Source organism: Ranitomeya variabilis, chromosome 5 (genome assembly GCF_051348905.1).
Source record: "Ranitomeya variabilis isolate aRanVar5 chromosome 5, aRanVar5.hap1, whole genome shotgun sequence".
Lineage (NCBI taxonomy): Eukaryota > Metazoa > Chordata > Amphibia > Anura > Dendrobatidae > Ranitomeya > Ranitomeya variabilis.
In genome coordinates, this window is record NC_135236.1 from 359,541,745 (window position 1) to 359,613,833 (window position 72,089).

Here is a 72,089-nt window from a genome sequence, read left to right on the forward strand (position 1 = left end):
CCCTGGCGGCGAATTTCAGAGAGGGTCTCTCTGATGCCATTAAGGATGTTATGGTGGGGTTCCCTGTGCCTGCGGGTCTGAATGAGTCCATGACAATGGCTATCCAGATCGATAGGCGTCTGCGGGAGCGCAAACCTGTGCACCATTTGGCGGTGTCTACTGAGAAGACGCCAGAGAATATGCAATGTGATAGAATTCTGTCCAGAAGTGAACGGCAGAATTTTAGACGAAAAAATGGGTTGTGCTTCTATTGCGGTGATTCAACTCATGTTATATCAGCATGCTCTAAGCGTACTAAGAAGCTTGATAAGTCTGTTTCAATTGGCACTTTACAGTCTAAGTTTATTCTATCTGTGACCCTGATTTGTTCTTTATCATCTATTACCGCGGATGCCTATGTCGACTCTGGCGCCGCTTTGAGTCTTATGGATTGGTCCTTTGCCAAACGCTGTGGGTATGATTTGGAGCCTCTTGAAACTCCTATACCCCTGAAGGGGATTGACTCCACCCCATTGGCTAGCAATAAACCACAATACTGGACACAAGTAACTATGCGAATTAATCCGGATCACCAGGAGATTATTCGCTTTCTTGTGCTGTATAACCTACATGATGTGTTGGTGCTTGGATTGCCATGGCTGCAATCTCATAACCCAGTCCTTGACTGGAAAGCTATGTCTGTGTTAAGCTGGGGATGTAAGGGGACGCATGGGGACGTACCTGTGGTTTCCATTTCATCATCTATTCCCTCTGAGATTCCTGAATTCTTGACAGAATATCGTGACGTTTTTGAAGAACCTAAGCTTGGTTCATTACCTCCGCACCGGGAGTGCGATTGTGCCATAGATTTGATTCCGGGTAGTAAATACCCTAAGGGTCGTTTATTTAATCTGTCTGTGCCTGAACATGCTGCTATGCGAGAATATATAAAGGAGTCCTTGGAAAAGGGACATATTCGTCCTTCGTCATCTCCCTTAGGAGCCGGTTTTTTCTTTGTGGCTAAGAAAGATGGCTCTTTGAGGCCGTGAATTGATTATCGGCTTTTGAATAAGATCACGGTTAAATATCAATATCCGTTGCCACTGCTGACTGATTTGTTTGCTCGCATAAAGGGGGCCAAGTGGTTCTCTAAGATAGATCTCCGTGGGGCGTATAATTTGGTGCGAATTAAGCAGGGGGATGAGTGGAAAACCGCATTTAATACGCCCGAGGGCCACTTTGAATATTTGGTGATGCCTTTTGGTCTTTCAAATGCCCCTTCAGTCTTTCAGTCCTTTATGCATGAAATTTTCCGTGATTATTTGGATAAATTTATGATTGTGTATCTGGATGATATTTTGATTTTTTCGGATGACTGGGACTCTCATGTCCAGCAGGTCAGGAGGGTTTTTCAGGTTTTGCGGTCTAATTCCTTGTGTGTGAAGGGTTCTAAGTGCGTTTTTGGGGTTCAAAAGATTTCCTTTTTGGGATATATTTTTCCCCCTCTTCCATCGAGATGGATCCTGTCAAGGTTCAGGCTATTTGTGATTGGACGCAACCCTCTTCTCTTAAGAGTCTTCAGAAATTTTTGGGCTTTGCTAACTTTTATCGTCGATTTATTGCTGGTTTTTCTGATGTTGTTAAACCATTGACTGATTTGACTAAGAAGGGTGCTGATGTTGCTGATTGGTCCCCTGCTGCTGTGGAGGCCTTTCGGGAGCTTAAGCGCCGCTTTTCTTCCGCCCCTGTGTTGCGTCAGCCTGATGTTGCTCTTCCTTTTCAGGTTGAGGTCGACGCTTCTGAAATCGGAGCTGGGGCGGTTTTGTCGCAGAGAAGTTCCGATTGCTCCGTGATGAGACCTTGTGCTTTTTTCTCACGTAAATTTTCGCCCGCCGAGCGGAATTATGATGTTGGGAATCGGGAGCTTTTGGCCATGAAGTGGGCTTTTGAGGAGTGGTGTCATTGGCTTGAGGGGGCTAGACATCAGGTGGTGGTATTGACTGACCACAAAAATCTAATTTATCTTGAGTCCGCCAGACGCCTGAATCCTAGACAGGCGCGCTGGTCGTTGTTTTTCTCTCGGTTTAATTTTGTGGTGTCCTACCTGCCGGGTTCTAAGAATGTTAAGGCGGATGCCCTTTCTAGGAGTTTTGAGCCTGACTCCCCTGGTAATTCTGAACCTACAGGTATCCTTAAGGATGGAGTGATATTGTCTGCCGTTTCTCCAGACCTGCGGCGGGCCTTGCAGGAGTTTCAGGCGGATAGACCTGATCGTTGCCCACCTGGTAGACTGTTTGTTCCTGATGATTGGACCAGTAAAGTCATTTCTGAGGTTCATTCTTCTGCGTTGGCAGGTCATCCTGGAATCTTTGGTACCAGGGATTTGGTGGCAAGGTCCTTCTGGTGGCCTTCCCTGTCTCGAGATGTGCGAGGCTTCGTGCAGTCTTGTGACGTTTGTGCTCGGGCCAAGCCTTGTTGTTCTCGGGCTAGTGGATTGTTGTTGCCCTTGCCTATCCCGAAGAGGCCCTGGACGCACATCTCGATGGATTTTATTTCGGATCTTCCTGTTTCTCAGAAGATGTCTGTCATCTGGGTGGTGTGTGATCGTTTCTCTAAGATGGTCCATTTGGTTCCCCTGCCTAAGTTGCCTTCTTCTTCCGAGTTGGTTCCTCTGTTTTTTCAAAATGTGGTCCGTTTGCATGGTATTCCGGAGAATATCGTTTCTGACAGAGGTACCCAATTCGTGTCTAGATTTTGGCGAGCATTCTGTGCTAGGATGGGCATAGATTTGTCTTTCTCGTCTGCTTTCCATCCTCAGACTAATGGCCAGACCGAGCGGACGAATCAGACCTTGGAGACATATTTGAGGTGTTTTGTGTCTGCAGATCAGGATGATTGGGTTGCTTTTTTGCCTTTAGCGGAGTTTGCCCTCAATAATCGGGCCAGCTCTGCCACCTTGGTATCTCCCTTTTTCTGTAATTCAGGGTTTCATCCTCGATTTTCTTCTGGTCAGGTGGAATCTTCGGATTGTCCTGGAGTGGATGCTGTGGTGGAGAGGTTGCATCAGATTTGGGGGCAGGTAGTGGACAATTTGAAGTTGTCCCAGGAGAAGACTCAGCTTTTTGCCAACCGCCGGCGTCGGGTTGGTCCTCGGCTTTGTGTTGGGGACTTGGTGTGGTTGTCTTCTCGTTTTGTCCCTATGAGGGTTTCTTCTCCCAAGTTTAAGCCTCGGTTCATCGGCCCGTACAAGATATTGGAGATTCTTAACCCTGTGTCCTTCCGTTTGGACCTCCCTGCATCTTTTTCTATTCATAATGTTTTTCATCGGTCATTATTGCGCAGGTATGAGGTACCGGTTGTGCCTTCCGTTGAGCCTCCTGCTCCGGTGTTGGTTGAGGGCGAGTTGGAGTACGTTGTGGAAAAAATCTTGGACTCCCGTGTTTCCAGACGGAAACTCCAGTATCTGGTCAAATGGAAGGGATACGGTCAGGAGGATAATTCTTGGGTGACTGCCTCGGATGTTCATGCCTCCGATTTGGTCCGTGCCTTTCATAGGGCTCATCCTGATCGCCCTGGTGGTTCTGGTGAGGGTTCGGTGCCCCCTCCTTGAGGGGGGGGTACTGTTGTGAAATTGGATTTTGGGCTCCCCCGGTGGCCACTGGTGGAATTGAACTGGTGTGCATCATCCTCTCTGTTCACCTGTTTCCATCAGGATGTGGGAGTCGCTATTTAGCCTTGCTCCTCTGTCACTTCCATGCCGGTCAACATTGTAATCAGAAGCCTTTCTGTGCATGTTCCTGCTGCTAGACAACTCCCAGCTAAGTTGGACTTTAGTCCTTGTTTGTTTTTGCATTTTGTTCCAGTTCACAGCTGTAGTTTCGTTTCTGTGTCTGGAAAGCTCTTGTGATCTGAAATTGCCACTCTGATGTTATGAGTTAATACTAGAGTCTTAAAGTAATTTCAGGATGGCGTTTTGATAGGGGTTTCAGCTGACCATGAAAGTGCCCTTTCTGTCTTCCTGCTATCTAGTAAGCGGACCTCAATTTTGCTAAACCTATTTTCATACTACGTTTGTCATTTCATCTAAAATCACCGCCAATATTTGTGGGGGCCTCTGTCTGCCTTTCGGGGAAATTTCTCTAGAGGTGAGCCAGGACTATATTTTCCTCTGCCAGGATTAGTTAGTCCTCCGGCCGGCGCTGGGCGTCTAGGGATAAAACGCAGGCTACGCTACCCGGCTACTGTTAGTTGTGTGGCAGGTTTAGTTCATGGTCAGTTTAGTTTCCATCCTTCCAAGAGCTAGTTCTTATGTTTGCTGGGCTATGTTCTCTTGCCATTGAGAACCATAACACCTCCCCTTCCTGCAACCACCAGTGTTTTTTCTGGACACAGTAGCATGTATAGTTACCATTTAAGTGCAGGAAACATGAATTTATAAAACAGATAGGGAGGGAAATTAGTGCTGTCGTGGAAGGTTCCTAGAAACCGAATTACCGGTAAGAACTAATTCTATTTTCTCCAGTCACCTTCCACGACAGCAGTATCGGAGTGATACCAACCGCTAATTTCTTTAGGGAGGGACCACCGCCTGCAGAACACGTCTGCCGAACGTTAGATCCCTGTTGAAGTTGAGCCTGTAGTGCCTGGTGAACGTGTGTATTGACGACCAGGTGGCGGCTCTGCAAATCTGCTCTGCTGATGCGCTTCCCCTTCCTGCCCAGGAGGTTGAGACTGAGTGGGTAGAATGGGCCTTTAGTGAAGATGGAGGTGAGAGCTTCTGAGAGGAGTATGCTAAGCTAATGGCCTGCTTAATCCAATTAGCGATTGTGCTTTTGGCTGCCTTCTTGCCCTTATTACGCCCTGACCACTAGGGTTGAGCGAAACGGGTCGATCATTTTCAAAAGTCGCCGACTTTTGGCTAAGTCGGCGTCTCATGAAACCCGATCCGACCCCTGTGCTTGTCGGCCATGCGGTACGCGACTTTCGCGCCAAAGTCGCGTTTCAATGACGCGAAAAGCGCCATTTCTCAGCCAATGAAGGTGAACGCAGAGTGTGGGCAGCGTGATGACATAGATCCTGGTCCCCACCATCTTAGAGAAGGGCATTGCAGTGATTGGCTTGCTGTCTGCGGCGTCACAGGGGCTATAAAGGGGCGTTCCCGCCGACCGCCATCTTACTGCTGCTGATCTGAGCTTAGGGACAGGTTGCTGCCGCTTCGTCAGAAGCAGGGAGAGCGTTAGGCAGGGTCCACTAACCACCAAACCGCTTGTGCTGCAGCGATTTCCACTGTCCAACACCACCTTCGGTGTGCAGGGACTGTGGAAGCTATTTTTTTTTTTTCCCCTCAGCGCTGTAGCTCATTGGGCTGCCCTAGAAGGCTCCGTGATAGCTGTATTGCTGTGTGTACGCCACTGTGGAAACCAACTGCTTTTTTCAAAGCACATATCCTCTTGTTCCTTCCTTTCTGCACAGCTATCTTTTTTGTTTGTCCACACTTTTTATTTAATTTGTGCATCAGTCCACTCCTATTGCTGCCTGCCATACCTGGCTTAGATTACTGCAGGGAGATAGTAATTGTAGGACAGTCCCTGTTTTTTTTTTGTTTTTTTTGTGGGAGATTAAGATTGGCATTTCTGCTACAGTGCCATCCCTGTGTGTGCCATCTCTCACTGAGTGGGCCATAGAAAGCCTATTTATTTTTTCCGTGATTTGTGTTCTAAATTCTACCTCAACACAAAAACACTACATCAATCAGTGGGAGAAAAATATTGGCCTCAGTCAGGGCTTGTGTGCCACTGCTGTGTGTGCTATCTCTCATTCAGTGGGCTATAGAAAGCCTATTTATTTTTTTTTATTTTTTAATATTATTTGGTTTCTAAAGTCTCCCTGAAAAAAAAAAAAAAAACTAAAAAAACAGTGGGAGAGTAATATTGCCCTTTCAGCTTGTGTGCCAGTCTTGACTCCTGGGTGTGCCACCTCTCTCCCTCTCATTCAGTGGGCCATAGAAAGCCTATTTATTTATTTTTTTAAATATTATTGGGTTTCTAAAGTCTCCCTTAAAAAACAAAAAATACATAAAAAAACAGTGGGAGAGTAATATTGCCCTTTCAGCTTGTGTGCCAGTCTTGACTCCTGGGTGTGCCACCTCTCTCCCTCTCATTCAGTGGGCCATAGAAAGCCTATTTATTTTTTTTTTTAAATATTATTGGGTTTCTAAAGTCTCCCTTAAAAAACAAAAAATACATAAAAAAACAGTGGGAGAGTAATATTGCCCTTTCAGCTTGTGTGCCAGTCTTGACTCCTGGGTGTGCCACCTCTCTCCCTCTCATTCAGTGGGCCATAGAAAGCCTATTTTTTTTTTTTTTTTAATATTATTGGGTTTCTAAAGTCTCCCTTAAAAAACAAAAAATACATAAAAAAACAGTGGGAGAGTAATATTGCCCTTTCAGCTTGTGTGCCAGTCTTGACTCCTGGGTGTGCCACCTCTCTCCCTCTCATTCAGTGGGCTATAGAAAGCCTATTTATTTATTTATTTTTTTTCTTATTATTTGGTTTCTAAAGTCTCCCTGAAAAAAAAAAAAAACATAAAAAAACAGTGGGAGAGTAATATTGCCCTTTCAGCTTGTGTGCCAGTCTTGACTCATGGGTGTGCCACCTCTCTCCCTCTCATTCAGTGGGCCATAGAAAGCCTATTTATTTTTTTTTAAAAATATTATTGGGTTTCTAAAGTCTCCCTTAAAAAACAAAAAATACATAAAAAAACAGTGGGAGAGTAATATTGCCCTTTCAGCTTGTGTGCCAGTCTTGACTCCTGGGTGTGCCACCTCTCTCTCTCATTCAGTGGGCCATAGAAAGGCTATTTTTTTTTTGGTTTTTTTAATATTATTTGGTTTCTAAAGTCTCCCTGAAAAAAAAAAAAAAACATAAAAAAACAGTGGGAGAGTAATATTGCCCTTTCAGCTTGTGTGCCAGTCTTGACTCCTGGGTGTGCCACCTCTCTCCCTTTCATTCAGTGGGCCATAGAAAGCCTATTTTTTTTTTTTTTTAAATATTATTGGGTTTCTAAAGTCTCCCTTAAAAAACAAAAAATACATAAAAAAACAGTGGGAGAGTAATATTGCCCTTTCAGCTTGTGTGCCAGTCTTGACTCCTGGGTGTGCCACCTCTCTCTCTCATTCAGTGGGCCATAGAAAGGCTATTTTTTTTTTTTGGGTTTTTTTAATATTATTTGGTTTCTAAAGTCTCCCTGAAAAAAAAAAAAAACATAAAAAAACAGTGGGAGAGTAATATTGCCCTTTCAGCTTGTGTGCCAGTCTTGACTCCTGGGTGTGCCACCTCTCTCTCTCATTCAGTGGGCCATAGAAAGGCTATTTTTTTTTTGTTTTTTTTAATATTATTTGGTTTCTAAAGTCTCCCTGAAAAAAAAAAAACATAAAAAAACAGTGGGAGAGTAATATTGCCCTTTCAGCTTGTGTGCCAGTCTTGACTCCTGGGTGTGCCACCTCTCTCCCTTTCATTCAGTGGGCCATAGAAAGCCTATTTATTTTTTTTTTTAAATATTATTGGGTTTCTAAAGTCTCCCTTAAAAAACAAAAAATACATAAAAAAACAGTGGGAGAGTAATATTGCCCTTTCAGCTTGTGTGCCAGTCTTGACTCCTGGGTGTGCCACCTCTCTCTCTCATTCAGTGGGCCATAGAAAGGCTATTTTTTTTTTTTGGTTTTTTTAATATTATTTGGTTTCTAAAGTCTCCCTGAAAAAAAAAAAAAAACATAAAAAAAACAGTGGGAGAGTAATATTGCCCTTTCAGCTTGTGTGCCAGTCTTGACTCCTGGGTGTGCCACCTCTCTCCCTCTCATTCAGTGGGCCATAGAAAGCCTATTTATTTTTTTTTTTAAATATTATTGGGTTTCTAAAGTCTCCCTTAAAAAACAAAAAATACATAAAAAAACAGTGGGAGAGTAATATTGCCCTTTCAGCTTGTGTGCCAGTCTTGACTCCTGGGTGTGCCACCTCTCTCCCTCTCATTCAGTGGGCTATAGAAAGCCTATTTATTTATTTATTTTTTTTCTTATTATTTGGTTTCTAAAGTCTCCCTGAAAATAAACAAAAAAAAACTTAAAAAAACAGTGGGAGAGTAATATTGCCCTTTCAGCTTGTGCGCCAGTCTTGACTCCTGGGTGTGCCACCTCTCTCTCTCTAATTGTGGGCCATAGAAAGCCTTTTTTTTTTTTTTTTTTTTAATATTATTTGGTTTCTAAAGTCTCCCTGAGAAAAAAAAAAAAATAAATTAGGTGGGAGATTAATATTGACATTAGTGCTTGAGTGACAGTCCTGCGTGTGTGTCATCTCTGTGATTTTGTGCCACAGAAAACAGAGTGTGTAACATTGTGCCTGATTTTCCTTGTGGTCTCACCAACCTGTTAAGGGATATTGAAATCATACTGAAGTTATAGCTCACCGTGTAAGTTGTTTGACAGCAACAAATAAAGTTACTTTGGTTAAGATTTTAAAACAATGAGGAAGTCTGGTGCAAGAGGTCGTCGTGGGCGTTCATTGTCAGCTGGTAATGATGGTAGTGGTAGTGGAGCATCAGGTGGTCGTGGGGATAAAAATATTCCACCTAAGTCTGGAGCTGTGGAGCCAGTTTCGTCGTCAGGCTACACAAGGCCTCGAACGCTCTCTTTTCTGGGAGTAGGAAAACCGCTTTTAAAGGCGGAGCAGCAACAGCAAGTTTTGGCTTACATTGCAGACTCAGCCTCTAGCTCTTTTGCCTCCTCTTCCGAAACTGGTAAATGTAAAAGCAGCGCGTCGCTTGTGGATGTTCACGGTCAGGGACAAGTCGCTTCCTTGTCCTCCTCAGCAAAAACTACAACAAGAGAGAAGGATGCAGCAGGCGACACAACGGGTCACTCCATGGAGCTCTTTACACATACCGTCCCTGGCTTAGAAAGTGACACATTTAACAGGCCATGCCCATTACAAGTATATTCTGACATGGAGTGCACTGATGCACAGCCACAGCCAGAGTACTATGCTGCTCCTTTGACTCAGACCACCACATTGCCCTCTCAGGGTACAGATCCACAATCAGACCCTGATGAGACTATGTTGCCCCGCCACGAACGCTATACCACCGACCGACACAGTGACACAGACGAAGTTGCACACGAGCTCGAAGAGGAGGTAATAGATGACCCAGTTATTGACCCCGATTGGCAGCCATTGGGGGAACAGGGTGCAGGCGGCAGTAGTTCAGAAGCGGAGGTGGAGGAGGGGCCGCAGCAGGCATCAACATCGCAACAGGTTCCATCTGCCGGGCCCGTATCTGGCCCAAAACGCGTGTCAAAGCCAAAACCTGTTGGAGGACAGCGTGGCCATCCGGTTAAAGCTCAGTCTGCAATCCCTGAAAAGGGATCCGAGTCTAGGAAGAGTGCAGTCTGGCATTTTTTTAAACAACATCCAACTGATCAGCGCAAAGTCATCTGTCAAAAATGTTCAACTAGCTTAAGCAGAGGTCAGAATCTGAAAAGTCTAAATACTAGTTGCATGCATAGACACTTAACCACCATGCATTTTCAAGCCTGGACTAACTACCAAACGTCCCTTAAGGTTGTAGCACCCTCGGCCAATGAAGCTAGTCAGCAACGCAACATCCCTTCCGTCACTGTAAGGCCACCATTTTCCGCACCACCGGCAGTATCTGTGCAGGTTTCTTTGCCAGCCAAAAGCAGTCAGGGTCAGGGAACCACCAGTTTTGTAGGAGGAAATATTGCATCTAGGGCACCGGCGGAAACAATACCGTCTCCAACCGTCTCTCAGTCTGCCATGTACACCGGCACACCCGAAAGTTCCACGATCTCCAGCTCTCCAGTCCAGCTCACCCTACATGAGACTCTGGTTAGAAAAAGGAAGTACTTATCCTCGCATCCGCGTACACAGGGTTTTAACGCCCACATAGCTAGACTAATCTCGTTAGAGATGATGCCCTACCGGTTAGTTGAAAGCGAAGCTTTCAAAGCCCTGATGGAGTACGCTGAACCACGATACGAGCTACCCAGTCGACACTTTTTTTCCAGAAAAGCCATCCCAGCCCTGCACCAGCATGTTAAACAGCGCATCGTCCATGCACTCAGGCAATCTGTGAGTACAAAGGTGCACCTGACTACAGATGCATGGACCAGTAGGCATGGCCAGGGACGTTATGTGTCCATCACGGCACACTGGGTGAATGTGGTGGATGCAGGGTCCACAGGCGACATCAATTTAGGGACAGTTGTGCCTAGCCCACGGTCTAGGAAACAGTTGGCTGTAGGCGTTCGCACCCCCTCCTCCTCCTCGTCCTCCTGCAGAAGCTACAGCTCTTCCACAGAACGCAGTCTGCCAACCACTCCATCGGCAGATGACACTGTTGCACACCAGTTGTCCCATTATGGGCCAGCTACTGCCAAGCGTCAGCAGGCTGTATTGGCTATGAAGTGTTTGGGCGACAACAGACACACCGCGGAAGTTCTATCCGAGTTCTTGCAACAAGAAACGCAGTCGTGGCTGGGCACAGTAGATCTTGAGGCAGGCAAGGTAGTGAGTGATAACGGAAGGAATTTCATGGCTGCCATCTCCCTTTCCCAACTGAAACACATTCCTTGCCTGGCTCACACCTTAAACCTGGTGGTGCAGTGCTTATTGAAAACTTATCCTGGGTTCTCCGACCTGCTCCTCAAAGTGCGTGCACTTTGCTCACATATCCGACGTTCGCCTGTACACGCCAGCCGTATGCAGACCTATCAGCGGTCTTTGAACCTTCCCCAGCATCGCCTAATCATAGACGTTGCAACAAGGTGGAACTCAACACTGCACATGCTTCAGAGACTGTGCGAACAGAGGCGTGCTGTTATTTATTTGTGGGAGGATACACGGGCAGGCAGTAGGATGGCAGACATGGAGTTGTCAGGTGTGCAGTGGTCTAAGATACAAGACGTGTCAAGTCCTTCAGTGTTTTGAGGAATGCACACGGCTGGTTAGTGCAGACAACGCCGTAATAAGCATGAGCATCCCCCTAATGCGTCTGCTGATGCAAAGTTTGACGCACATAAAGGAGCAGGCGTCTGCACCAGAGGAAGAGGAAAGCCTTGATGACAGTCAGCCATTGTCTGGTCAGGGCAGTGTACAGGACGAGGTAGCGGGCGAAGAGGAGGTGGAGGACGAGGAGGATGATGGGGATGAGTATATTTTTAATGCCGAACCTTTCCCGGGGGCACAGGAAATTGGTTGCGTGTCACGGCCGGGTTCTGGTTTTTTGAGGGACACAAGTGACGTAGATTTGCCTGCAACTGCCCCTCAACCAATCACAACCGGAGATTTGACAACTGGAACTTTGGCCCACATGGCGGATTATGCCTTACGTATCCTAAAAAGGGACACACGCATTACGAAAATGATGAACGATGACGATTACTGGTTGGCCTGCCTCCTTGATCCACGCTATAAAGGCAAATTGCAAAATATTATGCCACATGAGAACTTGGAACTAATATTAGCAACCAAACAATCAACTCTTGTTGACCGTTTGCTTCAGGCATTCCCAGCACACAGCGCACGTGATCGTTCTCACACGAGCTCCAGGGGGCAGCAGACTAGGAGTGTTAGGGGTGCACACATCAGAAGTGGCGTTGGACAGAGGGGTTTTCTGACCAGGTTGTGGAGTGATTTTGCTATGACCGCAGACAGGACAGGTACTGCTGCATCAATTGAAAGTGACAGGAGACAACATTTGTCCAGTATGGTTACTAACTATTTTTCATCCCTTATCGATGTTCTCCCTCAACCGTCATTCCCATTTGATTACTGGGCCTCCAAATTAGACACCTGGCCAGAATTGGCAGAATATGCATTGCAGGAGCTTGCTTGCCCGGCAGCAAGTGTCCTATCAGAAAGAGTATTCAGTGCTGCAGGTTCAATATTAACCGAAAAAAGGACTCGTCTGGCTACCCAAAATGTTGACGATCTAACATTCATTAAAATGAACCACAACTGGATTTCGAAATCTTTTGCCCCACCTTGCCCGGCCGACACCTAGCTTTCCTATGAAAAGCTCTTGCCTGTGAATTACTTTTCTAATGTCTAATTTGCTGCAGCTGATTGTACAGCATACGACATGTTTACACCTCCCTAAATGGCAAAACTCCCCACACGGGGCCGTGGTATCGCGACTTGGCGCAAGCACCCGTGAGACTGCTGTTTGTCTGAAGAGGTGGGTGTGCTCGCTTTTGGTTGACGGCATTGCTACTGGGTCCCTCATAGTACAATGTAGTGTCTCTGGCGGTGGTGGTGCGCACCCAACGTCAGACACACCGTTGTAACATGAGGGGCCCTGGGGCGGTCCCGCCGGCCTCAAGAGAGTTCCCCCCTACCCCAGCTCAAAATGTGCTCTACCACGTGCAAAATTATGTCGCACAGCTCCACCAATCTTTAGTCTATTCGCTGACATCATTCAATGTCTGGCACTGACAATACAAATTTGTAGACATCTATGATGCAACTTAAAGTAGTCTGTGTCTGTGTCCTATATTGGCACCATTAAATAGTTACTGCCAAATTACTATGTCAGAAACTCAGCAGATGAGCCCACCCCTGTACCTAAGTATGCCACCTTTTTTTTTGTTTTGGTTGTTTTGCGAGACATTAACATCTATTTATATTTTGGGAGTACTGGGACAGACACTCCTTGCACTACTCCTCCACTCACCACCAAGCTGCCCGTGTATCCATGTAACCGCTGTAAAACTGCCATGAGCCTATTGTTTGTTATTTTAGGCCTTTGAAGCCTGTCTGCGGTCCCTCCTTCCACTAGTCCTCCACTGACCAGACCACTGCTGCCCGTGTACCCCTGGAACCAATTATAAAGTGCCTACAGCCAGCCCATTTTTTTATGTTAGGCCTTTGAAGCCTGTCTGCGGTCCCTCCTTCCACTAGTCCTCCACTGGCCAGACCACTGCTGCCCGTGTACCCCTGGAACCAATTATAAAGTGCCTACAGCCAGCCCATTTTTTTATGTTAGGCCTTTGAAGCCTGTCTGCGGTCCCTCCTTCCACTAGTCCTCCACTGGCCAGACCACTGCTGCCCGTGTACCCCTGGAACCAATTATAAAGTGCCTACAGCCAGCCCATTTTTTTATGTTAGGCCTTTGAAGCCTGTCTGCGGTCCCTCCTTCCACTAGTCCTCCACTGGCCAGACCACTGCTGCCCGTGTACCCCTGGAACCAATTATAAAGTGCCTACAGCCAGCCCATTTTTTTATGTTAGGCCTTTGAAGCCTGTCTGCGGTCCCTCCTTCCACTAGTCCTCCACTGACCAGACCACTGCTGCCCGTGTACCCCTGGAACCAATTATAAAGTGCCTACAGCCAGCCCATTTTTTTATGTTAGGCCTTTGAAGCCTGTCTGCGGTCCCTCCTTCCACTAGTCCTCCACTGGCCAGACCACTGCTGCCCGTGTACCCCTGGAACCAATTATAAAGTGCCTACAGCCAGCCCATTTTTTTATGTTAGGCCTTTGAAGCCTGTCTGCGGTCCCTCCTTCCACTAGTCCTCCACTGACCAGACCACTGCTGCCCGTGTACCCCTGGAACCAATTATAAAGTGCCTACAGCCAGCCCATTTTTTTATGTTAGGCCTTTGAAGCCTGTCTGCGGTCCCTCCTTCCACTAGTCCTCCACTGGCCAGACCACTGCTGCCCGTGTACCCCTGGAACCAATTATAAAGTGCCTACAGCCAGCCCATTTTTTTATGTTAGGCCTTTGAAGCCTGTCTGCGGTCCCTCCTTCCACTAGTCCTCCACTGGCCAGACCACTGCTGCCCGTGTACCCCTGGAACCAATTATAAAGTGCCTACAGCCAGCCCATTTTTTTATGTTAGGCCTTTGAAGCCTGTCTGCGGTCCCTCCTTCCACTAGTCCTCCACTGACCAGACCACTGCTGCCCGTGTACCCCTGGAACCAATTATAAAGTGCCTACAGCCAGCCCATTTTTTTATGTTAGGCCTTTGATAGCCTGTCTGCGGTCCTTACTTTAAATACTCCTCCACTCACCACCTAGCTGCCTGTGTATCCATGTAACCGATGTAAAACTGCCATGACTGCCTACTGTTTGTTATTTTAGGCCTTTGATAGCCTGTCTGCGGCCCCTACTTGCAATACTCCTCCACTGACCACAATGCTGCCTGGAGTGCCTGCCTGTGTATCCATGTAACCGATGTAAAACTGCCATGACTGCCTACTGTTTGTTATTTTAGGCCTTTGATAGCCTGTCTGCGGCCCCTACTTGCAATACTCCTCCACTGACCACAATGCTGCCTGGAGTGCCTGCCTGTGTATCCATGTAACCGATGTAAAACTGCCATGACTGCCTACTGTTTGTTATTTTAGGCCTTTGATAGCCTGTCTGCGGCCCCTACTTGCAATACTCCTCCACTGACCACACCAATGCTGCCCGTGTACCCCTGGAACCTATTTAAAAGTTCATAGAGCCTAGTTATATATTTTATTTACTATTAATAAGGCCATGATGGACTACGCTGTACCACGCTACAAGCTAACCAGTCGACACTTCTTTTGCGAGAAAAGCCATCCCAACCCTCCACCAGCATGTAGAAGACCGCATTGTCCATGCACTCTGGCAATCTGTGAGTACAAAGGTGCACCTGACAACAGACGCATGGACCTGTAGGCATGGCCACGGAAGATTACGTGTCCATTACGGCGCAATGGGTTAATGTGGTGGATGCATGGTCCACAGGGGACAGCCTACTAAGTCTGTCTGCAGTCCCTAATTCAAATTGTCCTCCACTGTCTAAATTGGAGCTTCCACCTTCTGGCTTTCGGCCTATAGTATCAGAAATTAAACTGCATTTGGCCTTCAACTTTGGTTAGGGCCTACTAACGGCTTCTGCCCCTCCCTGGTGTTGCCCTCAACTAAATAAAGCTGAGCTTCAACCTTCCGGCTCTCATTAAGTGGTTTTTAAAAAAAAAAATGGTGGTTAGGGCCTACTAACGGCTTCTGCCCCTCCCTGGTGTTGCCCTCAACTAAATAAAGCTGAGCTTCAACCTTCTGCTCCAAATTACCATTTTAAAAAATGCAATAGGCTTTTCCGGCCTACTAAAGGTGTCTGTCTGTGTGCCCCTGCCTGGTGTTGTCCTCAACTAAATAAAGCTGAGCTTCAACCTTCCGGCTCTCATTAAGTGGTTTTTTAAAAAAAAAATGGTGGTTAGGGCCTACTAACGGCTTCTGCCCCTCCCTGGTGTTGCCCTCAACTAAATAAAGCTGAGCTTCAACCTTCCGGCTCTCATTAAGTGGTTTTTTAAAAAAAAAATGGTGGTTAGGGCCTACTAACGGCTTCTGCCCCTCCCTGGTGTTGCCCTCAACTAAATAAAGCTGAGCTTCAACCTTCTGCTCCAAATTACCATTTTAAAAAATGCAATAGGCTTTTCCGGCCTACTAAAGGTGTCTGTCTGTGTGCCCCTGCCTGGTGTTGTCCTCAACTAAATAAAGCTGAGCTTCAACCTTCTGCTCCAAATTACCATTTTAAAAAATGCAATAGGCTTTTCCGGCCTACTAAAGGTGTCTGCCCCTCCCTGGTGTTGTCCTCAACTGAACAAAGCTGAGCTTCCACATTCTGGCTTTCGGCCTATACTATCAGATATTAAACTGCATTTGGCCTACTAGTGTGGTTAGGCCCTTGAAACAGTGTCTGCTGCTCTTGGGTTTGCTACTCCACTGAACAAAGCAATGCCGCCTGTTTAGTCCTGTTACCAATTTTGAACTGCATTTAGCCTACTTTATTCTTTGGCCCTATATCTGTTTCCTCCTCATCCTGCCCATTGCCCAGCCACTGCTAAATGAGTCTGCTGGTACATTGACCTAGACCACTACATTCCCCTTGTACTCTACACAGCCAGAATCTGACCCTGCTGAAAGTAAGGTTCCCCTTCCCGCATGTTATACCACCTTACACAAGGACAAAGAGGAAGGTGCAGATGAAAGTGCAGGTTCCTTCATCAGGTGGGGGGGCATACTCGTTGGCGACGTCACTGGCACAGGGCCCCTCAGAGTACGCAAAAGTGTCGCTGCTGGTGGGAGGCGCCCCCGCCATGCAAACACACCGCCGTACTTTGAGGGGCCCTGTGCCAGTGCCAATGCGAACGAGTGGGCCCCCCCCTGCTTGCTCAGGATCACAGCACTTGCAACGTTTAAATACTTACCTTTCCCTGCAACACCGCCGTGACGTAGTCCGCATTTCCTGGGCCCACGAAAAACTTGAGCCAGCCCTACTCCCCCCACAACTTTCCCCCAATTCCCTATGCCCAACTATTATTATACAGTTAATTAAGATTGGCAAGCTTCAGAAACAAGAATGGATGTTTTTGGCATTAAAATGGGCACTGTAGGTGTTTTCCTGGCCTCCACTCACTGCCGACTATGCTTCCCCATTGACTTGCATTGGGTTTCGTGTTTCGGTCGATCCCCGACTTTTAGCGATAATCGGCCGACTGCACTCGACTCGACTCGACTCTGGACAAAATCGGGTTTCCCAAAACCCTACTCGATCTTAAAAAAATGAAAGTCGCTCAACCCTACTGACCACAGAATGAACATGTTTTGGTCCAACCTCCAATCTTCCGTTTGTTGGAGGTAGAACAGGACTACCCTGCGGACGTCCAGGGTGTGAAAGGCTTCCTCTTTAGGATTAGAGGGATTGGGGCAGAAAGAAGGTAATATGATGTCCTGATCTCTGTGAAAGTTTGAAGCTACCTTAGGTGTAAAGGACGGGTCTAACTTGAAAATTATACTATCCGTAGTTATAGTCAGGAATGGTTGCTGAATTGATAAGGCCTGTAATTCCCTTATACGCCTGGCAGTAGTGATAGCTACCAGAAAGACCGTTTTGAGGGTTAAGTTCTTTAAGCTAGATGTTGAAAGGGGCTCAAAGGGGTCCCCGGTCAGACCTTTTAGCACCAAGTTTAAGTCCCAAGGTGGGGTATGGATCTGGAGTCTTGGACGGATTCTGGTTGCTGATGATATGAAACGTTTCACCCATCGATGACCTGCTAGATCCCGGTCAAAGAAAGCACCAAGAGCTGACACCTGAACCTTTAGGGTACTAGGTGACAGACCCAGCTCCAAGCCCTTTTGTAGGAATTGAAGAATCTGTGCAATATTTGGGTTAAAGGGATCCGGTCTGTTCGGGGCACACCAGGACGAAAATCTCTTCCATATTTTGCCATAAATGGCGTTTGTTATTGGTTTCCTACTTTTTTGTAGGGTTTCGATTACCTCCTGTGAGAGTCCTCTGGCTCTCAGGATCTCGGCTTCAGTAACCAGGCTGTCAACTTTAGTTTGTGTAAGTCTGGATGGATCAGGGGACCCTGTTGAAGAAGGTCGAGTCTCCGTGGAAGCGGAAACGGACCTTCTAGACACATGCTTGTTAGAGCGCTGAACCAGCTCCTTCCTGGCCATAATGGGGCCACTAAGATCGTTGTGACCTGATCCGTCCGGATCTTCTGCAACGTCCTGGGTAGCAATGGTATTGGTGGAAAAGCGTATGCCAGGGTAAACTCCCAGGGGTGGGAGAACGCGTCCAGTCCTAGTGTCCCGCTTGAGGGGGTCAGGGAGAAGAAGGTGTCTGATTTCTTGTTCTGAATGCTGGCAAAAAGGTCCACATCGGGAGTTCCCCACCTCTGGACCAGGGCTAGGAATACCTCCTGGTTTAGAGACCATTCCCCTGGATGGAAGTCTCTCCGGCTGAGATAGTCCGCCTGGGAATTGTCCAATCCCCTTATATGAACTGCCGAGATTGACATCAGGTGGTTTTCTGCCCAGGAAAAAATCCTTCCAGCCGTCAGCTTCAGGTTCGAGTGTCCTGTGCCCCCTTGGTGTCGGAGATATGCCACGGTGGTCATATTGTCGGACATCACTCGGACATGATAGCCCTGGATGATGGCAGATGCGGCTTTTAGCGCCTCTTCCACCGCTTTCAATTCCCTCAGGTTTGAGGAACTGCATCTCACATCTGGGGCCCACAACCCCTGGAAGTGGAAGCCTTCTATCACGGCACCCCAACCTCTCTGACTTGCGTCTGTTGTGAGAATTCTGAGGGGAAGCTGATCCCAGCTGACTCCCCGGTGTAGATTCTGGGGGTTCAGCCACCATAAGGGTATGGCTCCACGGTACGGCTTGCCGGCGGGTTCGCCGCAGCGGCGAAGCCGCTCGGAGCTAAGCCCCGCCCCCTTTCTGGGACGCGATGGTGCCGGATGTGTACAGTACACATCCGGGATCATCGCACCCCTCGCCATAGGGCCCTGTGATATGCCTTGCGGGGACGCTGCGTCCCCGCAAGGTGTACGGACATGCTGCGTTCTGAAAAGACGCGCAGCATGTCCGGAGTCGCAGGGCCGCCGCGTGCGGGTTTCCACGCATAGTGGAGACGGGATTTCATAAAATCCCCTCCACTATGCAGGAACATCTGGACGCTGCTTGTTTGACGCTGCAGCGTCAAACAAGCAGCGTTTACGTACCGTGGAAACATACCCTAACAGAGAGGATCTCACCTGCGAGGGAAGGGGGATCTTCCTGGTTAAGGTCATCTGATGTCCTCTTGAGTATGCCAGGATGTGTGATTGAAGTATTCTCGTATGGGCTTGCGCCCAGGAGACTGCTTGAATGCAGGATGTCAAAGAACCCAGGACTGACATAGAGTCTCTTAGAGTCGGGGCTCTTTGATCCCTGAACCTGGAGATCCTGCGAACAAGATCGGTCTGACGGTCCTTGGGTAGAAAAGACATTCTCTTCTCTGAATCCAGAAGGATTCCTAGGAATTTCTTCCGTGGCGAAGGTTGGAGGTCTGACTTCTCCAGGTTCGGGATCCACCCGAGAGATTCCAGAATGTCGAGGACTCTTGTCACATCCTGACTGAGACGTGAAGCGGATGGAGCGATGATAAGAAAATCGTCCAGGTATGGTATGACACAGATCCCCTGATGACGAATAAAGATTACCGCTTCTGTCATGATTTTGGAGAAGACTCGTGGAGCCGACGAGACTCCGAACGGGAGGACGTTGAATTGGTAATGGCTGACCCGTTTGTTTTGGGAGATCGTGAACCTGAGGAATCTTCTGTGGTCTGGGTGTATTGGCACATGATAGTATGCGTCCCTCAGGTCCAGCGTTGCCATCACCCAGTTCTGACCGATCAGCGGGATTGCTGACCTGATTGATTCCATTTTGAATCTCCGGTATTTTATTACTTGATTCAGAGGTTTCAGGTTGATAATGATGCGATGTTTCCCTGAGGGTTTTTTCACCACGAAGAGGTGGGAATAGTGACCTTCTCCTATTTCCCGATGTGGTACATGGGAGATCACCTTCGCTCGAAGCAGGTCTAGGATATCCGGCATCAAAATTTCCCGAAGTCCTGGGGATTGTAGGGAAGTGATAGACAGACGATGGGGAGGAGGACTCTCGAACTCCAATCTTAGTCCCTCCCGTATGGTACGTAGGACCCACTGGTTTGTGGTAATCACCTGCCACTGGGAGAGGAATCCCGAGAGTCGACCCCCGACCGGAGGGCAGTCATTGTTTTTCAGAGGCCTGGGTCGGTTGGGGGACCAGGATGTTTCTGGCCTTTCCTCCCTTGGAGTAACTCCATCGTCCTGATTTGCCCTTACCCCTGTAATTCTGCTGGGGGGTTTGGTCACGGGGGGGACGAAAAAACCGCTTCTTAGGGTTCTTTTGTTCCGGAAGGATCTTCTTTTTATCCGAAGCCTTGTCCAAGATCTCGTCCAGGACCGGCCCAAATACATAATGACCCTGGAAAGGTATACCACAAAGCTTAGACTTTGAGGTAATATCACCTCCCCAGGATTTAAGCCACAAAGCTCTTCTAGCGGAATTAGTGAGAACCGCTGATTTAGCGGCAACCCGTACTGATTCTGCGGAGGCGTCCGCGAGGAATCCAGTTGCTCTTTGGAGCAGAGGAAGAGAATCAAGAATCTCCTCTCTGGGTGTACCCTGTATCAGGTGATTCTCCAATGTACGCAGCCAGAGGAACAGGGATCTGGCTACACAGGTTGATGCCACGTTGGACCTCAGTAGGTTAGTTGAAGTCTCCCAGGATTTTCTTAATAAACTTTCAGTTTTGCGATCCATGGGATCTTTTAGCTGGGAGGCATCTTCAAAGGGCAGAGCCGTTTTTTTGGTTACCCTTGAAACCTGAACATCAACCTTGGGCATTTCGAAAAGAGAACAGTCTCCTTCCAATGGAAAACGGTTTTTGAGTTCAGATGGGACGTTTAACCCTTTTTCTGGAAGGCCCCACTCATGGAGGATGAGGCTTTCTATATTCTCGTGTATGGGGAATCCCTTTACAGATTTGGGCTTTAACCCCCCGAACATGTCATCCTGTACAGAATGGCCCTCCACCTCCTCCTCCACCCCCATGGTGCCCCTCACCATAGACACTAATTCCTCCAAATCCTCGGAGGAAAAGAGGTATTTTTTGTTGTCGGATTTGGGAGCAGAGGTAGAGGCAGAACTCTCATTCTCCCAATGGTCCCCCGAGTCAGAAGTATGCACTTCTCCTGAGTCAGAGTCAGAGACTACAGGGGCTATTTTCCTTTTCTTAGCAGGAGGAGGCTGTGGTGTCGGGGGTTGGGAGAAGGTCGCCATGGAAGATTGAACTTCCTGCCTGATGAGAGTCTTGATGCTGTCCATAAGAGAGGGCTGTTCAGCACGCAGAACCTCATCTGTGCATGGCTGGCAGAGCTTCTTTTTATGTGTGGGGGGAAGCTTGGACGCACATGCAACACATTTGCGACTGGGCACCTTCTTAGAGGCAGAAGCTTTGTCTCCCTAAAAGAGAGAGAAAAACGGACTAAGTCGAATGATTTCTAGAAAAAAATGGACAGCAAGGGACATCATCCCACTACTTACGGCAGGGGGGTGAGCGCTGGGCTCTGCAGCAGCAGAGTGAAGGGTTTTGTCGCCATCCATATTAGAGATCTGACTATAGAGTGTATAGACAGGAGGTCTTACCTGGAGGCTTCCTTAGCCAGGAATAAATAGGTTGTTACCGAGGCTCCCAGCGAGATTGGTGGTGCTCCTCCCCCTCGTGGTGTCCGTTTGATGGGGGGGGTTCAGGAATGCCCCGTCCATGCCGCCGCTGCAAGTCCTGGGTCAGGACGCTGTATGGCGCGCGCGGGAGCTGCGGCGCAAGGAGCCGGCGAAAAAACCGGAAGTTCGGCTGAACGTCACTTCCGGTGTGCGCGCGCCAGCTCCAGCAGCAGCGTGGAGGGAGGAGGGAGCCGGGGAGCTTGAGAAGGATCCCGGAGCACCGCACCGCCCTGCTTTGCCTCCCGAAAGAGGCGCGGGTAGGGCGGGCAGGGGTCCCAAGTCACGTGAAGGGACACGGAGATGGGAGCAGTCTGGATGGAGGAGGAGAGCGGAGCCCCCGACCTCGACTGCCCGGCTAAAGGTAACAGTGCTCCCGATCGCCGGCCACGGCAGCACTATCAGAAGACCTCTTCATGCCCCATAGGGGACAGGAAAAACACTGGTGGTTGCAGGAAGGGGAGGGGTATTTAACCTCTTTGTTCCTGTCCCCTATTAGGGCGGGGAGACATCCTCCGATACTGCTGTCGTGGAAGGTGACTGGAGAAAAAGCTAGTAAAAGCCTAAAGGTACCTTCACACGAAACGACATCGCTAGCGATCCGTGACGTTGCAGCGTCCTGGCTAGCGATATCGTTTCGTTTGACACGCAGCAGCGATCAGGATCCTGCTGTGATTGTCGCTGGTCGCTGAATAAAGTCCAGAACTTTATTTGGTCGTCCGATCGCTGTGTATCGTTGTGTTTGAAAGCAAAAGCAACGATACCCAGCGATGTTTTACACTGGTAACCAGGGTAAACATCGGGTTACCAAGCGCAGGGCCGCGCTTAGTAACCCGATGTTTACCCTGGTTACCAGCGTAAAAGTAAAAAAAACAAACAGTACATGCTCACCTGCGCGCTCCCCAGCGTCTGCTTCCTGACACTGACTGAGCTCCGGCCCTAAAGTGAAAGTGAAAGCACAGCGGTGACGTCACCGCTGTGCTGTTAGGGCTGGAGCTCAGTCAGTGTCAGGAAGCAGACGCTGGGGAGCGCGCAGGTGAGCATGTACTGTTTGTTTTTTTTACTTTTACGCTGGTAACCAGGGTAAACATCGGGTTACTAAGCGCGGCCCTGCGCTTAGCAACCCGATGTTTACCCTGGTTACCCGGGGACCTCGGCATCGTTGGTCGCTGGAGAGCGGTCTGTGTGACAGCTCTCCAGCGATCAAACAGCGACGCTGCAGCGATCGGCATCGTTGTCGCTATCGCTGCAGCGTCGCTTCGTGTGAAGGTATCTTAAGATCTCCAAAATTTCAGAGCAAGTGATTATTTCCTGAAGCATGTTTTTGACTGGGTGAACATACCCTAAACTGCTGAAAAAGCCTAAAAGGGTCTACACAGATTAGATAAATGTAGTCTGCTAATGTACTGATGGTGTGTTTACTGCATGTTTTTTTTCTTTACCAAGTCCTTACTTCATTTAAATAGCAGATAGTACATTCTTTAAAAAAAAGTCAAGCCATCAGTGAGATGAATCCATTATGCAACATAGATAAAGCAGAACATAAACATAGTTATATAAACATATACAGACACACCAATAGAGGGCGCTAGCTCCCCATACAAGAATGATTTACATAACAGGTGCTGCTGACAGTTCACCTGGTTAATAATGCTTCAGCAGCTCTAGCTTGTCTTTCAAAGTGACTTGAAAGGTTTCTCTTAAAAAGTTAAGAAAATAAATCATGTTCTAATTGTTGTTGTTTTTTTTAAATATGCATAATTATACAGAAAATAAATATGGTATACATTTCTGGTTTAGAAGCTATAGGATCTTAACATGAACAAAACTAAGCGGCAGCGCATCATATTATGGGTGCAAGTCCGCTCTTCTATTAAAGGGGTATTCCAGCCTTACTTCAGCAAGCATTGCAGTTTGGGGAACCCTAACTCTGTAATACACACATGGTTCGGATTCTACCCCACTTTCCAGTTCCAGCAGTAATCAAGTGTGGCTGTGAGTATAGTTTTAAGGGTGAAAGAAGACAACACAAGTCTATAGAGTTCAACCTCTAACCGAACATATTGATTCTAAAAGAAGGTAAAAAAAACCTAGAGGCAGAAGCTAATTGCCCCATATTAGGAAAAAATTCCTTCCCGATTCCACATACGACAGTCAGACTAGTTCCCTGGATCAACGTCCCATCCCAGATACTAGTACCCATGGCCTGTAATATTATACTTCTCTTGAAAGGCGTCCAGGCCCTCCTTGAAGTGAACGGATTATTAGAACACGTGGCAGAGAGTTCCATAGTCTCACTGCTCTTACAGTAAAGAATTGCTGCATGTGATAATGGACATATTTTCTTTGCTCTTGTGATCGTTGCAGGCCTAGGTGTAAAAAGATAATACGAGAGATGGATGTTTTGTCCCTTCATATATTTGTACATTGTAATAAAATTGCCCCAGAGCCTTTGCTTTTGCAAAGTGAATAACCCCAAGTTTGATAACCTCTCTTTCTGCAGTTCACCCAATCCTTTAAAGGGGTGGTCTGGCAACTTAAATGAAATTTCTATCTTTTGACCCTAACCACTTTTGTAATTTGCTTTATTATACAATAATTACTATTTTCCTATCTACCTAATCTCCAAATGTGTTGTTTTTTTTACTGCACTTCCTGTGATATTTAGCTTGAGTGGAGTCTGAAGCGTGACCTTACAGGAGGCTGGGGCTGCACTCACTGCCTGCATCACTCCTCTTGGAACAGGATGTCACAGAGGGCAGCTCTACAGTTACTCACTAGTTTCTGACATCGCTGCTCCCTCTTGAAGACGTCCTAGGTGGGAGAACTGAGTGCAGCGCAGGTACTCTACTCCTATCTCTGCCATAGCTTCTGTGAAAGAAGATGTAGTCAGAGGGTGGAGATAGAAGCAGGGAGAGACAACAGCGCTGCTCCACAGCTGCAAGCACTGCCCTCAAATGAGTCAAGAGGCGCCACTGCTGTCACTCACCGCTTCTATTACCGCCCCCTGCTGATGACTCATTTGAGGGCAATGTTAGCAGCTGTGAGCGAGGCTGGTGTCTCTCCCTGCTTCTATCTCCGCCCCTGACATCTTCTTTCTCAGAAGCTGGCACTCCACTCACTTCTCCCACAGATCCACCATCCAGGACGTCTTCAGAGAGGGTAGCGATGCAAGAAACTAGTAACTGCAGTGCTGCCCCTGAAGATGTCGTGTTCCAGGAGGGGTGATGGACGCTGCGGGGCGTAAGTGTAGCCCAAGCCTCCAGTGACATCATGTTTGAGACTCCTTTCAGACAAAGTGTCACAGGAAGTACAGTAGGCCGGGTTCACTTTGCATTAACAGCAGCCCGTTCAACATATATGTTAACGGGCTGCTGTTAACGCAAGGGCCGGTATGGCTGCCCGCTAGCGCAGATAGAGCATCTGCTAGCTCTATCTGCGCTAGCGGTGACAGACCCAGAAATGCTGCAGCCCGCGTCTCAGGGTCCGTCACTCAATGACGGAACATCGCTAGCGCACGCCCATTGTGGGCGGGCACTAGCGATGCGTCCGACATTGCATTCAATGGCAGTGGTAACGGACTACGTCACACCGCGTTATGCTGTGGTGTAACGTAGTCCGTTTAACGAACGCCAGCAACGCAGTGTGAACCTAGCCTTAGAAAAAAGACACACATTGAAAGATTAGGTAGATAGGGAAAAGTGTAGGTTATTGTGCGATAAAGCATCTTGTGAAATTGGTTGGGGTGTAAGGATAGGTATTAGTGATGAGCGAGTGTACTCGTTGCTCGGGTTTTCCTGAGCACGCTCAGGTGACCTCCGAGTATTTATGACTGCTCGGAGATTTAGTTTTCATTCCGACAGCTGAATGATTTACAGCTAGGAGCCAGCTTGATTACATGTGGGGATTCTCTAGCAACCAGGCAACCCCCACATGTACTCAGCCTGGGTAGTAGCTGTAAAGTGTTCAGCTGCCGCAATGAAAACTAAATCTCAGAGCAGTCCTAAATAACTCAAGAGGTCACCCGAGCCACGAGTACACTCGCTCATCCCTAATAGTTATATTTTAGGTGATGGACACCTCTTTAAGAACCTTGGTTGCTTTTAGCACTCGCTGCAGTTCATCTATGTCTTTATACTTTGGAGGACAAATGTATATACAGTATTCGAAGTGTGGCTGCACTAGTGACTTATGTAGAAGGAAAAGTATCAGATTTGCGTACTAGCCAACTAGATTCGTAGCCAAAATTATTTTATTGCGTCCATTGTATTAATGGAGGGAGCAGCCCCTCCAAACCTTGTCAGCAGTGGCTGATGGACTGCATGCTTACCTGCTCAGACATAAAATCCCGTCGATATCTGGCCGAGGCAGAACTCAATGACTACAGTGGACTCATCAATATCAGTCTGTGTTGCTTTGGCCTAATGCAAGAATGCACCTATCTCCATACTCTGCTGACTGATCCACTTTCCAGATTGGGAAGGGTATGCTACCTCACCATTCAGCTGGCTCTAGCGCCCACATTTTTCTGCATGATTTAGTTCACCATGTAAACCCGTTAGCTGGGTGTCATTGGCATAGACGGCCTTAATGATGGTGCCCTGCTTCTATTTATAACACCCCAAAACCACATAGCTTATGTGCTGACTAATAGCAAGGAATCACTGAGACCATAACGTCCACACACTTTAATAGCTGGAACAGCGCTGAACAAGCACAGTCTTACCTCATTCCCAGAACCACGGTGTAAACTGTTATGAATGCCTTCGTCATTATACAATCTTCATCAGGTGCCATACGTCAACCATCAGCCGTTACTGGAAACAGGGATACTCATGGCTGGAAATGTGTGCATATATGTGGTCTAATTTACTATTTTGGAAGGTGTAGGAGATATCCTTTTGCATCCTGGCATCGCAACGCCTGGTAAGTGCAAGGGAAGCTGGGCGCAGAAGAGAACCAAACTTGACACAAGACTAGGGTGGTGCAAACTAAAATCGCAAATCTTTAGTTACCATATCTGAAGGATACTGCAGGCGTTCACCAGACCACACAACCACTTCAAAAAGGTTGCATGTCTGGTAAACAATGAAAAATGTGGGACTCAATGCGCCACAAGCAATTGAAACAGTTGATCTTTAGAATTATAGATCCAGACCTAGGTCTAAGGCTAGGTTCCCATTGCGTTAATGGGATAGCGCTAACGGACAGCGTTGCATGGCGAAATTAACGCCGTGCACCGCGTCCGTTAGCGCTCCCATTGCCGGCAATGTTAGAGCGCATTGCTAGCGCGTCATTTTCGGCACGCGCTAGCGATGTGCCGGTCTTTTGTAGCGCGCCTCGGACGCTGCTTGCAGCGTCCGCGGCGCGCCAGAGGTCCGTTCCCCGCTCTCGCAGATCGGGGATCTGCGAGAGCGGGGACGTTAACGCGACCCCTGAACGCGGCCCCGAAAAAGACATTGCGTTAGCGCAATCCGCTAGCGCTCGCGCTAAACGGATTGCACTAACGCAATCTGAACCTAGCCTAAGGGGTATCGTCTCTCCTTATGGAGAGTGACATACCATCTCTGGTTTGTCAAGGTAAGGAGGCTTATTTGCCGTACAATGCTCCTCTGGGAATTTAAATATGCAAATTGCCTCTTCTGAGAAAAAGAGGACTTAACTCTATAGCGCCACCTGTTGGAAGTAGCGATCCTACAAGTCACCATCAACCATTTAACGAGTCGTGCAATATGACTTAGGATAAAAGCCAAATCAGTATCTCAATTCGCAGACACGGTGTTTTGGGCTGTTGGCCCTCGTCAGTGCGAAGCATGAGAACTGATTTGGCTAGGTGAGAGGCTCTGGACTGGGGTCTAAGGGGTATCGTTTCTCCTTATGGAGAGTGACATAGCCTCCTTACCTTGACAAGCCAGAGATGGTTATTTGCTGTACAATGCTCCTCTGGGAATTTAAATATGCAAATTGCCTCTTCTGAGGATCCAGACCTACACAGATTTAGGAACCATTTCATAAAGACTGGCAGGAGAAATGCCAGTCATCATGATTAGGGTTGAGCGAAACGGATCGTTCATTTTCATAAGTCGCCGACTTTTGGTAAAGTCGGCGTCTCATGAAACCCGACCCGATCCCTGTGTGGGGTCGGCCATGCGGTACGCGATCTTGGCGCCAAAGTCGCGTTTCGTATGATGCGTTTAGCGCCATTTTTACAGCCAATGAAGGAGCGTGGGCAGAGTGATGACATAGGGGTTAGGGCGTGCATCATTTTATCGCTTGTGCGCAGTAGCGATTTGGAATGTGTAAAACGAAATATGAGAGAGAGAGAGAGAGAGCGCGCGAGAGAGCGAGAGCGCGAGAGAGCGAGAGCGCGAGAGAGAGAGAGAGAAAAAAAAAATTCCCCATTGACATGCATAGTGTTTCGTGTTCCGGCCGATCCTCGACTTTGCGAAGTAATCGGCCGATTTCGCACGACTCGACTTTTCCAACAGTCGGGTTTCGTGAAACATGACTCGACCCTAAAAAAGTCAAGGTCGCTCAACCCTAATCATGATGGGTGTACTGCAAGGAAATGCACCAAATTCAGGCACACCTGCCATTTAAAGGGAACCTGTCACCCCCAAAATCGAAGGTGAGCTAAGCCCACTGGCATCAGGGGCTTATCTACAGCATTTTGGAATGCTGTAGATAAGCCCCCGATGTAACTTGAAAGATGAGAAGAAGTTAGATTATACTCACCTGGGCGGGCGGTCCGATCCGATGGGCGTTGCGGTCCGGGGCCTCCCATCTTCTTACGATGTCGTCCTCTTCTGGTCTTCACGCTGCGTCTCCGGCGCAGGCGTACTTTGTCTGCCTTGTTGAGAGCAGCATAAAGTACTGCAGTGCGCAGCGCCTCTCTGACCTTTCCCGATGCCTGCGCATTGCAGTACTTTGCAAAGTACGCCTGCGCCGGAGCAGCAGCGTGAAGACAAGAAGAGGACGTCATCGTAAGAAGATGGAAGGACCGGACCGCGACGCCCATCGGACCGGACCGCAGCGGGACCGCCCGCCCAGGTGAGTATAATCTAACCTCTTTTTCTCTCATCTTTCAGGATACATCGGGGGCTTATCTACAGCATTACATAATGCTGTAGATAAGCCCCTGATGCTGGTGGGCTTAGCTCACTTTCGATTTTGGGGGTGACAGGTTCCCTTTAATGAATTCTATACATCAATTGTGCGCCCTACTAGAAATGTTACCCAATTCAGCAACTTGGGAAGCATTTCTGGCCTAGTAAACAGTCACTTTCCATTTGCAGAGATGTATGAAGTTGGCTTGAAAACATCAAAAGTCAATTTATACATTTTCAAAATCACCATTCAAAATGCTCACACCAGAACACTGGTGTAAAACACTTCTGAAATGGCTCCAGTAGATGTAGAGAATAAAAAACATTTCAAATAGCTGATCAGCAGTAATGCCAAGAGCTGGACACCACCAATTTAATATGAATGGCCAATTATAAAAGTAGGCCATCAAATGTTAAAGTTCTGACAATGCCTATAAAAGCTTTTTATTATCGGAATAAAAAACTGGTATGGTGTACTTACAGAAAATAATCAAAAAATGAACATTTGTAGGAATGAATTGGGGGGAGGGGTAATACCTATCTCTCCATATGTTAGTGCAATTGTCAGCACATTGCTTACGAGGCCATATGCTGCCAATACCATACTATATACCGGGCAGCACGGTGGCTCAGTGGATGGCACTGCAGCCTTGCAGCACTGGAGTCCTGGGATCAAATCCCACCAAGGACAACATCTGCAAGGAGTTTGTATGCTCTCTCCGTGTTTGGAATGTGGGAGGAAACCAACGCAAAGACATACTGATAGGGGACAGTGATGATGATGTCTAAAGCGCTGTGGAATTAATGGCGCTATATAAGTGAGGAAAAAAAATAAATAAATATAGGGATAAAATGATTGAATGTAATCTTCCTTTCTCCATCTTGTATAAAATGAGGAGAAACTAGCACTAAATTATTAGTGTGCACTTGATCAATGGACCAATATCGGCATTTCTAAGGGTAAGTTCACACAGGGTGTTTTTGCTTTTTTTTTTTTTTTTTTTACCAGCAGCAAAACTTGATCTTCTTGGCAGGAAAGAAGCTGCAGCAAGAACACAGGTTTGGGTGCGGTTCTGGTGCGTTTTTTGTTGTGGATTTGGTGCATTTTATTTTTTCTCTTTGTCCATGCTAAGGTCATTGACTTTTCAGCAGAAAAAAAAAAAAAACAGCAAATGATACCTGCGTTCTCAACACCCATTCAAGTCAATGGGTGAAAAACGCTGAAAGAAGTGACATGTTCTGCGTCCAAAAAAACGCAGCAAAATACTGATCACACACAAAAAAAAAAAACAACAATGTGCGTGCATGAGATTTCTGAAATCTCATAGGCTTTGCTGGTACTGTAAAAAGCAGCTGAAAATTAGCATAAAAGAACACAGCAAAAACGACCTGTGTGAACTTACCCTAAAACAAGTTATTGGTTATGGATGAGTTGCTGAATTGTTTAATGTGTGACATGCCCGGTTTCAGAACTATAAAGCTACTGACCCACTGCAGCAGTGGTGCAGGTTTTTGCCAAGGTTGCAGTACCGCCACAGAGATTCTTGAAAACACTGCAGAAAACTGAATGACAAGATGGGGGAAAAAGCAATTTGATTGTGAATGTTGCCTAAAATTGCTGCAAGATCTATTTAGGGTATGGCCACAGGTATAGACTTTCTGCTGAAGATGAGTTGCTACTAATCAGTGATAAAACCATGCAGATTTGCAATAATGAATTTGCCCACTCTGTACAGTAAGCATACGTAAGCCAGCACTGCAAACCAATTTCTGCTGCAGATTTTCTCAGAAGGTGAATGAGATTTGGCAATAGCTCCGCTTTGGGCTATTTTAATACTGGGGATTTTTCCATGAGCAAATTGACAGATCTACAATGGATGTGTGACCGTACCCGAAAAAGGTTTTATAAAATGCTACAAGAATGAGATCATAGGAAGGTCTAACAAAATCTAAATTAACTTCCGGAAAAGGTGTTGCTTGCTTAAGTTAGCGAGTTGGATGAGATTTGCTTACAGGCAGTGCAATCCTTTCCAAGGGAACACCGAGGCTAGTCCATAACTCGTCCAAGCTAGGGAAGTGGAATAGAGAAACCATATAAGAAAGCCACTAGCGGAAAATTCATGTAGATGAAAGTATTCTGCAGCAACAAACTGCACACCACAGATTTTTTATTTTTTTTTCTTTTATTGCAGGGGCGGTGCTACTAAATTTAAGTTCCCTGCTCTAATCCTATGCTTACCCACCAGCTTCATAGGTGACACACCAGTCGGTCTCCAGTAGTTTGTGACCTACTGGATCGCGCTGAGGTCACACTTCAATACAAGATTATGAGAGCCTTGTCCTGTCACTAACAGATCGGCATTGAGAGATTGTGAGTTACTTTGGATTTCCAGTCAGTCAGAAGTTGTGGTCACAAGATGGCACTGCAGGACAGGAGTAGATCCGGAAATAGTTGAAGACCACCAAGGCGTGAGTATATTCGGTGCAGGATCTTGTGTTAGTAGCACTACCCCAGTGTTGAAATAAAACAAAATGCTGGGGTGGTGCTTGAAGCAATCACAGAATATGGTGTAAATATGCAAAAGACCAAATATTTAAAACAGATTATGTACAAAAAAGTTTAATTGAAATACTTGTATAAAAAAATATGATCTCCATACATTTCACACTGTTAAAGAAAAAAAAAATACAAATCATAAACAAGCTGCATAAAATGCAGCCAGATCACAACACAGCTAATAAAATAAGTTAAGGTCATGACTCTGCCACTTGTCCTCCCAGAGCCACTGCATGGAGACTGTATAATAATGCCAATAATTTAAAATCCTGTCAAAAAGAATAATTTTACACTTCTGGTAACCCATACCAGACAAAGAAGGCATAAGAACCAACTCAGAAGTCAGTCATTCTATTTTTCTTAAATTAGACTTTATACAACAATTATCCATCTAAAAAAAACAGACTTGCTAAGGTTATGGAAAGGAGGAAGGAAGGGGAATGGAAAAGACTGGGAAGGACATGATTGGAATGCAGAAGAGTCACTAGTTAGCTTCCTTAATAGGATCCCATGAGGAAAGGTAGAAAAGGAAAGGGGGCTGGGAACAATGTAAAGCACAGTGTTGGATAAATTCTAGACTAATAAATTAATCAAATAAATAGTGAGAAACTGTCTAAATACCGCAATAAATAACTATACAAGAAATTAATTAAATACAGATATGGAAAAGTAAAAGTTCTTGAATATTGCATTGATTGTGCATATAACATGTCCATACACACTTAAGACTTGTGGGGTGACAAGGGTTGGGAATATTGAGGATAAAATGGTCCTGTGTTGCCCAGTGGTAGAGATGGGAAAAAAGGGAACTTAAATGAAGTGGAAAATAAAAAACTGCATTCCTGCTCAACATGACCGTACACCTTACATGAAGAACATTGTCATAGAAATGGTCACAATCTGCACTCATCACAAGAGTCACTCGATAAAGTCCACTGAGCGTGTGTCCCATTACAGCAAGTGCGGTTCCAAATGGCCCATGGGTGCCAAGCTAGGCCCACGATGCCGACCTATGGAGATGCACAGCTCTAGGTAAACCAAAAATAAAAGAGTCCCACTGAAGCAGCTTTCAAAAAGGCACTCAAAAAGCAAATAAAAATATAGTCCAAGCTCTATGAGAGCAAAACAGTATACTATGTAGTCAATAGGTCACTGCTTCTCTTGCGTCGGGAAGTCCGTGTTAGTGTAAGCATTGGCCCACAACTCTCAGATCCTCAAGTCAAAATTAAATTTCATTCCAGGGAGATAACTGCAATATGTAAAAAGAAAAACTGACCAAAATCCTGTATAACGGGATATCTATAGGATCGAGAACGATGGACCCTCCAGGGCAGTTGGCAGCAGCACCCCCCTCTGTTTGGTGCCCCCTACTATTGCCAGCTTCTGTCTACAGACTCTCGTTGCTTGAGCTTGTGCTGGATGCATCTGTGTCAATTGTCCTTAGTCTCAAGTCACAGTCCTCAGACTTTGCTAGGTCACATTTACACATCCACGGGTGGTCGAATATTTGTTCCAGAGTCGGTCGGTCAGAAGGCCTCAAAGAAAGGCACCACTTGATAAGTTGTTGGCACTCTGCAAGCAAGAAGAACAATATTACAACCTAGAACCACAGGCGTCCCTCCTGCCACACCGGCTATCCCGCCACACCATCCCTCCTCCATACATACCGGGGGAAATTCTTCTCCTGAAGTATAATCGCACACGTAAGATTTCCTCATCCTGCTCGAAGGGGATGTCCCCGCAGACCATGTCATAGAGCAGGACACCCAGAGACCACACTGTCGCCGATCTGCCATGATATCGGTGGTACCTGACCCATTCTGGGGGGCTGTAAACCCTTGTACCTAAAAACAAAAAAAACAAGAGGTTCAGTGCCATGAAACAATGCTAGAGAGGCAGTGACCTGCCTGTGCCCCGACCCCCTCCCCCACTGCATTGCCATGAGCAGCCCTGTGCATCAGCTGTTTACTAGGCTGCTTTCAAACACCACGTGCCGTCTGCAGCAGCACTCCAAAAATAGACACAAAGGGAGGAGGTGGGGGCCGCGCAGGTCTTCTCCCGGCAGACCCCCTCCCCCACCAGCAGCTCCCTCTCCTCCCGACCGTTCCTTGGATACCAAACAAAACCTGGAAGCTGCGCGCGGCCGCTCACGTGACTGAGGGCTCGGGTTTCACAACAAACAGATGTGAGGAGAAGGCGGCAGCCCCAGGCCGGCTATCCCGCCCACCACATGCAGAGCTGCAATGCAGAGAGCCGGGCACACACGTACCGTCAAAATCCGTGTACACCGTGTCCTTCAGCAGCGCCCCGGAGCCGAAGTCGATGAGCTTCAGCTCTCCGCTCCGCAAGTCCACCAGCAGGTTCTCGTCCTTGAGGTCCCGGTGCACCACCCCGCAGCTGTAGCAGTGGCGCACGGCCTCCAGCACCTGGCGGAAGAAGCCCCGGGCGGTGTCCTCGTCCAGAGCGCCCTTCTCCGTGATGAAATCGAACAAGTCCTTCACCGGCTCCGGCCTCTCCATAACGATGAGGAAGCCGTCCGCCCTCTCGTACCAGTCCAGCAGCTTGATGACGCCTCGGAAGCCGGAGCCCACCTTCTTCAGCAGCACGATCTCCAGGGGAACCATCACGCCGTTCTGTAGTGGGGGAGAGGAGAACACGGCTGTAGTCACGGTGCCCAGCAGCATATCCCGGCACACGCCCACGGCACCGGACACTTACCAGGGTGCCCCAGTCTGTCACCCGCTCCTTAGAGACGTGCTTCACTGCCACCTGATGGGAGACAAGAGAAGATCAGGATCCACCATAAATGGGAGATCGGGATCCACCACACACACGAGCAGTTCCACAACACGCAGAAGATCGGGATCCACCACACACAAGCAGTCACATCACACGTAGGAGGAGATCAGGTCCATCACACACACACACACATACGAGTAGTCCCACCACGCACAGGTCGGGATCCAGCACACACACGAGCAGTCCCACCACAACACACACACGAACAGTCCCACCACAACACACACGAGCAGTCCCACCACACGTAGGAGGTCAGGATCCACCACACACGAGCAGTCCCACCACACGTAGGAGGTCAGGATCCAGCACACACACGAGCAGTCCCATCACACGTAGGAGGTCGGGATCCAGCACACACGAGCAGTCCCATCACACGTAGGAGGTCGGGATCCAGCACACACGAGCAGTCCCATCACACGTAGGAGGTCGGGATCCAGCACACACACGAGCAGTCCCATCACACGTAGGAGGTCGGGATCCACCACACACGAGCAGTCCCATCACACGTAGGAGGTCGGGATCCACCACACACGAGCAGTCCCATCACACGTAGGAGGTCGGGATCCACCACACACGAGCAGTCCCATCACACGTAGGAGGTCGGGATCCAGCACACACACGAGCAGTCCCATCACACGTAGGAGGTCGGGATCCACCACACACGAGCAGTCCCATCACACGTAGGAGGTCGGGATCCAGCACACACACGAGCAGTGAGAGCCCGTGACTCACCGGTAAGCCGTCCGCAATCCTGCTGCCCGAGTACACGGTGCCGAAGCCGCCGCTGCCCAGGACGGAGCCCACCTGGTACACTTTCTCGAACGGCTCCTTCTCCGCTTTCACTAGGGAGACACAAAGCTTCCATTAGCCCCGGGCTCCGAGCCTCCCGCCCGCCGGTACCGGGCGCCCCAGAACACCGGGCGCCCCAGAACACCGGGCGCCCCAGAACACCGGGCGCCCCAGAACACCAGCCCCTACCTGGCTGCAGGATCTTCCCCGGCAGGTGGTCCATGCTGCTGGGGGTGCAGATATGAGCCAGGGAGCCGAATTTAGACAGAAGCATCTTCTTGTGTATCCTGCAGTGCCGGCAGCCGGTGTCCTCTCGTCACGTCCGCGTCAGTTCTCCCCACCACACATAAACAAACCGGCTGGTGCCTCACACCGAAAACCCCATGGAGTCCAGACCACAAACCGTAGCGATAGTGTTCAAGAAATAGAAAATGGCGGTAAATCCACTCCGTATGTTTCTATGCAGCCGGCAGTGTAAATCCCATGGAGCAGACGTGTGATTCTCCTCAGCCGCCGCCCTCCCCGGTTCTGAGCTCAATTACTGACAGACCTGCCTCTTAACTCCTAGTATTTTGGTACTGTGCGTTGCTCAGAGTATATCCCTCCGCGCTTAGCTTGTGGGAAACACCTATGTGTTCAACGGCGCCTTGATTCTTCCCAAATAAGTCACCACAAAATGTATCGCCTCTAAATGTTTTCCCCTCACCTCAAAACTGGCAAATAACGGCGTCCGGCTGTGCGCTATAGTGGTTTCCAGCACGCACTATTTACTAGTAGTAGCTAGACGCGCGGAAGGTTACATGTCTGAAAATGCAGCCACACTCTCTTACATTAGCAAGTAGGCACGTTTATTTACATATTTATGTAGTGACGGCTTCACCAATGGCTTCCCTGCATTTAGATTTCGATGTCCTACCGCCACCAATGGGCGCAGGGCTGTTTTGCATATGCATGAGGTGAATCGGGGGCGTTGGGCGGGAATTCCTAGGCGCGCTTTTCTTCGGTCCTCCTGCCTGTAGCTCTGGGAAAGGTCAGAGAAGCTGAGACACTGCGTCTGAGGGGAAGGTGGGAGGAGATGTGCTCTATGCCAATTACACAGTGCACCAAAATCACCACGCTGTCTGCGCCCTGACAAGTGGGGGAACTGCAGCACCAGCAGCCATGTTTAATCATCGTGCTATGGATCGGGGCTAGGCGGCAGCCGCACATGCTGACGCGGCCGCATCACCTGGAGACTCCGTGCGGGAATACATAGCAGCCATGATGCTCCTGCACTTACCAGAGACTGGCTGCCTAAGCGAAACCGGCTGCAGCGTGGGGAAACGGGAAATGGTGCATTAGAGAGCAGAGCAGCAGCCATTGCACGGTCCCCACAGGCGCAGGCATCAGCCCATATTATGTATCACATTATCATAGCAGCCCATGTTATAGCGTATGAGGCCATATACTATCATAGCCAATATTCTATCATCACCTTATATCAGCCCATATAGCATACGAGGCCATATTAGCATATCAGCTCATATATTATCGTATCAGCCCATGTGCTATCATATCAGTTTATATTATATCAGCCCATAGTGTAGTGTATGAGTCAATATTATGTCATATCAGCTCATATAATATCGTATCAGCCCATATTATATCATCGGTTTATATATCAGTCCTTATAGTGTATCAGCTCATATAGTGTATCAGCCCATAGTCTATCATATCAGCCAATATATTGTATCAGCTTATATCATATCAGTTTATATTGTATCAGCCCATATTATATTGTATCCGCTTATATCATATCAGTTTATATTGTATCAGCCCATATTATATTGGCTCTTATTAAATTGTATTGTACCAGCCCATATTAGATCAGTTCATATTATGAATCCCTGTATAATATTGTTCCAGCCTTTAATGTAAGTGCTTGTATTATAGTGTACCAGCATAAATGATAAATGGCTTGTTTTATACCAACCTATATTATAATTGCCTGTATTATATTGTACCAGCCTATATCATACATTTATTTATAAGCTGCTAAATAGGAAAGGGTTCTTTACAGTTAGAGCAGTCAGACTGTGGAATGCCCTACCACAAAAGGTAGTAATGGCAGACACTAGAACAGCCTTTAAAAGGGCTGGACGATTTACTCAATACACATAACAATGTGGGGTATAGATAATTTAGTTATAAAAAATGTATAATTGGTGGATAAAGGTTAAACTTGATGGACCTAGGTTTTTTTTTTCAACCTATGTAACTATATTATGAATGTATTGTATTGTACCAGTCTATAATATACGATAAGCACCTTTTTAAGCTGCGGTACGTTTTCTAAGCACAGTTCCATAGAGTCGCCACTAGGGGCGCTGCCTAGCCGAGGAGTGCCTGGCTCTATGCACTGCTATGAAGCAGACCTTTATGGCTCGGGGAGAGCCGTTTTTAATGCAGCTGAAATGTCTGGCATATTTTACAGGGGGAATGCTGCTCGTGAGGTCGTACGAGGACAGTGAAGCTGGAGACATTATTATTAGAGGGAAGGAATGCGTTTTATAACATGCTGCCTCAATGTCTGCATTTTATGTATTGATGTGAGTGTAACAAAGAAGCATCTTGTGAGTTTGAACACATGCTAGGTTCGTGATTCATTAAAACGTGCACTGCAGAGGTACTTCCCCCTATAACTCCCCAAAGCAGACATTGGTACGCTGCTACAAAATGAGGAATATAGAAATAAGGAGAACAAATGGGAAGTTTTTTAAGAAAATTTTAAGAGCAAACTTTATTAACAATATCAATGGGTAAAAACACAAACCACTGTCAGTGAGTGACAGTGCTATGAACATACAAAGTGCAAAAAGGAGGACACCGGACGCGCAAGTCCGCCAACCATGAGATGTAATATAAATAGCAACACTGAGTCTATGCTCAAGGTGCAAGCAGCATGTATATAAATATTAAACCATATACCCTAATGACATTGATCCCATAGGGGTAAACCCCTGTATATAACCAGCAAAAAATCCATATTTCTATATTTATTGCGGCAATGTGCCTAAATAAAACACCGTTATCTAGTGAGGGTTACTGCATGGATATAGAATCTCCCTGGGAGGGGGACCAGGACCATACCTGGTACCCCCTATCAAATGTCAGAACTATGAGGGGTAAAAGAGTATAGCATACTTCACCTGAAGGTTGGAGGACGAATTGCACAAACCCTGATGGACCTCAAACCCCACAAATTGCGGTAACCCTGACGAAGAAGGCCGAGCACCTTCGAAACGCGTTGGTTAGTCTCCACCTTTTTGGCTCCAACGCCGCTCTGTACCTTAGTGACGTCGCTTCTTAGGCACCTACGAGCCGGCGCCAGCGGCCATCTTTTTTTCCTCGCGGTTACCAGGGACGCCTTCGGCCGGGGCTCCCAGGTTCCGCGTCAGCTGCAGAGTCCTCCATTCCCCCGCCCTCACGGACGCCGCATCTTACCTCAAGCGGACGCCAGATCGGGGGTCACTTAGGACGCTGGAGGGGTACAGCAATCACAGCTAGGTAAGCACCTTTTGTACAGCTGACATAGGCATACACATCTATGGCATTAGATTCTTTTAGCAGTTACAGCAGGTCTGTGTATATATTAGCGATATAGGTACAATCCATCGCGTACTATTATAGCCTCCCGCTGCCCATTACTACAGAGCACGCACCCCTGAGCGCGGTCCACCATATCCGCATTGTGATATTTTAGTATATACATAACTATCAGGATTTCCTTTTCCCTCAGTAAGGCCATCACCTCTGCCATGAGTTTGGTGAAGATTCTGGGAGCAGAAGAGAGACCGAATGGTAGGCACCTGAACTGGAAGTGTTGTATGCGATCTCGGTCTTTGATAGCAAATCTGAGGTATTGCTGATGGGAGGCGTAGATGGGGACCTGGTAGTAAGCACTTTTTAAATCTAATGTGCTCATTACTGAGCCTTTTCAGATTAGTGGTATAATGGATTTGAGAGACTCCATCTTGAATTGCTTGTAGGTCACCCACTGGTTTAGTGGTTTGAAATTTATAATTGTCCGATATTCCCCACCTGGTTTCTTTATAGAGAACAGGCTTGAATAATGTCCCCTGAATTTTTGAGAGTGGGGAACCGGGATAATGGCCCTTAACTGTAGAAGGTCCTGTATGTCTTTTAGGACTCTCTGATGAACTGCCGGGGACTGGGTCTGAGTCAGGCAAAGTCTCTTGGGGGGGTAACTGGCTGAATTCTAGTCTTTACCCCTGTTTTATTATGCTTAAGATCAATGAATTCTGGGTGATTTCTTGCCAGTCTTCTAGGAAGTACTGGAGTCTCCCACCGACTGTTCTGGTGTCATTGCCTGTTGGATCTCGGCTTCTGATCCTGGAAGGAACCTCTACCGTCTTTCGGATAGCTCCACCTTCTATTTTTCCCTTTCCCACTATAGTCCTGTCGGGGATGGGAGCGAGTCCTACGAAAGGACGGCATGCTTTTTGGCTTCTCTTCAGGGAAGCCTTTCTTTTTATCTGCTGCTTTTTCAAGTAGTTCGTCCAGTACTGGATCAAATACATGAAGGCTGGAGAAGGGTATTGAACAAAGTTTGTTCTTTTATTGGGTATCTCCGGACCATGACCTAAGCCACAGAGCCTGTCTTGCTGCATTGGATAAGGCATTGTTTCTTGCCACCAAACGGACTGATTCTGCTGAAGCGTCTGCCATAAAATCGGTCACCATCTTCAATAAGGGTAACGACTTTAGAATTTCGTCTCTAGAAGTTTTATTCTTAATCTGGTCTTCTAGTTTCTCGACCCATAGAGTCATTAATCTGGCCATCGATGTAGCCGCAATGTTAGCCTTCATGAAGGCTGATGATGCCCTCCAAAGAAATGCCAGTACCAAACCGGTCATGATGAAGGATGTTGCAGGCAGCAAATCGCTCTCCACGGCGTCTCCAGACTCTGTCACTTCTGTCACATGTGCTCAGTGTGAACCTGCTTTTATCTGTGAAGAGCACATGGCGCCAGTGGTGAATTTGCCAATCCTGGTGTCTGTGGCAAATGCCAAGCGTCCTGCACGGTGTTGGGCTGTGAGCACAACCCCCATCTGTGGACGTTGGGCACTCAGACCATCCTCATAGGCAGTTTCTAACCATTAGTGCAGACACATGCACATTTGTGGCCTGCTGGAGGTCATTTTGCAGGGCTCTGGCAGTGCTCCTCCTGTTCCTCCTTGCACAAAGGCTGAGGTAGCGGTTCTTATGCTGGGTTGTTGGCCTCCTATGGCCTCCCTCCACGTCTCCTTGTGTTCTGTCCTGTCTTCTGGTAGCGCCTCCAGCTTCTGGACACTACGCTGACAGACAGCAAACCTTCTTGCCACAGCTCGCATTGATGTGCCATCCTGGATGAGCTGCACTACCTGAGCCACTTGCGTGGGTTGTAGAGTCCGTCTCATGCTACCGCGTGTGTGAAAGCACAACCAACATTCAAAAGTGACCAAAACATCAGCCAGAAAGCATTGGTACGGAGATGTTGTCTGTGGTCCCCACCTACAGAACCACTCCTTTATTGAGTGTGTCTTGATAATTGCCAATAATTTCCATCTGTTGTCTATTCCATTTGCACAACAGCATGTGAAATTGAGTCTCAAACAGTGTTGCTTCCTAAGTGGACAGTTTGATTTCACAGAAGTTTGATGATTTACTTGGAGTTATATTCTGTTGTTTGTGTTCCCTTTATTTTTTTATACATATATATTGTTTTATTAAAATGAAGATTTTTTTTCCATGTTTAATAAATGGACTCCGGACTCCAAATATTTGGGTACATTTAGAGACACGAAAATGCATTGAGGTGGGATTATATGAGCAGTGTTTTATTCAGTGGAACAATGAATGAAATAAAGAATAAAAATGTATTCCCCCACCTGGGACATATTCACACTTGCTAAGTATGCTGTGACAGTTCTTTATATCTGAATAGGTTTTGTACATGCTCAGAAACATCCCCATTAACATTTAAAGTTGTAAGAAATCTGCTGTGTGCAGATCAAATAGAGTCCAGTTTTTAAAGTGTATGTTTACTTTCAGAAGAAAATGATTATAGCGCAGGACTCTGCACTATAATCATTTTACTAAACCATTCTATTAGTGATTTTTGCCCATAACTCTTAGACTGCCTGAAGTCTGTGTTGCGGGCTATAGTAAAATATGAAGTGTTTTGCTTGTCAGTCTTAGCTATCGTCTTCAGTGCATGCATGAGTGCTGTAAAGCCCTGTGACCCACGATCTAGCACAGAAAATGTTAGCTTGGTTAGCAGTAGTAGGATGCTTCTTAATTTAGAATAAGGGTATGTGTCCACGTTCAGGAAACGCTGCGTTTTTGACGCAGCACTGAGCCGCAGCGTCAATAACGCAGCGTCCTGATGTTACAGCATAGTGGAGGGGATTTAATGAAATCCCGTCTCCACTGTGCATTAAAAAACGCATGCGTCTTTCCCGCAAAAACGCACATGCGTTGCGTTTTTTAAGAACGCAGCATGTTGCTACAATGAGCAAAACACGCAGGAACACCGCAGGTGACCTGCCAGTGACCTCAGGTGCATTTTTGGTCAGGATTTTACCTGCATAAAATCCTGACCAAAGCCTGAAGCAAACCTGACCGTGGACACATACCCTAACACACAACACATTCTTTGGGCAGTCAGTATTGTGGGATATCAAGAATAGAGGGATCCCCTTGCTGTATTTTTTAATTATTTAAATAATTAAGAAAACAGTATGAGGTCCCATTTTTTGACAACCAGCCCTGCTAAAGCTGACAGCTGGGGACTGGTATTCTCAGGCTGGTAAGGGGCCATGGATATTGGCTCACCCAGCCCAAAAATAGCAGCCCACAGCCGCTCAGAGAATGCACATCTATTAGATGCACCAATTCTGGTGCTTTGCCCAGCTCTTCCCACTTGCCCTGTAGTGGTGGCAAGTGGGGTCCTTATTTGTGGAAGTCACTGAGCTAGAACTTTGGTGAATTCAGTGACTTTTTCCACGGTGCTGAGGTCACCGCAGTTCAGCCTAGCTGGGAACGCAACCTCAGTTACCTACGGTAACCTCGTTGATGTCACCGCTAGTCACTGATGCTGCGCTCACAGCAGCTCATTGCCGCAGTCCAGGTTGAAAACTATAAGTCTCCAGACATGCATTACAGCGTGGGACAGAATGATGAAGAGGTGAGGGATATTGCTGGGTTTTTTTTGGTTTATTACAGGAGATGAAAGATTTAGTGGAATTAGGTGTTTGTATAACTGTGTTTATTATTTTTAAATAAAAATGGAAAAGTGTGGTTTGTTTTATTCCTAATAAAGGACTGTATTCATGCTGTGTCTTTATTCACCATGTAACTATAGGATTAGTAATGAACAGGTGTCTTATAGAAGCCTCTCCATTAATAATCTGTGGGATTGATGTTACCAGACAATACAAAGGTGACATCAAACCCACAAGTATGAACCCCACTTGTCACCGCTACAGGACAAGTGGAAACAGTCGTGCAAAGCGCCAGAATTGGAGCATCTAATAAATGTGCCTTTTCTGGGTGGTTGTGGGCTTCTATTTTTTGGCTGGGGGTCAATATTCATACCCCCAGCTGTCTGCTTTAGCAAGGCTGGTTGTAAAAAATGGGCGGGACCCCATACCATTTTTTTCTAAATTATTTCTATAATTAAAAAATACGGTGTGGGGACCCCTCTATTCTTGATAACCAGCCTTGCTGAAGCTGACAGTTGAGGGTTGTAGCCCCCAGCTGTGAGTTTGGCCTGGCTGGTTAAAAAAAATATAGGGGAACCCACACCAGATTTTTCATTTATTTATAGCACATGTAGCGAGTGAGGAATTCTCCCATCAGCTGCTCTTGCTCTCACTGTTATTAGTGACAGCAGCTGTAGGCTGATGGGAATAATAGTCCCAAAATCCACCGCCTGCTGTCATTGTTCTCACTTGAATACAACTCTCATTATTCTTCGTCTCATCATCGTACGTCATGCACACAGTATCCATATCTCGCTGTGCATGAGCTCTTCTCTCTGCCATGCTGAGGACAGCAGAACACGGAGGTTGTGATTTCTGCTGTACATAACAGTGCTGATGCACAGAGGATCGCAGCTTCAAGTTCCCTATGGCGACTATTAGGCTATGTACACACGTTCAGGATTTCTTGCAGAAATTTCCTGTGCAAAACCGGACATTTTCTGCAAGAAATCCGCATGTGTTTTTTACCGCGATTTTACCGCATTTTTTGGTGCGTTTTTTTTGCGGATTTATCCGGAGGTTCCTAATGCAATAATATAGTGGGAAATCCGCAAAAAATCCGCAAAATTAATGATCATGCTGTGTTTTTTACTGCGGTGCATTTTTTTCGCGGAAAAAAATGCATCATGTGCACAAAAATTTGCGGAATGCATTCTAAATGATGGGATGTATAATGTATGCGGTTTTTCGCGTTTTTATAGCAAAAAAACGTGAAAAATCTGCAACGTGTGCACACAGCCTTAAATGCTGTAAAAAAACAAGTTTTTAAAAATATGAAGAAAATGCCCTGTCTGGCCCGGCCTTATATGGTCTACGCCCTCTTTGCTCATAGCCTGCCTGAATAGCCCGCACATTGATTCACCCACGTATTGGAACTTGTGGGCGTTTACCTTTACCGCACTAAATTATAATATGAACTATAGTATGGCATGTGTGCTCTGCACTTATATCGAACTTAGATGGTAATAGATGGGACCACTTAGTTCCTCCTTAAGTGGGACTATGGAGGCCTATACCAGAATTTGCTGCTTAAAAGTACACAGTCTGCCCCATATCACTATGGATATGTGGGAACATAGTCTAGGGAGGATAAGGAAGGGGTGGGGGGAGATTAAATGGAAAGGGAATTAGGAATCATATGGTTATAACAAAAACTCAAAGTTTAATTATAATGAAACTAAAAATCATACATATTAAAAACCCATATATGGGTATATCTAGTTTACTCATAAAATTACTCATTATAAAGGAATTGATAAAACATAAAATTGTTAAGCATATGTATAGAATGCTATATCTCATTATTGGTCATAGGCTGTGGGGTCACCAGAGGAGATACCCACATAAGCATATGGCCACCTAATATTAAATTGTTGGTAAAAGACTCGTGTTGGACTAGTTGGGTAACGAACACACTTAAAGTTACCCTTAGTGTTTAAAACGCATACAGCTCTATTTCTTGATTAAGCCCTTTGGGGGCCAGGGTGTCCAGTGTAAAAATCCACTTGGATTCAATCCTGGACATTATTTTGATAAAGTCCCCTCCCCTAGGGTTTTGCTGAACTGTTTGGATCCCGCAAAACATGATATTAGTACATGATCGGTTGTGCTTCTCCACAAAATGGCGGGATAAAGGGTGCCCTGTAAAACCCTTTTGAATGTTGTCCAGATGCTCTTTTATTCTCACTTTTAGTTGTCTTTTTGTGCGGCCCACATAAATTTTATTGCACGGACATGTGAGTTTATAGATGATCCAGGCTCATTATTTAAATACTGTGTTTTTCTATCTTCTGGACTTCCCTATGGTAGAAGTCATTACGCAGGACACTTTCTAGCATTACTACTCCACAAGCGCAGGTGACCTACCTCTTTTTACCTTAGTATCTATTTTAGACGCGGTGCAGCACAGACCCCGTCATCTCACCAGCTGCTCACTATTCTTTGCTCCTTTTCCCTCGCCGCTTGCTCTATATCAATTTCCCTTTTGTTTTGTCAAGTTCAGCGCCAGTGTATATTATTTTTATTCATTAAAACCGCTGTGCATTCTACATTAAGGCAGCTGCACTATGGCATTAGATGCATTAAAAGATGATAGAGACTTCAGACGCAGATTTATCCAGACCCAATTTTCTTATCAGAAATTATCAATAAATGAATTGGATCAGGTTAAAACCCTTTTAAGGTCTTTAGAGAAACAACTGGTAAACGAAATGAGGAATCTGTGGGAGATTGCCTCACTAGAGAAATACGCGGAAGCAGGCATTGTCCCTAAAGGGCTTGTTATTCAGAAAACCCTTGCGAGGGATTTTGGTGACCCGGAAACTCAAAAAGAGTGGGATTCCCTATTTCAAACCTTTTCTAAACAAGCCCTCTACTTTATAATAGACAAACGCCGGATTAACCTAGCTAAGATTAATCAATCTATTACGGAACTATTTGACCAATTAAATGCATACAACCACATTGAAGATTTGCCTGAACTCGTTCCCAAAATTATGTACAGAATTAAAGAAAAGGAAAAGGAAATTATCACCAAAAAAATGAGGACATTTGCAAGGGATAACCTACCATTCGAAAATATGTTACCTTGTCACCAACCTACACCTAGTCCGAATAACAAATTCGTAACACTGGACTAGTACAATTCATCTCCAACAAATTATCTGGAAGATATTTCCCTAGTTTTTTCCACGTACACAAACACCAACTCCACACAATATACTCCCATGTCTATTCGCAATAGGAACAATGGCGAAAACTCACAAACCAATTCCCCTAACAATGGAGTTATTCCAATTGGGTATACTATGGAGGCCACTCCTCCACCAATGGTGTCCAATATTGTGGAAAGCACTCAAATCCCTATCTCCAACAAATTTTCCCATCTTTCCACAAGAGGGGATGATGTTGAAACAACTAATGAATGGGAAGAACCCACCCCTTCTACAAGCACGAATAACTGCCACACCAAAATTCACCGAGTAAATCCAACAGAAAACATCTTAGTAAAACAGATGACAGAATTAAGCAAACAGGACATATTAATTCCAGTATCAACCCAAAAAGGGTTCCGAATAGGTTAATCAATAGAAATTATTTGACCAACAGAAAAAGCATAAAACCTGTTGTACATTCCACAATCAAACGGGATTTTTTCCATCCTCAAAATTCAAAAGCAAAAGAGGCAAAAGGGGTGGGAAACTCGCCAAAAAGAAAAATATAAGTAAAAATATTAAATCACAAGCACATATCCAAAAGATTTTTAATCTCAGTTCACACCAATTGACCCAGAGTGAGGAAAACCTCTTACAAAAAGGTTTAAAATTTGGCCCTACGGTCAAAGCTAACCCATTCAATTTATTTATCAGCATCAAAAAATTAATGCGAAATTTAGCCTTGAAAAAGTATTTCCTCAAAAAGGGAACTAGCACAAACAGTACCCATCATAACTCAACTATGAATTTCATCCATACTGATTTGGCACCTAAATCCTCATTCAATCCAATCAATCAATAATCCAATTCTTTCCGGTCCTCCGAGACCCTGGTAACTACAGATATTAAAAAGATCAGCGTAAATAGTTCCAAATATGTGCCCCATAACCTTAGCACAAGTAAAAAGAAGGCAATCATTGACCTACAAACCAACCACAATATTATCATCCGCCCTGCAGACAAGGGTGGGGGCATTGTGGTGTTGGATTGTGCTGCATACCATAACGAGTCATTAAGACTCCTTAATGATACTATAACATATAAAAAACTGAAATCCAATCCTACAGTCAATTACACTAAAAAGCTAAATAATCTGGCCCTAAAGGGCAAATCGCTGGGGATCCTGAACAAAAAAGAGTTCCATTTCATTAGTAACCGAACTCCAACAGTAGTCATTTTCTACCACATACCAAAAATTCACAAAGACACCATAAACCCACCAGGTCGCCCCATCATATCGGGCATAAATTGTCTGACAGCCAATCTTTCCAAGTACGTGGATCTGCACTTACAAAAGTGTATGCCTCTGATTCCGGCTTTTCTAAAGGACACCACACATACCATACAAATTTTGGAATCCATCACTTGGCAAAGTCACTATATTCTAGGTACACTAGATATTAAATCCTTGTACACTGTAACTAATCATGAGAAAGGTTGTGAGTCAGCACACCTATTCTTACATTCCTTAGGTATATACAAGGAATCCCAAATACAATTTCTTCTAGAAAGTATAGAGTTTATGCTCAAACACAACTATTTCAAATATGAGGAACAATACTACCTGCAAACGTGGGGCACCGCAATGGGCACACGTTTTGCGCCCAGTTATGCGAATCTGTATGTGGGTAACTGGGAGCAACAATACATGTTTAAGGAAGGTTCACTTCAAACAGGTTTGAAACTCTGGCGTCGTTTCATCGACGATATTTTGTTTATTTGAGAGGGCACAACGACTGAACTCAATCTCTTTATTGCCAACCTCAATAACAACCAGTTTGGTCTAGAGTTTACACCCACCATTAGTAACACCAGAGTTAACTTTCTAGATCTAACCATCTATGTAGAAAATGATGCATTAACCCCTTCACCCCCGGAGCTTTTTCCGTTTTTCCATTTTCGTTTTTCGCTACCCTCCTTCCCAGAGCCATAACTTTTTTATTTTTCCGTCAATTTGGCCATGTGAGGGCTTATTTTTTGCGGGACGAGTTGTACTTTTGAACGACATCATTGGTTTTAGCATGTCGTGTACTAGAAAACGGGAAAAAAATTCCAAGTGCAGTGAAATTGCAAAAAAAGTGCAATCCCACACTTGTTTTTTGCTTGCCTATTTTGCTAGGTTCACTAAATGCTAAAACTGACCTGCCATTATGATTCTCCAGGTCACTACGAGTTTATAGACACCTAACATGACTAGGTTATTTTTCACCTAAGTGGTGAAAAAAAATTCCAAACTTTGCAAAAAACAAAACAAAACAAAATTGCGCCATTTTCCGATACTCGTAGCGTCTCCATTTTTCGTGATCTGGGGTCAGGTGAGGGCTTATTTTTTGCGTGCCGAGCTGGCGTTTTTAATGATAGCATTTTGGTGTAGATACGTTCTTTTGATCGCCCGTTATTGCATTTTAATGCAATGTCGTGGCGACCAAAAAAACGTAAATCTGGCGTTTCGAATTTTTTTCTCATTACGCCATTTAGCGATCAGGTTAATGCTTTTTTTTTATTGATAGATCGGGCGATTCTGAACGCGGCGATACCAAATATGTGTAGGTTGGGTTTTTTTTTTATTGATTTATTTTGATTGGGGCGAAAGGGGGGTGATTTAAACTTTTATATTTTTTTTATTTTTTTCACATTTTTAAAAACTTTTTTTTTTTACTTTTGCCATGCTTCTATAGCCTCCATGGGAGGCTAGAAGCAGGCACAACCCGATCGGCTCTGCTATGCAGCAGTGATCATAAGATCGCTGCTACACAGCAGATTTGCAGGTGTGCTGTGAGCGCCGACCACAGGGGGGCGCTCACAGCCACCGGCAATCAGTAACCATAGAGGTCTCAAGGACCTCTATGGTTACCTTCCTGACACATCGCCGACCCCCGATCATGTGACGGGGGTCGGCGATGCGCTCATATCCGGCCGCACGGCCGGATGCGGTAGTTAAATGCCGCTGTCTGAGTTTGACAGCGGCATTTAACTAGTTAATAGCGGCGGGTGATCGCGATTTCACCCGCCGCTATTGCGCGCACATGTCAGCTGTAAAAAACAGCTGACATGTCGCGACTTTGATGTGCGCTCACCGCCGGAGCGCACATCAAAGCGGGGGTCCCGACATGTGACGTACTATACCGTCACATGTCGGGAAGGGGTTAAAGACCAAATGTTTTCACAAGGAGGTTGATTCTAATAGCTTTATACAGGTCACAAGCTGTCACCTCCCATGTACTAATATCATGTTTTGCGGGATCCAAACAGTTCAGCAAAACCCTAGGGGAGGGGACTTTATCAAAATAATGTCCAGGATTGAATCCAAGAGGATTTTTACACTGGACACCCTGGCCCCCCAAAGGGCTTAATCAAGAAATAGAGCTGTGTGCGTTTTAAACACTAAGGGTAACTTTAAGTGTGTTCGTTACCCAACTAGTCCAACACGAGTCTTTTACCAACAATTTAATATTAGGTGGCCATATGCTTATGTGGGTATCTCCTCTGGTGACCCCACAGCCTATGACCAATAATGAGATATAGCATTCTATACATATGCTTAACAATTTTATGTTTTTATCAATTCCTTTATAATGAGTAATTTTATGAGTAAACTAGATATACCCATATATGGGTTTTTAATATGTATGATTTTTAGTTTCATTATAATTAAACTTCGAGTTTTTAATTGTTATAACCATATGATTCCTAATTCCCTTTCCATTTAATCTTCCCCCACCCCTTCCTTATCCTCCCTAGACTATGTTCCCACATATCCATAGTGATATGGGGCAGACTGTGTACTTTTAAGCAGCAAATTCTGGTATAGGCCTCCATAGTCCCACTTAAGGAGGAACTAAGTGGTCCCATCTATTACCATCTAAGTTCGATATAAGTGCAGAGCACACATGCCATACTATAGTTCATATTATAATTTAGTGCGGTAAAGGTAAACGCCCACAAGTTCCAATACGTGGGTGAATCAATGTGCGGGCTATTCAGGCAGGCTATGAGCAAAGAGGTAACACATAAACACAAGGAATGCAAAGCAGGCAAAATAATTGAAACCATATAATCATAATAATAATAGAAATGAAAATGTGAATGGGAGCCTGCTACTATGGATGTAACGAGGAAACACCAATGCTGAGACAGCAGAAAACAACCAACACAGAAAAATGGTGCACTGAATCCATATAATGAAAATATATAAACTTTATTAGATAGATGACTAAAAACAACAAAGGAAACTGACAGTGGGGGATAAAATTACCAATAACCACCGTGGACCACAGAGAGACACGAAACCACACTCCTCATATAATGCAATGCACCAACAAATGCCCAATATATGTCCAACAACAATGTGTGGAGATAGTGATAACTACATTATCTAGGTACAAAGGGGTTAACAAAAATGTACATGTGCAGCATATAAATACATAACCAATAAAGAGGGAATCATACCCGGGTTGTCACAGAGGGGAAGAAACGGCTCCTGTACACCCCGACGCGCGTTTCGGAGGTCCTTCTTCAGGGGGCCCCCTGAAGAAGGACCTCCGAAACGCGCGTCGGGGTGTACAGGAGCCGTTTCTTCCCCTCTGTGACAACCCGGGTATGATTCCCTCTTTATTGGTTATGTATTTATATGCTGCACATGTACATTTTTGTTAACCCCTTTGTACCTAGATAATGTAGTTACCACTATCTCCACACATTGTTGTTGGACATATATTGGGCATTTGTTGGTGCATTGCATTATATGAGGAGTGTGGTTTCGTGTCTCTCTGTGGTCCACGGTGGTTATTGGTAATTTTATCCCCCACTGTCAGTTTCCTTTGTTGTTTTTAGTCATCTATCTAATAAAGTTTATATATTTTCATTATATGGATTCAGTGCACCATTTTTCTGTGTTGGTTGTTTTCTGCTGTATGAGCAAAGAGGGCGTAGACCATATAAGGCCGGGCCAGACAGGGAACTCCATCCCTGACGAAGGAGTGTATCCTTCGAAACGCGTCGGATTGGTTGCCCTGTCAAGCTCCCGTCCTCCTACCCTGTGACGTCACATCAGGTACCACGCCCCCAACAAACACCGCCACGGCTCCGGCGTTGCTTCCGGCCGGGGCACGCTAGGAGTTGGCGGTTCTTGCTCACATCCATCGCTAAGTGAGCAGAGACTCTTCTAGCCTAGCCGGCCACGGCACTATCCTGCAACCATTCGGTGCAGCCCGCACTTACCAACTAGTCAGGACGACTGGCACTCTCCACGCTGTGACCATTCCTGCTTCCACATCCAGTAAGTACATTTGTTTAAACCAATAAGTACGCTTGCATCACCGGCTACTATCGGGTGGATTATCCTGGGAGGGTTTGTCCGTATCCATATGTGCACAATTCTTTGAGGATCCAGGCTCATTATTTAAATACTGTGTTTTTCTATCTTCTGGACTTCCCTATGGTAGAAGTCATTACGCAGGACACTTTCTAGCATTACTACTCCACAAGCGCAGGTGACCTACCTCTTTTTACCTTAGTATCTATTTTAGACGCGGTGCAGCACAGACCCCGTCATCTCACCAGCTGCTCACTATTCTTTGCTCCCTTTCCCTCGCCGCTTGCTCTATATCAATTTCCCTTTTGTTTTGTCAAGTGCAGCGCCAGTGTATATTATTTTTATTCAGTAAAATAAATTAATCCAATCGGTAAACAGCGTTACAAAAAAAAATCTAAATGCCACAGTTAATGTTTTTTGGCCTCTGCAACTTTGCAATAGGAGGTGATCAAAACATGGGCGTACCCAGGATCAAAACTAGGGAGGGCAAGCCATGGTCGTGCTTTTAAGGCTTCTTTCACACTAGCGTCAGCATGGGGGTGTCGCTATGGGTCGGCCCGAAGTGCCGACGCGCGTTGTGAAAGTGATGCCCGACGTGGGCAGCGGAAGCAGTCTTACGACGCTTCCGCTGCCCCCATTGTAAAGTCTGGGGAGGAGGGGGCGGAGTTTCGGCCGCACATGTGCGGTCGAAAATGGCGGACACGACGCGCAAAAAAAGTTACATGTAAGGTGGTTGCGGCGTGTGGCCATACGTCGCAATGCGTCGCTAATGTAAATCTATGAGGAAAAATCGTATCCTGCGGACAATTTTGCAGGATGCGTTTTTTCTCCTAAACGACGCATTGCGACGTACAGCAAACAACGCTAGTGTGAAAGTAGCTTTACTCACCTCGCTCGCTGTGTTCCCACAGTGATCGCTCCTCATCCCGGCACCGTGGACCTGGCACAGGACCTTAAACACCACCATGTGACAAGGTGACGTCACCGATCACATAGTGCTTCCTGGTCCTAGAGCCCGCGCTCGTTGCGGCCCAGGCGGGGGATCAGAAGACAACGGTGGTCACCGGGGGAGCTCTGCGAGGTAAGTCTAAAGCGCAAGAAAAATAATAATATATATATATATTTTTTGGGGGGGCTTATAGGCGAGGGTGATCCTAGCCACACTGCTGCCTGAGGCGAACTTCAAAGCGGCACCCCCCCCCATAGGGCTCACATCTCATATACAGTCCCCCCATACATTACATGAGCGGTAACTTTTGTGCATTCTACAATAGGTCATAAATCAGACAGTATAGTCCTCCATACAGTATTCTGGGCACCGCATAGCGCCCCATACAGAATAACATGCCCCATATATTACTCCATACATTATGATGAGCCCCACATATTGCTCCACACAGTATTTTGGGTACTATATAGTGCTCCATACAGTATAATGAGCCATATATATTACTCTATACAGAATAGTGAGCCCCATACATTGCTCCATACAGAATAATAAGCCACATATATTGCTCCATACAGTATTATGGGCACCACATAGCGCTCCATACAGAATAACATGCTGTCATGTCGGACGCTGTTCAGACCAGGTCGTTCGACAGACAGCGGTAATTCCGCTTTCGACCACTGTGTGCTCATTGGCGTCGGCTAGATTTTATCTAGCTGGTCCGGGGTTAATTTACCTGATGCTCGGATTGGAAGCTGGGCCATGCCCATTGCCTTTAAATAGTTCTCCTGAACATTGGGCGTCGCCGATTATAGCTTCTGTCTTGTGCGTTGTTATCTCGTTCTGGAGTGGTGAGCTAGAAGTTGGAGTATCATTGCTGGTGGTGTATTTCCCTTTGTCTTATTTACTCCTTCCTATATTTGTATTTATTTTGCCCTGCGCATTTATTGTGTATTCCTAAGTGACTGCGGCGTGGTGTATATTTTCCGTTATCCTTGTCTGTTCTAACTGTGGGTATTGGTGTATAATCTTTTCACTGGGTGGTGGGCGGTGGTTTCAGCCTAGGGTTGAAACAGGAGACAGGGCGAGGGTCGAGGCCTAGACATGCACACCATCAGTGTAAACTCTAGGTAGAGGGTCAGTCAGGATTTCCCTAGTCTGAGGGAAATTGCAGGGGCCCGGGTTATTAGCTCTTGCCCACCTAGTCTCCCCGTGACACATGCCCCATATATTGCTCCGTACAGAATAATGATTCCCATATATTGCTCCATGACGTATAATGTGCCCCATATAATACTCCATACTGTAAAATGAGCCCCATACCTGTATATACATCATCAGCCGACAACCCAGCACCTGTATATACATCATCACCAGCCTCAGCCCACTGAACCCAGCACCACCTGTATATATCATCCCCAGCCCACTGAGCCCAGCACCACCTCTATATACATAAGCGCAGCCACAGCCAGCCCCTGTATATACATCAGACCAGCTAGCCCCTCTATATACACATCATCCACAGCCAGCACCTGTATATACATCAGCCCAAGTCCCCAACACATGTATATACATCAGACCAGTCAGCCCCTGTATATACATCAGCACAGCCAGCCCCTGTATATACATCAGCCACAGCCAGCCCCTGTATATAAATCATCCCAAGCCCCAGCACCTGTGTATACATCAGCCCAGCCACAGCCAGCCCCTGTATATGCATCAGCCACATCCAGCCCCTGTGCATACATCAGCCACAGCCCCCAGCACCTGTATATACATCAGACCAGCACAGCCAGCCCCTGTATATACATCAACCCAGCCACAGCCAGCCCCTGTATATACATTAGGCCAGCCAGCCCCTGTATATACATACATCAGCCAGCATGTGACCTGTATATACATCAGCCCAGCGAACCCCTGTATATACATCAGCCACAGCCAGCCCCTGTATATACATCAGCCCAGGCCCCAGCTCAGCACCTGTAGTGATTGCCTCAGGAGTGCACGGGTAATAGGAGCTCTTCTGGATGCCTGATCCCGATACGTTCAGTGGTGCGCTGCAGCCAGCGGCAGGAGATGGGGAGAGCAGAGCGCTCTCTTTCTGCCCATAACATCCTGACGTTCAACGTCAGGCAATCATAACCCCTCTGTGCAGGGCACCCGGATCAATGACTCACTGATGCGTGCATCTGTAAAGCCGCCGTGCCCGAAGATTTAAGGGCCGGCGGCAGGAAAAACAGGTGGCCAGGCCTCATCATGATAGGTGCGCGGCGCGCCCCTGCTTCTAGGGAAGGGGGGGGCAGCTGCCCCCCTGTGGGTATGCCCATGGATCAAAACATTGTATATATATCCCAAATTGGTATCAGTAAAAACTAGCTCAGGGCGCAAAAAATAATCACCCAGCTCCAGATCCCAAAAAATGTAAACACTATGGGTCTCCGAAAATAGAGCCAAGGTCGTGAAGGGGTTAATAGCTTTTTAAAAAATAGGTACAATGGCTGAAAACCGGCAATTCTGGCTATTTTTTTTTCTTTAAAGTGAACCTGTCAGCAGCATTGTGCACAGTAACCTTCAGTGTCACGTCGGCGCAAATATACTGATTAAAATGATACCTTGGTTGATGAAATCCATCTTGTAGTGGTAAGTGGTTGTTTTATCTTTATTTTCAGTTTTGAGTTAATGATATTGTGGCGCCCCAGGGTCCTGGTCGTCACAGTAGCGGGGAGAGTGATGTTACGCTTGAGGGCAAGAAGGGATAACTGCAACCAGGTAGTACAAACATGCAACACATTCACACTCCAGGCCACCAGGGGGAGCTTTTGATCCTACTTGCTAGGTGACTCCCTATATATATATATATATATATATATATATATATATATATATATATATATATATATATATATATACCTGGTAGTCTGTAGGGAGAGTTAGTTCAGTCTTGCCAGGAAACAGACTGGATCAGTCTGAGGCAGAGGAAGATTTTACGGAGCTGTGCCGCCGCAGTGCAGCAGTTCCTGGAAAGAGACATTTAGGAGGCCGAATTGATTGCAGTGAATGTGCAGGAGAGCAAAGCACAGGAGAAGATATTGGGGAGACCAGCCCAAAGCAGTCTGCCTCCTTCTGAGGCGCAGGGACCGGTAGCCGGAACACCGAGGTTGTAAGGACCTCTATGACTTACATCAGAGACCGGCAGGACAGACAAACTTTAAGTTACCTATCCGACCTAACACCCAGGAGGCACGGTGGCACCCCTCAGAGGCAGGGGCATGCTAGAGTCTCTAAACAGCCTCAAGCCACCAGTCATACGGGTTATGTCCTATCCTATCCGGGGGACAGAGAAAGAGAGATAACATCTGTGAGGACTAGAGTTGAGCGACTTTTACTTTTTTCGGATCGAGTCGGGTTTCACGAAACCCGACTTTTGACAAAGGGTGAAATCGGATGATTATTGCGTAAAGTCGGGGGCTGACTGAAACACGAAACCCAATGCAAGTCAATGGGGAATCAAAGTCAGCAGTGAGTGGAGGACAGGAAAACACCTACAGTGCCCATTTTAATGCCAAAAACATCAATTCTTATTACTGAAGCTTGTCAATCTTAATTTACTTTATATTAATAGTTAGGTATTGAAAACTGGGGGTCATTTGGCTAAAGTTGTGGGGGGTAGGGCTGGCTCAAGTTTTTCGTGGGCCCAGGAAACGCGGAATACGTCACTGCGGTGGAGCAGGGAGAGGTAAGTATTTCAACTTTGCAAGTGCTGTGATCCTGAGCAAGCAGTGGGGGCCCACTCGTTGGCACTGTCACAGGGCCCCTCATAGTACGGCGGTGTGTTTGATGGTGGGTGGCGCCTCCCACTGGCAGAGACACTTTTGCGTACTATGAGGGGCCCTGTGCCAGTGACGTCGCCATCGAGTATGCCCCCCCCACCTGATGAAGGAACCTGCACTTTCATCTGCACCTTCCTCTTTGTCCCCATGTAAGGTGGTATAGTATGCGGGAAGGGAAAACTGACTTTCAGCAGGGTCAGATTCTGGCTGTGTAGAGTGCAAGGGGAATGTAGTGGTCTGGGTCAATGTACCAGCAGACTCATCTAGCAGTGGCTGGGCAATGGGCAGGATGAGGAGGAAACACAGATATAGGCCCAAATAATAAAGTGGGCTAAATGCAGTTCAAAATTGTTAACAGGACTAACCAGGCGGCAATGCTGTGTTCAGCGGAGGACAACTGTAAGGAGTGGCTGACACAGTGAGTAGGCCCAAATAAGTAAGTAGGCTAAATGCAGTTCAAAATTGGTAACAGGACTAAACTGGCAGCATTGCCTTGTTCAGCGGAGGACAACTGTAATGAGAGGCTGACACAGTGAGTAGGCCCAAATAAGTAAGTAGGCTAAATGCAGTTCAAAATTGGTAACAGGACTAAACTGGTGGCATTGCTTTGTTCAGCGGAGGACAACTGTAATGAGAAGCTGACACAGTGAGTAGGCCCAAATAAGTAAGTAGGCTAAAAGCAGTTCAAAATTGGTAACAGGACTAAACAGGCGGCATTGCTTTCTTCAGCGGAGGACAACTGTAATGAGAGGCTGACAGAGTGAGTAGGCCCAAATAAGTAAGTAGGCTAATTGCAGTTCAAAAATGGTAACAGGACTAACCAGGCGGCATTGCTTTGTTCAGTGGAGGACAACTGTAATGAGAGGCCGACACAGTGAGTAGGCCCAAATAAGTATGTAGGCTAAATGCAGTTCAAAAATGGTAACAGGACTAACCAGGCGGCATTGCTTTGTTCAGTGGAGGACAACTGTAATGAGAGGCTGACACAGTGAGTAGGCCCAAATAAGTGAGTAGGCTAAATGCAGTTCAAAATTGGTAACAGGACTAAACTGGCAGCATTGCTTTGTTCAGCAGAGGACAACTGTAATGAGAGGCTGACACAGTGAGTGGGGGCAAATAAGTAAGTAGACTAAATGCAGTTCAAAATTGGTAACATAACTAACCAGGCGGCATTGCTTTGTTCAGCAGAGGACAACTGTAATGAGAGGCTGACACAGTGAGTAGGCCCAAATAAGTAAGTAGGCTAAATGCAGTTCAAAATTGGTAACAGGACTAAACAGGCGGCATTGCTTTCTTCAGCGGAGGACAACTGTAATGAGAGGCTGACAGAGTGAGTAGGCCCAAATAAGTAAGTAGGCTAATTGCAGTTCAAAAATGGTAACAGGACTAACCAGGCGGCATTGCTTTGTTCAGTGGAGGACAACTGTAATGAGAGGCCGACACAGTGAGTAGGCCCAAATAAGTATGTAGGCTAAATGCAGTTCAAAAATGGTAACAGGACTAACCAGGCGGCATTGCTTTGTTCAGTGGAGGACAACTGTAATGAGAGGCTGACACAGTGAGTAGGCCCAAATAAGTGAGTAGGCTAAATGCAGTTCAAAATTGGTAACAGGACTAAACTGGCAGCATTGCTTTGTTCAGCAGAGGACAACTGTAATGAGAGGCTGACACAGTGAGTGGGGGCAAATAAGTAAGTAGGCTAAATGCAGTTCAAAATTGGTAACATAACTAACCAGGCAGCATTGCTTTGTTCAGCAGAGGACAACTGTAAGGAGTGGCTGACACAGTGAGTAGGGCCAAATAAGTAAGTAGGCTAAATGTCTGCCAAAATTTTTTTCATAAACAGGTGGCATAGCTAGGTACAGGGGTGGGCTCCTCTGCTGAGTAGCAGACAGTGGTAGTAGGCACAAAGTATTAACTGGTCTAAATGGAGGCCAGGGCCCCTGTATATTTTAACTATCATCTATAATTTCAACAAATTTGTATTGGCAGTGCCATTGAAGGATTTAACAGCACAGTCTACACAGTGGTGGAGCAGGGAGAGGTAAGAATTGCAAGTGGTAGAGCACTGTTCGAGCTGAGGGGGAACACTCTCGTGGGCGGCGGTACTGGCACAGGGCCCCTCATATTAAGAAGGTGTGTATGACGTTGGTTGTGCACCACCACCGTCAGAGACACTTCATTGTACTATGAGGGACCCTGTGCCAGTGCAGTCGCCCAAGAATTGGGCACACCCACCTGTCCAGGCAAACGGCACTCACACGGGTGCTTGCGTCAGGTGGTGACCACGGCTCTGTGGGGGGAGTCAGCCCATTTAGGGAGGTATAAAAATGGCCTATGGTGGACATTCAGCAGCTGCAAATTGAGGAATTGGAGAAGTCAGTAAGAGGAGGCCAAAAGCAAGACATTTTTCAGGCAAGCTACGTGTCAGCAGGGAAGGTGGGGCCAAAGAAGTTGATATCCATGATTGGTTCATTTTAATGAAGGTTAGATCATCAACATTTCGGGTAGCCAGACGTGTCCTTTTTTCGGTCAGTATTGAACCAGCAGCACTGAGTATTCTTTCTGATAGCACACTAGCAGCAGGGCATGCGAGCTCCTGTAATGCATATTCTACCAATTCAGGCCAGGTGTCTATTTTAGATGCCCAGTAATCAAAGGGGAATGACCTGTGAGGGAGAACATCAATAAGGGCGGAAAAGTAGTTTGTAACCATACTGGAAAAATGCTGTCTTCTGTCACTTTGAATCGATGCAGCAGTACCTGTCGTGTCAGCGGTCTTTGCGAAATCACTCCACAACCTGGTCATAAAACCCCTCTGTCCAACGCCACTTCGGATTTGTGCACCTTAGCACCTCTGCCATGTTGCCCACTACGGCTCGTGTGAGAACCATCACTGCCGCTGTGTGCTGGGAATGCCTGAACCAAACGGTCTACAAGAGTTGCTTGTTTGGTAGCCAATATTTGGTCAAGGTTCTCATGTGGCATGATATTTTGTAATTTTCCTTTATATCGTGGAGCCAGGAGGCAGGCCAACCAGTAATCGTCATCGGTCATCATTTTGATAATGCGGGGGTCCCTTTTTAGGATACGCAAGGCATACTCAGCCATGTGGGCCAATGTTCCAGGTGTCAATTCACTGCTTGTGCTGGGTTGAGGAGCACTTTCTTGCAAATCAACATCACTTGTGTCCCGCAAAAACCCTGTACCTGACCTTGCAACACCACCCGTTTCTATTGCCCCCTGGGAGGCATCCTCCCATAAATATTCATCCCCATCATCCTCCTCCTCCTCTTCGTCTGCCACCTCGTCCAGAAGAGTTCCCTGAGCTGACAATGGCTGACTGTCATCAAGGCTTCCCTCCTCTTTGGCTGCAGATGCCTGCTCCTTAATGTGCGTCAAACTTTGCATCAGCAGACGCATTAGTGGGATGCTCATGCTTATGATGGCGTCTTCTGCACTTACCAGACGTGTGCATTCCTCAAAACACTGAAGGACTTGACAGAGGTCTTGTAGCTTCGACCACTGCACACCAGACAACTCCATGTCTGCCATCCAAGTGCCTGCCCGTGTTTGTGTATCCTCCCACAAATAAATTACAGCACGCCTCTGTTGCACAGCCTCTGAAGCATGTGCAGTGTGGAGTTCCACCTTGTTGCAACGTCGATTATTAGGCGGTGCTGGGGAAGATTCAGCGATTGCTGATGGTTCAGCATACGGCTGGAGTGTACGGGCGACCAGCGGATGTGCGAGCAAGGTCTTCGCACCTTCAGGAGCAGGGCTGGTAACCCGGGATAATTTTTCAGGAAGCACTGCACCACCAGGTTCAAGGTGTGAGCCAGTCAAGGTATGTGTTTCAGTTCTGAAAGGGCTATGGCAGCCATAAAATTCCTTCCGTTATCACTGACTACCTTGCCTGCCTCAAGATGTACACTTCCCAGCCATGACTGAGTTTCTTGCTGCAAGTACTCGGCCAGTACTTCCGTGGTGTGTCTGTTGTCACCCAAACACTTCATTTGTAACAGCCTGCTGATGCTTACCACTAGCTGTTCGATAATGGGACACCTCGTGTGCAACACTGGCAGCTGCGGATGGAGTGGTCCTGCGACTGCGCTCTGTGGACGAGCTTTCGCCTCTGGAGGAGGAGGAAGAGGGGTGGCGAACGCCTACAGCCAATTGTTTCCTAGACCGTGGGCTAGGCAGAACTGTCCCACTATGGTTGTCCCCAGTGGACCCTGCATCCACCACATTAACCCAGTGCGCCATGAAGGACATGTAACGTCCCTGGCCATGCCTACTGGTCCATGCATCTGTTGTGAAGTGCACCTTTCCTCTGACTCATGCCTCAGTGCATGGACAATGCGGTCTTTGACATGCTGGTGGAGGGCTGGGATGGCTTTTCTCGCAAAGAAATGCCGACTGGGTAGGTCATAGCGTGGTACTGCGTAGGCCATCAGGTCTTTGAAAGCTTCGCTTTTAACCAACTGGTAGGGCATCATCTCTAACGAGATTAGTCTAGCAATGTGGGCGTTCAAACCCTGTGTACGCGGATGAGAGGATGAGTACTTTCTTTTCCTAACAAGAGTCTCTTGTAGGGTGAGCTGGACTGGAGAGCTGAATATGGTGAAACTAGCGGTGGTGGTGGACATGGCGGATTGAGAGAGGGTTGGTGATGGTATTCTTGATGTTGGCCTACATACAGTGTTTCCTACCAATAACCTTGTGATTCTCTGACTGCTTTGGTCTTGCGACAATACCTCCACATTTGCTGCTGGTGGTGTCCTAACCGGTGGGCTTACAGTGAGGGAAGCAATGTAGCGTTGCTGACTACCTTCATTCTGAGCAGGTGCACCAACGGTACGTGACGTTTGCTAGTTAGTCCAGGCTTCCAAGTGCATGCTGGTTAAATGTCTAAGCATGCACGTTGTATTTACATTTTGAAGATTCTTCCCTCTGCTAAAGGTCTTTGAGCATTTCTTACAGATAACTTTTGACTGATCATTCGGAGCTTGGTTAAAAAATTGCCACACTGCACTCTTCCTACTATCGAATACCTTTTCAGGTATTGCACGCTGTGCTACTTTCACTGGATGGCCACGCTGTCCTAAAACTGTTTTTGTTTTTTACACACGTTTTTGGCCTGATAAGGGCCTGCCAGATGACAGCTGTTTCCATGTAGATGGCTGCTGCGGATCATCCTCCTCTGCTTCTGAGCTACTGGCAGCGGCACCCTCTTCCCCCAATGGCTGCCAATCTGGGTCAACAACTGGGTCATCTATCACCTCCTCTTCAATGTCATGTGCACCTTCCTGTGTGTCACCGTGTAAGGTGCTATAGGGTTCGGGATGGGGCACCATAGTCTCATCAGGGTCAGATTCTGGCTCAGTACACTGCGAGGGCAATGTAGTGATCTGAGTCAATGGAACAGCATAATAATCTAGCTGTGGCTGTGCATCACTGCACTCCATGTCCAATTCATCTTGTAATGGGCAGTTAGCAATTTCCCTTTCTAACCCAGGCACGGTATGTGTAAAGAGCTCCATAGAGTAACCTGTGGTGTCGCCTGACGCATCCTTCACTTTTGGTTTGGGTGAAGGACACAAGGAAACGTCTTGTTCCTGACCGGGAGCATCCACTGATGACTCGCTGCTTTTATATTTTGAACTTTCTGAAGAGGAGGCGAAAGAGCTAGAGGCTGAGTCAGCAAGGAAAGCCAAAACTTTTTCCTGCTGCTCCGGCTTTAAAAGCGGTTTTCCTACTCCAAGATAAGGGAGCCTTCGAGGCCTTGTGTAGCCAGACGATGACGCTGGCTCAACACCTCCAGCCTTAGGTGCTATTTTACTTTTCCCACTACCACCAGATGCTCCACCACCACCACCACCATCAGTACCAGCTGGCAACGACCACCCACAGCCTCTTCCACCAGACTTCCTCATCTTTGGGATAATGTTACCAAAATAACAACCGTTATATGGTACTGTAAAACAAGGTAGAAGGTGTATATAAACTTGTTGAGGATTTAAATCTCCCTTTTTATTTGGGGGAGACTGAACCAAAACTCAGGCCCAGTGTATAACACAACACAATGTAAGTGGCAGAACGTGGCTGGCTGATATACGACAAACTAACAGAATTGACGTATGTCCACTTTGTGACAATTTGAATCTCCCTTTTTTGGGGGGGAGACTGCACCACAACTAAGGCCCAGTGTATAACACAGCACAATGTAAGTGGCAGAACGCGGCTGGCTGATATACGACAAACTAACAGAACTGATGTATATCCACTTTGTGACAATATGAAACACCCTTTTCCAGGACGTCCCTCCTGACAGCACCCTGGAGGACGTCCTTCTCCTCCTTGCTGCGACAGGAAACACACGAGAGTTCAAATATCCGGTACCTCCCACCAATCCTCAGTGTTTTTCCTGTCCCTGCATGGAGGGACACACGTAGAGATGCTTACCGAGCTCAGGGGGATCGGGTGGTCCTCCAATCCTTCCCCCTGTCAAACGGCTCAGGGTTGAAACTTCCCAGAAGGGAGTCCCTCTACCCCAGAGGCCTGGAGTGGGACGATGCTCCGGGATTGAACCGCTCCTCCCATTGGGGGGCTCTTGGTTCAGGACGTGGCGAAGATCCAGCCTCCATTCTGCAGAGCGTGCAGTCCCGGAGAGGTTACAGCCAGCCGGCACTTCCGGGTTTAAGGTAGCCGCGTCACTTCCGGTATCGTCAGAGCCGGCGAGACGTCACTTCCGGTGGCGTTCCTTTGAGCGGGGAGGCTCCACTTAGGAGTATGCTGAACAGAGCGGTCGCTACGGCTTTAGCGTCCTGCGCCTGCAGTGGGTCACATTGTCTGCCAGGATCGGCGATGGAAGACAGAATCAATGAGGAAGGGGTAAGCCTGCCCGGGGCAGTCCATCCTAAACCCTGTAAACTACCTCGCACATCCTAGCCTATTCTCCCTATCTTATGTCGTTTAGGATAAGGGAATCCCCGCTGCTCCCCCAGTCACGGTTAAAAGATCTGGGAAGGCCACGATGAGGAGCGTCAGATGTCCTGTATGCCATACTAAGCTCCAGATGCTCATGGCAAGACCCTCTGCCCTTCATGCACTTCTAAAGTCATGAAAGACGTGCAGACAACCCTGCTTTCTGAAATGAGATCCCTAATACAGGAAGAGGTGCAGGCTTCTATGTCCAGCCTTTTGCAGTCCCGGTCTGCCAGTCCCATTGCTGGCCGCAAGCGTCCCAGGCGGGAGGAAACTCTGGAGCCTGAGTATTCTTCGGAGGAAGATTCTGAGCTCAGGGATTCGCTTTCAGAGGAAGAGGGTGAAATACCTGTGGAGAATCAGGATTGAGCTAGGAAGTATCTATTCCAGTCCGAAGAGACAAATGAACTTGTCCAGGCTGTTAGGAATACGATGTAGATCGAAGATACTTCCAAACCACAGTCCAGGCAGGACTTGATGTTCGGGGGACTTGTGGCAAGAAACCTGACTGTGTTTCCCATAAGTGATCACATCAAAGCTATGATCCTAGAGAAATGGAAGGAGGCCGAACGCAGATTGGTGCTATCCCGTGATTTTAAAAATCGCCTACCCTTTGAATCTGAGGAGGTCAAGTTATGGGAGGAGGTCCCTAAGATTGACGTTCCTGTGGCAAAAGTCACTAAAAAGACGGCTATACCTTTCGAAGACTCCTCTAGTCTTCGTGACCCTATGGATAGGAAGGCCGATATCCTCCTTAAGAGGGCTTGGGAAACTTCTGCAGCCCTGATTAGAACAAACATTGCAGCCACGTCAGTGGCTAGGTCTACATACTTATGGATGGAGCAGTTGGAAGAGCAGTTATCCAATAAGACCCCTAGATCAGATATGCTACACTCCCTTCCTATAATGAAGTCAGCAATGGCTTTCTTGTCGGATATGACTGCTGAATCTGTCAGGTTTTCAGCACGTAATAGTTCTCTATCTAACGCGGCTAGGAGAGCGGTGTGGTTGAGGTCATGGTCTAGTGACAACGCCTCTAAATCCAAACTCTGCTCTATTCCATTCTCGGGGCAGGGAGTGTTTGGACCTACTTTGGACTCTATCCTTGAGTCAGGCAGTGATAAAAAGAAGGGATTTCCCTGAGGATAGGCCTAAACGTTCCCAGTCCTTTCGGAGAGGTTTCTTCTCCAGAAAGCAGTTCGATCCTAAAGGTCAGGGCCGGTCCAGCAGAGGATCCTACAGAGGCTCCCGTGGACAGGGTAACAGGAACAGAGGCTCCTTCTTTAGCCCTTCCTACAAAAATAAGTCACTATGACGCCACCGGCATCGGGGGGAGGCTTCGGAGGTTCGCACGGAACTGGGCTCAGATTACTCAGAGCCATTGGGTTCTCAGCACTGTTTCCGAGGGATACAGTATAGAATTCTACGCTCCTCCCCCAAAAAGGTACATTACACCAACTATCGTTACAGCAGATTCAGCTATACTAAAGGATTTACGAGACATGCTCAGGACCGAGGTAATAATTCCGGTTCCTCACTCAGAGATAGGAAATTGTCACTATTCCTCCCTATTCACTATCACTCAGCCATCGCGCGACACTCGCACAATCATAAATCTAAAGCCGTTAAACGCCTGGGTGAGATACAAAAGGTTCCGCATGGAATCTATCCGTTCAGCAATTCAGCTAATAAATCAAAACGCTGTCATGTGTACTATCGTTCTAAAGAGGGCCTACTACCAGGTTCCAATACACCCCTTGTCTCAGAACCTGTTGAGGTTCGCTGTAGCTCTGCCAACCCGGACCTGCCACTACCAATTTCAGGGCCTTCCCTTCGGGCTGGCTTCTGCTCCTCGTATTTTTACAAAGCTTGTATCAGAGATGGTGGCCTTTCTGAGAAAACAGGGCATCATAATAATTCCGTACCTGGACGATTTCCTTCTGGTGGCAGATTCGGTGGAACTCCTGGAAGATCACAGAAATCAAACAATCGCAGTGATGGAACATCTCGGTTGGGTACTAAACCGGCAGAAATCTAACCTTCTACCAGAACAAAGGAAGATATTCCTGGGGGTGCACCTGGACTCCAGTCACAGAATATCCGGCTTACCGGGTGTCAAGCGAAGGATAATTCAAACTCGAGTCAGGTATCTACTGGAGCATCGAGTTACCATAAGGATGGCTATGAAGGTTCTCGGCCTAATGATGGCCTGCATACCATGCGTCAGGTGGGCACAATCGCACTCAAGACGTCTACAACGGCAGATTCTGTCGGTATGGGACCGCCGCCAGTCATCTCTAGAAGCTCCTTTGAGACTATCAGGTCCAACGAAGAGATCTCTCCTTTGGTGGACTCGAACAGAAAACCTAAAGGTGGGCGTTCTATGGATCACCTCCCCCTACGTAGTTATCACTACAGACACCAGTGCATGGGGCTGGGGAGCTCATTTACAAGACAGAATCTTGCAGGGCGAGTGGCCAGAAAGCATAAGAAACAGATCATCCAACTTCAAAGAGCTCTACGCCGTATGGCAAGCGTTGAGACACAATCGGCCCGTCATCTTAAACCGATATTTAAAGAAATAGGGAATGGAGAGCCAGGAATGGAATCAACCCCTCTCATACGCCTTCCCACCGTTGGCACTAATTCCAGCTGTTCTTCGGAAGATCAAGGAGGATCAGGCAACGGTCATCCTAGTCGTCCCGTAATGGCCAAGAAGAAGCTGGTTTCCTGTGCTGGGGACTCTAGCAATAGACAGTCCAGTCATACTGCCTATCAGAGGGAGAGTCATTCACCAGGGTCCAGTGTTTCATCCAGATCCAGGCAGACTCCGTCTATCAGCCTGGATCCTGAAAGGGTCATCCTGAAATCTAAAGGCCTGTCAGACCAGGTCATATCTACTATCCAATGTAGTAGAAAACCCGTTACGTCAGCTATTTATCAGAAGATTTGGAAGCGCTTTTGTCTGGAGAGTGGCAGGTCCGATGTTGTATCAGGCTCTCTGAACATCCCTGGTATCTTGGACTTTCTGCAGAAAGGATTTAACATGGGTCTTCGACCTAGCACATTAAAAGTCCAGGTGTCAGCGCTAAGCTGTTTTCTAGACTATCCTTTGGCATCTCACCCATGGATAATACGATTTATTTGGGCCACTCAGAGAATGCGTCCCACCATTAGACAGTTGTCTCCATCCTGGGACCTTAACCTTGTTCTTAGGGCACTATGTAAAGGTATCTACACTTCGGGGGATGATATGCCTATAGCTATTCGCACTCGGAAAATGGCTTTCTTAGTGGCAATCACCACAGCCAAGAGGGTTGGAGAAATTCAGGCTCTATGTATCAGGGATCCTTATCTACAAATTAGGGAAGATAGTCTAATTTTGAAATTAGATCCATCTTTTATACCAAAGGTAGCCTCTACTAAAAATAGGAATCAAGAAATAATACTCCCTTCCTTTTGTAATAACCCGTCTAATGAGAAAGAAAAGATCCTCCACTTTCTAGATGTTAGACAAGGAGTATTGGACTATCTACGAGCCACAGACTCTTGGCGTATAGATCCAAACCTTTTTATTCTTTTTGGGGGAAAGAATAGGGGTAAGAAGGCCTCTAAGGCCTCTATTGCTCGTTGGATCACTAATGTGATCTCAGATGCTTATCAGTCGGAAGGTTTGCCTCCTCCCTCAGGTTTAAAAGCCCATTCTACACGGGGGATGTCTGCCTCCTGGGCAGAGCGGGCAGGAGCTTCTGTAGAACAGATTTGTAAGGCCGCAACATGGGCCAGATCTGACACTTTCTGCAAACATTATAAGCTTGATGTTATGTCCGGTCAGCACACGGCTTTCGGGAGGAAGGTCCTCCAAGCGGTAGTCCCACCCACAAGGAGATGCTTTGGTACTCTCCAGGGTGCTGTCAGGAGGGACGTCCTGGAAAATAGGTATTAGTCCTACCGGTAATTATGTTTCCAGGAGTCCATACTGACAGCACCGGTAGTTCCCCCCCATATTTGTCATAGATTCAGATATATTCAGAGTTATGTTTATATACTATTATTTGTAATGTGATTCGAACATTAAATGTTTTTATTTGCATGATTCCATGAGTCGGTTCTTGTTACAACACTGAGGATTGGTGGGAGGTACCGGATATTTGAACTCTCGTGTGTTTCTTGTCCCAGCAAGGAGGAGAAGGACGTCCTCCAGGGTGCTGTTAGTATGGACTCCTGGAAACATAATTACCGGTAGGACTAATACCTATTTTTTGGGGGGAGACTGCACCACAATTCAGGCCCAGTGTATAACACAACACAATGTAAGTGGCAGAACGTGGCTGGCTGATATACGACAAACTAACAGAACTGACGTATTTCTACTTTGTGACAATTTGAAGCTCCCTTTTTTTGGGGGGGAGACAGTACCACAACTCAGGCCCAGTGTGTAACACAACACAATGTAAGTGGCAGAAAGTGGCTGGAAGATATCTGAAAAAAATCCAAGGACTGTAGTACAATTTCAGTCTCCCTACAATGATCACAGGACAAGTATGGCAGCAACAAAAAGGACTGCTACACACAAAAGTGTGGACAAATAAACAAGATAACTGCAGAAAGGATCAACAGGATTTTTGCTTTTAACCCCTTCACCCCAAAGCCTGTTTTCACCTAAGTGACACGGCCAATTTTTACAATTCTGACCACTGTCACTTTATGAGGTCATAACTCTGAAACGCTTCAACGGATCCTGGTGATTCTGAGATTGTTTTCTCGTGACATATTGTACTTTATGATAGTGGTAAAACTTCTTTGATATGACTTGCATTTATTTGTGAAAAAAACAGAAATTTGTCGAAAATTATGAAAATTTAGCAATTTTTAAATTTTTCGTTTTTATGCCCTTAAATTAGAGAGTTATATCACATAATATAGTTAATAAACAACATTTCCCACATGTCTGCTTTACATCAGCACAATTTTGGAAACATAATTTTTTTTTGTTAGGGAGTTATAAGGGTTAAAAGTTGACCAGCGATTTCTCATTTTTGCAACAAAATTTGCAAAACCATTTTTTTTACGGACCACCTCACACTTGAAGTGACTTTGAGGGGTCTATATGACAGAAAATGTCCAAAAGTGACACCATTCTAAAAACTGCACCCCTCAAGGTACTCTAAACCACATTCAAAAAGTTTATTAACCCTTCAGGTGCTTCACAGGAATTTTTGGAATGTTTAAAAAAAATTGAACATTTAACTTTTTTTTCACAAAATTTTTACTTCAGATCCAATTTGTTTTATTTTACCAAGGGTAACAGGAGAAATTGGACCAAAAAAGTCGTTGTACAATTTGTCCTGAGTACGCCGATACCCCACATGTTGGGGTAAACCATTGATTGGGCACATGGCAGAGCTCGGAAGGGAAGGAGCGCCATTTGACTTTTCAATGCAAGATTTGCTGGAATTGAGATCGGAGCCCATGTCGCGATTGGAGAGCCCCTGACGTGCCTAAACAGTGGAAACCCCCACAAGTGACACCATTTTGGAAAGTAGACCCTCTAAGGAACTAATCTAGATGTGTGGTGAGCACTTTGAACCTCCAAGTGCTTCACAGAAGTTTATAATGTAGAGCCGTAAAAAAAATTAATATTAATTTTCACAAAAAATGATCTTTTTGCCCCAAATTTTTTATTTTCCCAAGGGTAGCAGGATAAATTGGACCCCAAAAGTTGTTGTGCAATTTGTCCTGAGTACGCTGATACCCCATATGTGGGGGTAAACCACTGTTTGGGCGCATGGCAGAGCTCGGAAGGGAAGGAGCGCCATTTGACTTTTCAATGCAAAATTGGCTGGAATTGAGATCGGAACCCATGTCGTGTTTGGAGAGCCCCTGACGTGCCTAAACAGTGGAAACCCCCACAAGTGACACCATTTTGGAAAGAAGACCCCCTAAGGAACTTATCTAGATGTGTGGTGAGCACTTTGAACCTCCAAGTGCTTCACAGAAGTTTATAATGTAGAGCCGTAAAAAAAAATTAATATTAATTTTCACAAAAAATGATCTTTTTGCCCCAATTTTTTTATTTTCCCAAGGGTAGCAGGATAAATTGGATGCCAAAAGTTGTTGTGCAATTTGTCCTGAGTACGCTGATACTTCATATATGGGGATAAACCACTGTTTGGGCGCATGGCAGAGCTCGGAAGGGAAGGAGCGCCATTTGACTTTTCAATGCAAAATTGGCTGGAATTGAGATCGGAACCCATGTCGTGTTTGGAGAGCCCCTGACGTGCCTAAACAGTGGAAACCCCCACAAGTGACACCATTTTGGAAAGAAGACCCCCTAAGGAACTTATCTAGATGTGTGGTGAGCACTTTGAACCTCCAAGTGCTTCACAGAAGTTTATAATGTAGAGCCGTAAAAAAAAATTAATATTAATTTTCACAAAAAATGATCTTTTTGCCCCAAATTTTTTATTTTCCCAAGGGTAGCAGGATAAATTGGATGCCAAAAGTTGTTGTGCAATTTGTCCTGAGTACGCTGATACTTCATATATGGGGATAAACCACTGTTTGGGCGCATGGCAGAGCTCGGAAGGGAAGGAGCGCCATTTGACTTTTCAATGCAAAATTGGCTGGAATTGAGATCGGAACCCATGTCGTGTTTGGAGAGCCCCTGACGTGCCTAAACAGTGGAAACCCCCACAAGTGACACCATTTTGGAAAGAAGACCCCCTAAGGAACTTATCTAGATGTGTGGTGAGCACTTTGAACCTCCAAGTGCTTCACAGAAGTTTATAATGTAGAGCCGTAAAAAAAATTAATATTAATTTTCACAAAAAATGATCTTTTTGCCCCAAATTTTTTATTTTCCCAAGGGTAGCAGGATAAATTGGATGCCAAAAGTTGTTGTGCAATTTGTCCTGAGTATGCTGATACTTCATATATGGGGATAAACCACTGTTTGGGCGCATGGCAGAGCTCGGAAGGGAAGGAGCGCCATTTGACTTTTCAATGCAAAATTGGCTGGAATTGAGATCGGAACCCATGTCGTGTTTGGAGAGCCCCTGACGTGCCTAAACAGTGGAAACCCCCACAAGTGACACCATTTTGGAAAGAAGACCCCCTAAGGAACTTATCTAGATGTGTGGTGAGCACTTTGAACCTCCAAGTGCTTCACAGAAGTTTATAATGTAGAGCCGTAAAAAAAAAATTAATATTAATTTTCACAAAAAATGATCTTTTTGCCCCAAATTTTTTATTTTCCCAAGGGTAGCAGGATAAATTGGATGCCAAAAGTTGTTGTGCAATTTGTCCTGAGTACGCTGATACTTCATATATGGGGATAAACCACTGTTTGGGCGCATGGCAGAGCTCGGAAGGGAAGGAGCGCCATTTGACTTTTCAATGCAAAATTGGCTGGAATTGAGATCGGAACCCATGTCGTGTTTGGAGAGCCCCTGACGTGCCTAAACAGTGGAAACCCCCACAAGTGACACCATTTTGGAAAGAAGACCCCCTAAGGAACTTATCTAGATGTGTGGTGAGCACTTTGAACCTCCAAGTGCTTCACAGAAGTTTATAATGTAGAGCCGTAAAAAAAATTAATATTAATTTTCACAAAAAATGATCTTTTTGCCCCAAATTTTTTATTTTCCCAAGGGTAGCAGGATAAATTGGATGCCAAAAGTTGTTGTGCAATTTGTCCTGAGTACGCTGATACTTCATATATGGGGATAAACCACTGTTTGGGCGCATGGCAGAGCTCGGAAGGGAAGGAGCGCCATTTGACTTTTCAATGCAAAATTGGCTGGAATTGAGATCGGAACCCATGTCGTGTTTGGAGAGCCCCTGACGTGCCTAAACAGTGGAAACCCCCACAAGTGACACCATTTTGGAAAGAAGACCCCCTAAGGAACTTATTTAGATGTGTGGTGAGCACTTTTAACCCCCAGTTGTTTCACTAAAGTTTAGAATGTAGCGCTGTGAAAATCAAAAAATCATTTTTTCTTTCCACAAAATGATGTTTTAGCCCGCAATTTTTTTTCCCCCAAGGGTAACAGGAGAAATTGGACCACAAAAGTTATTGTCCAATTTGTCCTGAGTACGCTGATACCCCATACATTGGGGGGAACCACTGTTTGGGCGCACGGCAGAGCTCGGAAGGGAAGGAGCGCCGTTTGAAATGCAGACTTAGATGGATTGGTCTGCAGGTGTCATGTTGCATTTGCAGAGCCCCTGATGTACCTAAACAGTAGAAACCCCCCACAAGTGACCCCATATTGGAAACTAGACCCCCCACGGAACTTATCTAGATGTGTTGTGAGAACTTTGAACCAACAAGTGTTTCACTACAGTTTATCACGCAGAGCCATGAAAATAAAAAAAAATTTTTTTCCCACGAAAATTATATTTTAGCCCCCACATTTTTATTTTCCCAAGGGTAACAGGAGAAATTGGACAACAAAAGTTGTTGTCCAATTTGTCCTGAGTACGCTGATACTTCATATATGGGGATAAACCACTGTTTGGGCACACGGCAGAGCTCGGAAGGGAAGGAGCGCCGTTTGAAATGCAGACTTAGATGGATTGGTCTGCAGGTGTCCTGTTGCATTTGCAGAGCCCCTGATATACCTAAACAGTAGAAACCCCCCACAAGTGACCCCATATTGGAAACTAGACCCCCCACGGAACTTATCTAGATGTGTTGTGAGAACTTTGAACCAACAAGTGTTTCACTACAGTTTATCACGCAGAGCCATGGAAATAAAAAATATATTTTTTTCCACGAAAATTATATTTTAGCCCCCATGTTTTTATTTTTCCAAGGATAAGGCTGGTTTCACACTTGCGTTTTTTTTAAAAACGCATGTGTGAAAAAACGCATGTAATCGCGGTAAAACGCATGCGTTTTTTTAGACGCATGCGTTTTTATAGAAAAACACAAGAAAACAAGAAAAAACCAAAAAACCCTAACCCTACCCCTACCCCTAACCTGAAATACGTGGCACTGAAATACGTTTATATACGTATATACGTATATAAGTGCCACGATATTTCAGTGGCCACGTATATAAGTGCCACGTATATCATGTACATGCCACGATAATAATAATAATCTTTATTTTTATATAGCGCTAACATATTCCGCAGCGCTTTACAGGTTGCACACACATTATCGTCACTGTCCCCGTTGGGGCTCACAATCTAAATTCCCTATCAGTATGTCTTTGGAATGTGGGAGGAAACCGGAGTACCCGGAGGAAACCCACGCAAACACGGAGAGAACATACAAACTCTTTGCAGATGTTGTCCTTAGTGGGGCTTGAACCCAGGACTCCAGCGCTGCAAGGCTGCTGTGCTAACCACTGCGCCACCGTGCTGCCCGATATTTAAGTGCCACGTATATAAGTGCCACGTATTTAAGTGCCACGTATTTAAGTGCCACGTATTTAAGTGCCACGTATTTCACGTAAATGCCACGATATTTCAGTGCCACGTATTTCACTGAAATAACGTGGCACTTAAATACGTGGCACTTAAATATCGTGGCACTGAAATATCGTGGCACTGAAATATCGTGGCACTGAAATACGTGGCACTGAAATACGTGGCACTGAAATACGTGGCACTGAAATACGTGGCACTATGACTGTCAGAAAATGTTCATTAAACGGTTAGGGATGAGTTTAGGGGTAGGGTTAGGGTTTGGATCCCTTTATCACCTTGATGGTGGTGGGTGACTTTTCAGTGTGTTCTGTTTTTTTTTCTATAAAAACGCATGCGTTTTTAACGCAAACAAACGCGTTGAGATCGGACGCCATGTCGCGTTTGGAGAGCCCCTGATGTGCCTAAACAGTGAAAACTCCCCAATTCTAACTGAAACCCTAACCCCAACCCTAACCCTAGTCCTAACCCTAGCGCTACTTTCACACTAGCGTTTTTTTGCATACGTCGCAATGCGTCGTTTTGGCGAAAAAACGCATCCTGCAAAGTCATCTGCAGGATGCGTTTTTTCCCCATAGACTAACATTAGCGACGTATTGACACACGTCGCAAGCGTCGTGCGACGGTTGCGTCGTGTTGTGGCGGACAGCCGGCAGCAACAAACGT

General features: G+C 46.4%; 1 protein-coding gene across 1 annotated transcript; it reads right to left on the reverse strand.

Annotated features, from left to right (window-relative positions):
- Positions 1-30,844: 30,844 nt before the first annotated feature.
- Positions 30,845-35,699, reverse strand: PIM3 (Pim-3 proto-oncogene, serine/threonine kinase). The gene is made up of 6 exons (XM_077264873.1): positions 34,575-35,699; positions 34,329-34,438; positions 33,516-33,566; positions 33,067-33,430; positions 32,465-32,641; positions 30,845-32,369 (listed from the first exon to the last, which is right to left on the reverse strand). The coding sequence occupies exons 1-6, from the start codon at positions 34,657-34,659 to the stop codon at positions 32,185-32,187; spliced, it is 972 nt and encodes a 323-aa protein (XP_077120988.1). The 5' UTR covers positions 34,660-35,699; the 3' UTR covers positions 30,845-32,184.
- Positions 35,700-72,089: the final 36,390 nt, after the last annotated feature.

Coding starts and splice junctions, on each gene's coding strand:
- PIM3 (XM_077264873.1), bottom strand. CDS start 34,659: ATGCTTCTGTCTAAATTCGGCTCCCTGGCTCATATCTGCACCCCCAGC. Junction 33,567..34,328: donor GGATTGCGGACGGCTTACCG/GTGAGTCACGGG, acceptor GTCTCCCATCAG/GTGGCAGTGAAGCACGTCTC. Junction 32,642..33,066: donor GGTGTACACGGATTTTGACG/GTACGTGTGTGC, acceptor TTTTGTTTTTAG/GTACAAGGGTTTACAGCCCC.